We start from the raw sequence: 72,089 nt of genomic DNA, 5'->3' as shown, positions 1-72,089 counted from the left end.
AATAACAGCCAGCAACGCTAGCCCTGTCGTGGTCATGGTATCCCATGCCACGTGACCTGCTCTCATCTCCAACCCGGGATCCTGAAATACCCGTCTCAGTGCCTCCCTGTCACCATCTCGATCATATGGAATCAACTCTCCATCGATTGGAATATGCAGAATCCTGTAGACATCCTCAAGCGTCACTGTCATCTCACCCATAGGCAAGTGAAACGTGCAAGTCTCAGAGTGCCATCTCTCCGCCAGTGCAATCAGCAAACCCATGTTTGCTCGAAACTCAGGCACATATAGCACATGTGTGAGACCCATCTCCTCAATAGAAATCATATCCTGAATCGACAACTCTGGTCGCAACCTCTGAGTAGACGGGAATCTCTCCCGTGACTCCAACATAGGCAGATACTCCTGCAGTCAACCAATCAATCATGTCAGTTATCGTGGCATTCATTGTTTATCACAAAATGCTACTTGCTACCTAAATGCATACGCTTACCTATCCTAGTGACACTCATTGTTCATCACAAAGTGTTGCTATCTATCCTAGTAGTGCTCCCTATTCATCACAAAGTACTACGTGTGTGACATTCCCTGTTCATCACAAAGTGTTACTCACATTCTCACTCCCTGTTCATCACAAAGTGCCGCCTATCTTGGTGCTCCCTGTTCATCACAAAGTGCCTTGATCTATCCTAGTCTTCCTAGAGGACCTGCTTGAGTGTATCCTCTCAGTAGCTTATCCAATCGACAGCGTATGTTCATCACAGAACTGCCGATTTGACCTAAAAAGACACAACCTATGCATTTTGACACACAAACGCGCTTTAAGCTTATAAACGCGCTTATAGACTACACAAACGCGCTTCTGCAACACAGACGCGCTTTCTGAACACAAACGTGCCTATACCATGCACAAATGCGACCAGGGAACACAGATGTCCCTACATGACATAAACGCCCCTACAGGGCACAGACGCCTCTACATTTCACAAACGCGTCCGTATTCATCACAAACGCGGTTCCAGGCACAGACGCGCCTGGACCCGACACAGACGCGCCTGTCCGACACAAACGCGCCTGGCACTGACACAGACGCGGTTGCGCGTTTTTGCATATTTCAACTACCCTATTCCTAGCACATTTATTGCTACTTAGCATGCATTAATGACAAAACTTGAAATGCGTGAAAGTACGAGGAGATTTTGCGGTACTTACCGGCTCTCCTGCATCTGCTGGTCGCTGGAATCGGCAAACGCTGTCAAATCTATGAACCAAAGCCATCGCTGCTGACTGCTGCTGCTCTTTTTTCGCTTTGCAATGTGATCTCGTAAGGGTGTGGATGACAATGAGGATGTCTTTTGCCCGTGGTCTATCTTATAGCCTACCCTAGCCCTCGCCCTCATTTCCCGAGTCAGTATTCTTCTTCCTGTGACTTTGTCACTTTATTCGGTCAACCCATTCTATCCCGTCTTTCTTATCGAGAGATTGTCTGCAATCTTTTCAGACATTTTCATCCAATCTCTCGAGGGGGCATATCATTCCCATACTGGGGCAACTTTGTATCAATTCATCTTATCTTCTTTGAAACAACGCGACAAGCCGCATTGTCTCAAAGAGGGGCAAAATGTAGACACTCAAAATTGTCATGTCTAATTAAATAAATATTTTATTTATTTAATTATCTAAGCCTAATTCTTCTATTAATTAAATAAATTTTTATTTATTTAATTAATTCATTTATCCTCTTCTAGCCTTATTTCTCATTTAAATAAATACATTTATTTATTTAAATTATCCTTTTCCTAAATTAAATAAATATTTTATTTATTTAATTATCCTACTTCTTCTATTAATTAAATAAATCTTTATTTATTTAATTAATTCATTAGCTTTTTCTACCTATGACACATGTCATTCATCTCTTAATTCATACACTACCTACCTCTTTCATTATTTTGGTATTTCTTATACCTATCCTCTAATCCTAGCCGACCTCTCTTTTTACACCTCTCAATCTTAACCCTCCATTTCTTATTGTGTCTTCTATTTAAGGAGATGCTTTCTTCATTATCAAACCCTAATGCCCTAATCACTCAGGCTAATGACCTAACTACTTGATCAATTGACTAAACTACGATCCTACTTGCAACCACATTCCGTTCTTTGTTGAGCTCTTGTGCATATTAAAATCTGAGAGCAAATATATCAAGCAAGATCAATGGAGATAGGAAGAATGGAGATCAAAACCCTATTGGGCATGTGATGGTATAATCTTTGTGATTTCATTTGATTTGCATTGTCTTAGGTTATCTTCATATGTTATGGTGGATCTTTGTTCATTGTTAGGCTAGGGTTTAGTGGTTGGATTCATTTTAGCCTTTCAATATTGTTGTTATTGTTATCCATTTTCACCATATACACCTTTCACTGAGAGTAAGTTCCAGCAGTTGCGAGCTCTCTTGAGGGTGCAGGATGTGTCATTAGGGGGGGTCAGCTAACTTCTCTTTCCTCTCTTATGGGGGGGGACTTTTTCCTCTTTGCGGTTTTGTCGTTCTTCTTTGAGAGTCTTTTGTACATTCATCTCTCTTTTGGGGGGGAGTTTTTTCCCACTGGGTTTTCTCCCTTTCTCCATTTGTGACAGATTGCATTGCATGGTTTTGCTTGCTTTTGCATTTTGTACATGGGTACCTATCATGGCCTAGTAGTCGGGACCCATCTTGCATTGTTGACTTGAGTCTTCATTCCCCTAAGTTTCACTTAAGGGGGGGTGTTGGTGTAAATAAATATTCATTTTGGATATTATTACACTTTACTTAAGTTAACTTAGGATAATGCATCTCTTCGTAGTTTGGATTTGAGACACTTAGGGAAGTGTGCACATAGGGATAGAGCTTGTAGGAGAAATTCCACCTTTTGTGGTCTTATTTTGCTGTTACACTCCATATTTGGTGGGTCATCCACCTCTTGTGGAATATTATATTATTTCTCCTACCTACTCCTAGTATTTCTTACCTACCCTTGTTTCTCATTGAGCCACATGTCATAATTGTGTGCTCATACATCCATATGGCCTTGCCTATATAAGCAAGCCTATATTCATTGTATTGGTTAATCCAGTTGATCATTTGCATATTGATGAGAATATAGTTTGTTCTTATCATTCTATTGTCTCTCTTTTATGCTTTTCATTGTGCCCTTGATCTTGGCAAAATCCTACAAAAATGAACTGGAAGCTATTCCAGCAAAGGTATTTGAAAGGAAAAGGAAAACCAAGAATAACTCACTAGATTTAGAAGGCACTGAACCAGAGGTAGAAATGAAGAAGACAAGGCAATCAAGCAAGAAGACAAAGTTAACTGGTAATGTACCAACAACCTCTGCACCAGTAAATTTAGATATTTCCTCTTACAAACTGATGACACATTGTTAAAGGACCATAAAGAATATTAGAAGAAAAGTTCTTGATGATTTAAAAAAATATTTTGATGATTTCAATGATAGTGAAAAGGAGGATGTTGAACAATAACTTATTAAATATTTATGTATTAATGATCGGTCACCTACCAAAATTAAATCAGTTACTTCTAAATCTTTGTATGATTCTTTGGACAACAAATGGCGCATTGCCATTGAAAAGGAACAAGACATCAGGGAGAAAATATTTGCACAATATTTTAGAGATGCCTCAAATTTAGAATTGTTTGAGATTGTTGACAAGTACAAAGGCATTTTCTTCATGCGAAGAAGAAGACTCCAGCTACTCGGAGGCAAAACTTCTGAAGTGGAAAAAGACCCCCATTTGCAGGTTAAAGCTTTTGTCAAAATGCAACAAGTATCTGAAGCTAATCGACAGGTTGAGAAAGAGCCTGACCTATCCTTAGCCAAATTGAATGAAACCTTTGACAGTATGGGTGAAAGAATAGAAGAAAAAAATGACCCCATTGATGTTGATGCACTGGATATTGAGGATATCACTTTAGACAAGGATGAGGAAGCGGAAAAAGAGAAATAGGAAAAAGAGAAAGAGGAGAAAGAAAAGAAAGAGAAAGAGAAAGCAAAAAAAGCGAGACAAGAAGAGAAGAGGAAGGAAGAAGAGAAGAAGAAGGAAGAAGAGAAGAGGAAGGAAGAAGAGAAGAAGACAAAGGAAGAAGAGAAGAAGAAGGAGGAAGTAGAGAAGAAAATGGAAGAGGAGAAAAAAAAAGAAGAAGAGTGGAAGAAAGAAGAGGAGAAGAGGAGAGTGGAAGAGGAGAAAGTGAAGGCTGCCAAGGTAACCCAAGACAAAGAAGAAGCAGAGGAGAAAATACAAGTGGAGATCAAGGGAAAGGAAGGAGGACAAACTCCTAAGGCAACCAGAGATCAAGCTGAGTAGGTTGATTCCACCGGTACCACCGATCTGACTCTTGCCTATCTAACTCAATCGGTTGATGAGACTGAGCTATTGCGGAGCATTCAACTAGCGCAAGAGAGATTGGAAGAACTAAGGAAAAAGAAAGAACAAGATGTCATTCAGTTTGCTGTTGACACCCTTTCTAATCTAATCCCCAGTAATAACCTTCCCAGTACTGATTCCTCACCAACCAAGCTCAAACTTCTTTGCACAGTAGTGGATGATCAAGTACAATGTTTGGAAGATGTTGCCTAGGACAATGGAGAGAAAAACCATGAGAAGGAACTCAAAGTTGCCTTAGTAAAGCAAATGGATGAAGACAGGAAAAAACTGCTTAAGCAAAAAGATGATATAAGTTCAGCTATGGGTGAAGGTAACCTACTCTTGAGTAAAATTTGCCAACCTAACCTATTTTGTGAAGATGCTTTAAAATAGAAGACTCAACTCCAATTGGAGTTACAAAAGTATATTGGAGACTTCAAACTACCCTATGATTTGTTCACAGTATATGGACAAACTGTTCATACTCACCAGCATCAAATTGCAAAGCTTGACTCAAAGATCTGCAATCAGAATTGATATTTGCAGGAGCTCCAATTGCTCCTATTACCAAAATTGCAGGTTCTTCAGAAGTGCTTCCTGAACTTGGAGGCTATTACTGTGACACAGGAGATGAGCACCATCGATGCAATGGAAGAATTATCCTTCCAGATGAAGATTGAGAGTGAAATTGCTGCCTCACTTCTTAAGTCATGGTCCTCAGACATGAAGATTTTTATGCAAAACTTTAAATCTCTTTTTGAGAAGTTTTACTCCTTATTGTCATGAACATATACTCTGTTTTTTATATTATGCAAAAAAAAGGGAATATTTTGCATTACTTTGTCATTGTTGTCAAAGGGGGAGTAGTGTATTAAAATTTTGGTGAGTATTAACATTTCATGCACATACTTGTAATTTTTGTAAAGGGAGTAGTGCATATGTTTAGGGGGAGTAATTTTGATTATGACATCTGTTTTCGTTTTGTAAGCACTTAGATGTCAAAATTTTCCTAAGTGTTGCCATCAATGCTAAAGGGGCAGATTGTTGGTATTTTGATGATGTTTAGTTGTGATTGTCATTTATGGAGACACACTTATTTGATGTATGAGTTATTATCAACTGGTTGTTGTCTCAACTAGTATTGTATGTCTTAAATGTATAGTCTTTGTTTGTTGAAGACTATCGGTGTTTTGCAGAAGATGCTTACCAGTCAAAGCATGACTGAAGACCCCAAGTGGTATGAAGATCTCAAGCGGAATGAAGACCCCAAGTGTTAGTTAATATTTTGATTGGAACACTATGTTCCATTTTTCCAATCTTCATTTGTCAACCGGTGATCGGTATATTGTATTAAACCGGTATAATTGTAATGTGTGAAGAGTTATCATCCACCGACACTTTGGCGGTGTTTTTGTGTCATGTTACCAAATGTGTCTAGATGCACTATACCTAGGAAATTATAGTCTAATCTTATTGGCCTGACATGAAATCAGGGTCCTATATGAGGACATCATGTCTAGGGTTTTAAACAAGTTGTTGTGTGTGAACGTTGAAGAGAAGATTAGGTCTGTACAATAAAAGGTCTCTCACAACAGAGATAGAGAGTACAAAATATAGAAGATTGAAGTAATGTTGGAATGCATTAACAGGGAGCTATCAAGGATCTAATCAAGCATTATGTGCTACTGTCTAGATCATTAACTTGTTGATTACTAATATCTTCGACAAGTCTGAAACCCTTAACCGGGTAGGCGCAACCAAGACTATTGTAAATCCTGTAACAAGGTGGTTCATAGTTGTGGATCTGAAATCCTCTAACGGGGTAGTCTTTAACATGACTTATCTCCTAACAAAGATCTGGATTCCTAACGGGATCTATTTTGGTGAAGAACATTGTAAGGCCTTAACAGGTCCGACCTTAACCGGTCTAGTTACTATTCTGCAGATAGTTGACTTGTGAGTTTTACTCACCATGGTTTTTCCTATTTAGGTTTCCAATTCAAAACATATTGTGTTATGGTGATTGTGCTTTTGTGGGTGAATGTTTTATTTTCTATTTGGCTTGTTTATGTTTTAACAGGTTTATTGTTTAATTTGCTACACCGGTTGACAGTTAAACTGCTTGAGAGGTTGTTTAAGTTTTTGGGTATACTAATTCAGCCCCCCCTCTTAGTATTCATCAAGGTGCTCCTCATGGAGAGAGACTAGGTCAGATAAACCCTTTCACCAACAGATCCTCCAATTGCAAACAAAGTTCTTTGAGCTCTTGAGTTGTCATCCAATATTGTGTACGTGAGATAGGTTCAGCTCTGGTCACCAAATCAATTCTGAAATCAATGTCCCTCTTAGGAGGCATACCTGAAATATCACTCAAAAAGACATCTGTAAATTCTTTCAATAAGGGATGATCATCGAGGGATACCTCCTGAATTTCATCCATCTCTAAGTCATTCACTAACATAACAAATAACTTACATCCTTGATGCATACATCGCTTGAGTTGCATAGCCAAAATCATGCATAGAGAAATAGGTCTCTGAATGCCAACCACTTCCACCAAAATACCAAAACGGTTAAAACACTTCACCGTTTTATTTCGGCAATCTATGACTGATTGATTGGATGACAACCAATCCATGCCCAAAACAATATCATAGGTACCCAAAGGTATGATACATAGGTCCGCAAAGGTATGAAGTTTACCAATCTGCAATTCACAATCATGTACCAAGGATTCTACCGCAAACTTAACCCCTGAAGCTAACTCTACTTGCCACCTATCACCTTGCTCTACTACCGCTAGTCCACATTACTTAATAAGAGAAGGTGTAATGAAAGAATCAGACGCATTAGAATCGAATAGAATAAATATAATATTACCATGCAACACACCTGATTTCTCCACTATAGTACTCTAATGTTTCACCTGGTGGTTGTCAACTGCAGCATGAATTCTATGGCTCCTGCTTATAAGGAAGTTAAGTAGTGGAACAACTTCCTACACTAACCTTGAGAGGAGGGTAATGAAATTTTTTTTACTAATCATTACAACAATTACAAAAAATATAAATAGACATAATAACATTCAAAGCATAACACAATGATTTACGTGGGGAAAACCATTTCGGGAGAAAACCCCCACACTCCAAAAGCCACCCAATATATTATTAAACAATCAAAAACTAATTAAAATATACTTGTAGAGAAATATCCTCATAGGAGTACCACTAATTAGAGATTCAGAGGTCACTCAATAGCCATAAGGCTCTTACACACAACCTCTATCTCACACACCTCATATATAGGAGATACAATACAAGAAACCGTCAAATGCTATTACAAAACCGTGGGATAAAATAACTCAATAAGGTGTAGCCAACCTTATCTCCCTTCTAGATGTCCTATGACATGTTAAAACACACATCAACACATGCATCTCCCTTTAATAGCTCATTTATGTGTCCGATACATTTTATATTTCCTATTTCAGGAGTACAAACTTCCAAAGGCCATAACTTTTGAACCGTGTGTTCGATTGACAAACCGTTTGAAGCATCAGAAAGCTCATGAAGCGCTCTATCACCTCACAAAATTCTATGCCATTTATGCCCATTTTTCAAGGCATTTTGAGGGTCTAAAGTCCCTAAAATTAAATGTAAACCTTTAATAACTTCAAAACTAGTTTTGATCTTGTGATGAAACTTTACCGACATGCTTATCTAACCAACCAAAATTTTCTGGGAGAATTTCACACCATTTTTTGCCTAAATGAAAATTTACTATAAATAGTTACCTCATGTAAATGCAAGGTTGAGACACCATTTTCCCAACATTCTCCCACTTGTCGAACACGTTGTAAGAGAAAAGGGAGTATCAACATAATGAATCAATTGCTAGGGGCCATAAGGCCCATAGAATCCGAACACCATCTGAAATTCTCTGTGCTCACAACCTTGGTTAAATAATCTGAAACATTTAGAAAAGTTTCTACCTTAACCAACTTCACCCTGCCATCTTCGACCATATCTTTGATAAAATGATACTGAACATCAATGTGCTTGGTCCAGGCATGAAATGTCGAGTTCTTAGCTAGGCAAATTGCACTCTGACTGTCACAATAAACTGTCACGACTCTTTATTTTATTCCAATGTCTAAACATAGTCTCTTAAGCATCCAAATGGCTTCTTTACACACACGAGTAGTTTCCATATAGCTTCAGTAGTGGACAAAGCAACCATAGCCTATTGCTTACTCATCCAACTAATTGCACCACCAAATAAAGTAAACACATAAGCACTGATGGATCTTCTGCTATCAATATCACCTGCTTAGTCTGAATACACATAACCATGAATATTAAGGGAAATCACATCTCCAACTAAATTACCATGATAACGCAAAGAATATTCTGAGGTACCCTTCATTTATCTAAAGACTCTTTTGACTGCATCCCAATTAACTCTACCGGGATTAGACATATATCTAGAAAGAACTCCCAAAACTTGGGCAATGTCTGGTCTAGTATATACCACAACATATATCAAACTTGCAACTACACCTTGGTAAGGCACTCTTCTCATGTCTTCCATCTCCGATGGTGATGCAGGACAATCTGTAATAGATAATTTTGTTCCAACTGCAAAAGGAACACATAATGGTCTACAATCCCGCATGTTAAAGCTCTGTAACATTGAATTCACATACTTACTCTAGCCTAGCCAAAGCTTTATGTTCACTGCATCTCTTTTAATTTCCATCCCAAGAATGTACTTTTCTGCACTAAGATCTTTCATTTCAAATTTAGCAGCGAGCTGAGAATTTAGTTCTGAAATCATACCTTTCCCTTTACCAATGAATACCATATCATCAACATACAATGCAATGTATAGGAAATGATCACCATCAAATTTATAATAAACACAACGATCTAATTTAGAACGATCAAATCCCAAACTCAACACATATGTATCAAATTTCTGGTACCACATCCTAGGACTTTGTTTGAGGCCATATAGAGATTTCTTTAATTTACAGACCAAGTTACTTTTACCTTTTACCACATAGTGCTCTGGTTGTGTCATATAAATATCCTCCTCCAAATCACCATGAAGGAAATCAATTTTCACATCCATTTTATCAATCTCTAAATTATAAGCAACAGTAATAGAAAGCAAAAATCTAATGGATTCCAATTTTTTCAACAGGAGAGAATATCTCACCATAATCAACACCCTCAAATTGAGAGTATCCTTTTGCAACCAACATCACTTTATACTTCTGAATGCTTCCATATGAACTAATCTTTTTCTTGAACACCCATTTACAACTAACATGTTTATGTCCTTCAGGCAATTGTACAAGATCTCATGTGTCATTCTTTTTCAAAGCTACCATTTCTTCTTCCATAGAAATCTTTTAAGATTCTACATCATTCATACCTAATGCCTCTTCTACAGATTTTGGTTCATCCATATTAGTATTCAAAGAAAAAATACATCTCCAATCATCAGGTGAATACCTTTCAGGTGGGTGTCTATGTCTTGTAGACCTTCGAACAAGCTGAGTTGGAGTTTCTTCCTCCTCTTCTGAAGATTCAGAGGTAGACAAGCTCTACTCAACTTCTTGCCTATTTAGGGGTCTCGATTCAACTCTTTTAGGTGTAGAAGGGAATTGAATCACATCTTCCTTTTTATTCTGTTCTGGCTAAACAAAGTAGATGAGTAATAGAAGGAGACTTAATTTCTCTAAAAATAACACTTCTACTATGAATTACCTTTTGTGCAATAGGGTCCCAAATCTTGTATCCTTTCACACCATAATTATACCTGATGAAGATACATTTCATAGCCTTGTTCTCTAACTTTGTTTGCTTCTCCTTTGGCACATGTGCATATGCCTCACAACTAAAAACTCTAAGATGTCTCAATCAAGGCTTGTGACCCGACCATGCTTCCATAGGTGTTTTATCAACAAGAACTGATGTAGGAGACCTGTTAATCGGGTAGAAAGTAGTGGCAACAACTTAAACCCAAAAATTTTGTTCTAGATCAACACCATTCAACATACTCCTAGCCTTCTCCATCAGTGTCATGTTCATTCTTTCTGCAACTCCATTCTATTGTGGAGAATACAGAGTTGTCTTCTGTCTGTTAATACCACAGTCTTTACATAATCTAAGTCATGAGAGAAAAATTCACCGCCATTGTCATTCCTCAACATTTAATTTTCTTTCTAGTATGAGACTCAACCATTGCTTTAAATTATTTAAATCAATTGAAAACTTCAGATTTACTCTTTAGATAATATATCCATATCCTTCTACTAAAATCATCAATAAATGAAACATAATATGTGGATTTTCCAATCCAAGGAATATCTACAAGACCAAACACATTAGAATGAATAAGATCCAAAACACCACAAGATTTATGACAACTCGAGTAAAACTGAATGCATTTTTTTTCCATAAATGCAATGCTCACATAAATCAAAGTCAAGATTACAATCATTCAAACCTTCAAAAAGGTTTTTATTTTTCAGGGTCCTTAGACCCTTTTCTCTAATGTGGCCAAGCCTTTGGTGCCTTTACATAGTCTTCTCTGTAGGTGACTTTGCTTCAAAAGAAAGAGCACCCTTAGGTACCCAAAAGCCACATCCATTTTATGAAGGTGAAACTCTCTATTTTTTGGACAAGGTATTCACATATTTACTTTTTACAGAAGTGCTATTACAGTCAACAATGTATGCCTCTAGCTTATACAAAGTGCCAAACCTGACACCTCTAGCAATCACCATAGCACCCTTAATCATCTTACATCATGCTTCAGAAAAGACTACCTACACACTTGCTTCTACCAGTTTGCTCAGATAATAGATTTCATTTTAATCCAGGGATATGCAACACACCATTAATCATTTTTATTCTACCATAAAAAAACATGATTCTAACTTTACCTCGACCAATAATGTCTAAATGTGAATCATCACCCAAGTATGCCTTACCTCCATTAAATTCTTCATATTCAAAAAACCAATCTCTATTGGAAGTCATATGAAAAGATACACATGATTCAATTAACCAAACATCATTACCTTCACGAGTCGCCAAAGCTGCAATAAATGCATCACCATCTTCCTTCTCGGACTCAGAATAAGAATCAAACTTCTTCTTTTTCTTCTTCTTTTGTTCTTTGCAATCCTTATGGATGTGACCTAGTTTACCGGAATTCCAACAAATGACTTTGGACTTTCCAGGAGATTTCAATCTCCCTCTCGATTTCGACTTATCACGCTTCTAATTCTTCTTGCTTTTCTCCTTAGGTCTTCCATGAATAGTTAGGGCTTCCTTTGAACTGATGGATACCTTCCTCTGCATCTCTTCACCAAGTAGGGTACCCACCACATCTTCAGACTTCAAAACAACATAAGTACTAAAAGATAGCCATAACAAGAGAAACCCACGAATCACACAAAGAACAAAGCAAGATCTAACATTTATCTGCTTCATTCATCTTAACATCAACAAATTCTAATTGATCCACCAACATATTGATTGCTTCCAGGTGGTTTGTAATTCATCCACCCTCTTCCATCTTCAAGGAATATAATTTCTTCATCAAGAAAATATGATTTAATAAAGATTTTGCTTGATACATTTCACCAAGCTTAGTCCATAGCGTCTTTGCAAAGTTTTCTTAATCGACTTTGATTAGAACAGAGTCTTCCAGGCACAGTCTAATTAGACCTTTGGCTTTTCAGTCCATAACATTAGACTGAGCTGTCGTAGTAGGATCTAAGGGCCTTTGGAAATTTGCATCAACAACACCCCACATATCTCGATATATTAGCAGATCTTCCATCTTCAACTTCCACATCTTAAAATTCATTCCATTAAATTTATCCACCTCTATTCTCCCTGACGAACTTGCCATTTGAAAATTACCGCAAGAAGATAAAAAAATATCTTTTGCACAAGCTCCCACTCAAATTTGGATTAGTTCAAAAAACTCAACAACCCACAACTGAAACCAAATGTGATCAAGCTCCAATACCACTTGTAAGGAAGTTAAGTAGCGAAACAACTTCCTACACTATCCTTGAGAGGAGGGTAATGTAATTTTTTTTACACATCGTTACAACTGTTACAAAAAACAAAAATAAAAATAATAACATCCAAACCATAACACAGTGATTTATGTGGGGAAAACCCTTTCAGGAGGAAAACCCCACACTCCAAAGGCACCCAATATATTACTCAACAATGAAAAATAGATTACAATATACTTGCAAAGAAATCTCCTCACAAGAGTACCACTAATAAGAGATTAAGAGGTAACTCAATAGCCATAGGACTCTTACAGATAACCTTTATCTCATGCACCTCATATATAAGAGACATAATACAAGAAACCGTCAAATGGTATTACAAAACCATGGGGATAAAACTAGCCAGTAAGGTGTAGCCAACCTTATCTTAGTTCTAGATGCCCTTTGATGTGTTAAAACACACATCAAAATGTGTATCTCCCTTTTACAACTCATTTATGTGTTCGATACATTTTATATTTTCTATTTCAAGAGCACAAACTTCCGGAGGCCATAACTTGTGAATCATGTGTCCGATTGAAGAACCGTTTGAAGTGCCAGAAAGCTCTCGAAGTGCTCTATCACCTTGTAAAATTCTATACCATTTATGCCCACTTTTCAAGGCATTTTAGAGGGTCTAAATTTGCCAAAATGAAGTTTAAACCTTTAATTGCACGCCTCCAAAATGGAAACTTTAATATCTTCAAAACTAGTTGTGATCTTATGATGAAACTTTACTGACATACTTATCTAACAAACAAGAAGCTTATGAGAGAATTTTGCACCATTTCATGCTCAAATAAAAATTTACTATAAATAGTTACCTCATGTAAATGCAAGGTTGAGATACCATTTCCCCAACATTGCCAACATATCCAATTGTAGGTTCTGAAGTAGTTGGTCTATAATTGAATCCCTGTACAACCTTCTGAGGGTAATATTTAGCAATGTGCCCCTGCTAACTACAAAAGAAACATCCTGTACTCCTGCCAAAACCACCACCACCTTGATAAAGTGCACTTGACTGCTGATGCCCACCTCTACTAGTTGTCGTCTGTGTACTGTGAGAAGGATGGTCATTGCGATCACGCTTGTTCCTTTTCCAATTTTTGTTCTTTCCTAACTTAGTACCCTTATTCTGCTGATAATAAGAATTCTTACATTTTGGCTAATGTTGTTGCTGACCACAGAAAGATCCCACTCCCTAAGTTGGTGCTTCTCTAGAACCCTGACCTCCAACTGATACATTACCAGTCTGCACTCCAGAGTGAGTCCCATGTGCCTTAGCAAGTTTCTCCTCAACCAAACGAGCTTTCTCAATTGTAACTTCCATTGTCTTAGGTATGAAAACCCGCACGTCTCCACTAATCCAATCATTGAGACCCCTGATAAAATGTTGCACTAACATGGTCTTGTAATCTCTGATCCCATCATATCTCTTGAGCTCATAAAAATGATGCTCATACTTCTCTACTAACATGGATAACTAACGCAAGTCATGGAACTCATCTTTTTAGCATTGCCTCCAATGATCCAATAGGAACTGTGTCTGAAAATGTTCCACAGACAACTCCCAAGAGATGGTTTTGATATTAAGGTGAAGCTTCCGCTCTTCTAGTTGCCACTAAGTGGATGCAAAACCCCTTAGATTCATGATTGCACATTTTGGCTTGGTGTTGGTACTAAAGGGATTCACAGTGAAACATCAGTCCAACTCAATCAACCAGTTTTCTGCCTCTAGACTAGTTCCAATGCCATGGAATTTAGGAGGCCAAGTTCTCATTAGATCCCTCATGAATGAAGCCTTTCATTCTATCATGTCATTTACAAGCCTCATAGGTGACCTTTCATGAGCCCCATTCTCTTGGCGAGGACCCAATCGGTCAGGAAGCTGCTCAAGCAATACTTGTAACCAATTCCATATTGATGTTGACTACTCACGATTCTGATTGCTAGAATCCCCATGAGAACTCTATGAGTGGGTACTATCAGATGCTACCCCTTTTCCACATCCTCTACCTTGGCCTCTACCATGACCTCTACCTCATGCTCTCGACATATTTCTAGACAACACCTATGAGGCAAGCTTATGATGAGAATTAAAACACAAACAAAAGACTAACAAGGAATAATGAACCCAAGAACACCCAGAGAACCCAGTGTTTGAACATGGGCTTTGATACCAAGTATAACTTCCCCACCATGAGGCCTAGAGGACAAAAACATAATAAACAAAAAAAATGCGAATAATTTTTTTTTATAAAAGAATCAACCATACAAATGCAATGAGTATCATGATGATACAAGATAAAGATAAAAGAATATATTATAATATCAACAAGAGTCCTCAAGGCCCCACAACATTGTTACTCAAAATAACACAACCAAACATACATGAATAAATAAAACTTGTATAAATAAGATGAAACTATTCTTTACAAAGTACATGATTTGAAATACATTGCCAAGAGAATATACATATGATTATTTTTTATATTACAAGGTATCCATAAGGATATAATATTCATGAGTACAATACTGACGTGAGTATAAATTTGGAGCACAAAGTAGGTCTTTATTCCCCTCACGAGCCATCATGATTTGGATGCAATTCAAACCAAAACCCACTGGGTGCGAATAATACTCCACCCAACGATGTGGTACCATCAGGTCCACCCCCATGCTAGGAGGTCTCAACCATAACCAAGAGATGAAGAGAAGAACAAGAAGAAACAAGTCATTCACGGGGCTCACAAGGCTACAATCACAAGAGACCCACAAGATAAGATCTAAGGAGCTCACAAGTATAACAACCAACTTCCAGAGGTCCAAAAAATTCACAGAAGGGAAAACCAAATAAACCACTAGGTATGCAATTGGGAAGAGTGTCATCATTAGGTTGTCATGAATTTCCCTGGTAGGTCTTCACTAGGTCCCAACCCCCTTCCTGGGTTACCTTGGTGACCTCTTGGTGTAGGAGCACCTAGGACTTAGGTTTATAGTCTTTTCTCAATTTTGGCTTGTACTGACCTTATCCAAGTTAGGTACTTAATAAGGACTCCAGGAGGGTCCAAGAGTGAGTGTGATGAGTCAAGTGTAGGCCTAGTTGAGTTAGTTTCTTCCTAGGTTTGCATTTTGTGCATAAGTAGTGGTTTGAGTAGGAAATTGACCTTCTTGATGGTCAAAAGTGGTAAAAATTGGTATGAAAATGAGTGAGGTTTAGAATAGTCTTAAGAAAGCTTAAAAATTCATGATTAAAGACTTAGAATAGGTTTCATAGGTTGGAAAAGAAAAAAGTGCAAAATTGTAAAAGTTGTCATGACAACTTTTGTCCTGAAATGCTTAGAGATGGAGTTAGGGATAGCACAATGCCCTATAATTCCTCCACACATAAGGAATACTATAAGAACCTCCTCTTGCATGGTTACCAAGGTTGGAGTTTTGTTTTTTGTATGATCAACAATTTGAAACTACTCGTTTTCGGATTGTTTGTCACTATTTTGGCTTATTTTGCTCATGATGTGAATGCAAATGGACTGAATCCATTGATCTAGTAATGGATTGAGTTTATTTGGTGTGTTTTGGATTCATTTGATTCATTTCAAGATTTGTAGTTAGTGCATGTTAGTGATTTCATTGCTTTGTTTTCAATCAGCCAGTTTTGGCTTGTATATAGCAATTTTCTGTAAAATGGCTGCCCCATAAAATCCCTCTGTGCTACCATCAAAACCTATTGGGAAATGAAAGGAAACCACTTTTATAGTGTACATATGAAGGGAGAAGCTCTGGAGGTGATGTTTGATATGGCTACCACCTTGTTCTAGGCGACTCCAGGAGCAACTCGACTAGAGAAGACAAGGTGAAATTTGAGTGCATAGTGCAGGGCTGAGCACAAAACCACAACCAAACATTTTGGAGGGGTCCATGAAGTTCATACAGACTTTCCATTACAAGGAGAAGCCTTTACAAGACATGTAGATACCCATTTCTCAAACTTGACCAGTCGCTGCCAGTTAAGAGACCTAGAAACCCTTCAAAATCCTCATTTTTGGGTTAGGGAATTGTACGGTGAGATGGTAAACCTAAACCAAGACAATAACTTGGGGATATGTGTATGATTGAATAAAATCCAATCTTGTTGTAGGGTCTTTTAGACCATTTTCTTCCAAGCCCTAGAAAACCGGATTTTGGAGGCCTAATAGGGGCTCATTCCTTGTAGCCCTTTTCTAGGCAAAATGGTGAAATCGGTAAGAAAGGTAATGCATGAAAACAAAAAATGGACCTAAAAGGAATTCATTTCATGTTAAAATCCACCTCCACACCTCTGCAACAACTCACAATAGTAGGAGGTGAAATTGACAAGTTGAAGACAAGACAACAAGAATGAGCATGTGGGAAACACTTTGAAGTGGTGGGGTTCCTAGTTAAACACTCGATGAAAACACCTTGAGATAGACAAGAAGCAAGCCCTAGAAGACATTTAGAAGGACTTGGAGGTCTTAGTGTTTAGCTAGACCTAGAGAGGCTGGTGAAATTGAGCAACACCAACTAGGTGAAGTGTGAGCAAGTTAGGTGATCCCCATCAAATTGGTATCAGAGCCTATAAGATTTGGGCTAGGTGAGTAGATGTCCTTAGTAGAATCTATAGGAGACAACAAAATGGTGACCAATGCAGAGTTGGAAAAGAAAGTGGATGATCAGGAGGAAGAGAATAGACTCCAATGTAGATGAAGTGTTAGTAAAGGTTGAAGGAGCAGAAGGGAAGGGTAAAGAAGGGTCAGAGATAGAAAAAGTATCCAAACCTGATCCTGTCTTATAACAAGAACCTTTCCTAAAGGAATTGAAGGCCTTAAGTGGTAAATTGCTAGAAGGATTGCCATTGTTTACCGGTAAGATGGAAGCATAAGTGGTCTTAGAATGGATAGAAGGTATGGAGTACCATTTTGAATGTGAAGGCATAACTGAAGCCCAAAGAGTCAAAGTGGCCAAGTCTAGGATGACAGGAGCTGCTCTCACATGGTGGAAATTTGTGCAAGATGAGAGAAAGAAAATGGGCAAAGCACCCATCTCTTCTTGGAAAGGGATGTTAGTCAAAATCAAAGAAGTCTATCTTCGTGATGACTATGAAGTGAAAATTCATAGTAAAAGACAAAACTTAAGACAAAAAGACCTTGATTTCAGTAGTTGTACAGAGAAGTTCCATAAACTTAGCCTTAGATCTCATGCAGTGGAAGAAGAGAGTCTCAAAGTTTCTAGGTACCTAAATGGTCTATGGTGGAACATCCAAGAAGAAATCAGTCTAATGATCCCAATGACAGTTCATCAAATCTATCAACTACCCTTAAGGTGAAAGAAAAACTCAAAAGAAAGAATGATTCAAGTAGAAATAGGGGCAAAGGTAGAGGAAAATACAATAGAGGCCTTAGGGGAGGCTTTGGAGGAAGAAGTTCTGAGCAAAGAACACAAGGTGAGTCTAAACTCACCGAGCAAGAAGAAAGTGGCACTAGTAAAAGAGGATTCAATGGAGGAAGGGGGTCAAACAATGGTTTTAGAGGAAGATCTAGTCAAAAAGATAGAGGTTCCTCATATTTTGCAACAATGAAGTGTTACCATTGCAACCAACTTGGTCATCCAACATATAGGTGTCTAGAGAAGGGATCATCATCGCAAGGTAGTGAAAGGAGAGAGAATTATCTTCAAGAAGAGACTTCAAGCAGCAAGACCTCAGAGGTTGCCCTAGAATCAGAGGTAGGTGACAACTTGATGATAAGGAGAAATTTTATAAAAGAACTGGTCAGAGAAGAGCCTAGCCAAAGGAGGTGATTATTTAAGATCAAATGCAAGATAATGGACAAAGTTTGCAAAGTGATCATTGATTCAGGGTCAACAGACAACATTGTGTCAGAAGAGGTAGTGAGTAAGCTTAAATTGCAAAGGATACCTCACAACAACCCTTATAGAGTCACTTGGTTGATCAAAGGCCAACATGTCCTAGTCAATGAGAAAGCATGGGTGGATTTTACCATTGGGAGGTATAAGGACAAAGTGTTATGTGATGTCCCACCCATGGATGCATGCCATCTTCTATTAGGAAGACCATGGCAATTTGATAGACAAGCTATTCATGATGGAGCCACTTTCAAGATCCAATCTATCCTTGAGGAAGGTGAAAAGAGGGCAGCAGGTCCTAATTTTCTTTTGGTGAGTGAAAAACAATTCTTGAAGACACTAGAGGAAGGTGAAGGTATAGGATTTGCATTAGTAATGAAGCCTAAAGAGGAAGACATGAAATAGCAGCCATATTTGCCAATAGAGGTTCAAGACCTATTGAAGAAGTTCAAAGGCATAGTGAGTGATGGAAAACCAAGCACCTTACCTCCTAAAAGAACCATAAGCCATCAAATAGACTTCATTCCAGAAGCATCTTTGCCTAACAAGGCAGCTTACAAAATGAATCCCCAACAAAATGTTGAGATTGCCAAGCAAATACAAGAGCTTTTAGACCAAGGCCTAATTAGGAAAAGCATTAGCCCTTGTGCTATCCCTATAGTGTTATCTCCAAAGAAAGGTGGTACTTGGAGATTGTGTATTGATTCTAGAGCTATAAATAGGATCACCATCAGATATAGGTTTCCAATTCCTAGAATAGAAGACCTAATGAATTGTTTAGGGGAAGCCAAGTACTTTACCAAGATTGAACTTAAAAGTGGATACCACCAAATTAGGATTAAGGAGGGTGATGAGTGGAAAACTGCATTTAAGACTACAGAGGGTCTTTATGAATGGCTTGTAATGCCATTTGGCTTATCCAATGCTCGAAGTACCTTCATGAGACTCATGAATGAGGTGATGAAGGGATTCATAGGTAAATTTGTGGTGGTATATCTAGATGATATTCTCATTTTTCAGTAAGGATAGGGCAGGTCATTTTAATCATTTGCAAAATGTGCTACAAAGATTGTATGATGAGAAGCTAACCATGAATCTGGACAAGTGTAAATTTGTTAAGCAGGAGTTGGTTTACCTTGGGTTTGTGTTGTCTCAAGGAAACCTCAAGATGGATCCTAGCAAGGTTGAAACCATAGTAAATTGGCCTACTCCTAAGTGAGCAACAAAGGTGAGAAGCTTCCATGGACTAGCTCAGTATTATAGGAAGTTCATTAGGCAATTCAATGCTATATGTGCACCAATGTTAGAAACCATTAGAGGTGGAATGAAGGAAAAGTTTCAGTGGAATGAATAAGAAAATAGAGGAGTTGAAACCTTGAAGGAGAAGATAGCTACTCAACTGGTCTTAGTGTTGCCTAGTTTTGAGAAACGTTTCATAGTAGAATGTGATGCAAGAAATGTTGCAGTAGGTGTTGTCCTAAGCCAAGATGAAAGACTAGTAGCTTTCCATAGTGAGAAGCTAAGTGATGAAAAGAGGAAGTAGTCCTCTTATGACTTGGAACTATATGCTTTAGTGCAGGCTTTGAGGAAGTGGAGACACTATCTCCTTCCTAAGGAATTTGTAGTCTATACGAATAACCAAGCATTGAGCTTTCTAAACACACAAGAAAAACTCAGTCATAAACACATGAAATGGGTGGGGTACATGCAAGCCTACACATTCACAATCAAGCACAAAAAAGGACAGTTAAACCGAGTTGCTGATGCAGTGAGTAGAAGACTCTTGACAATCCAAGAAATTCAATTGAGGAGCATAGGTGTTGACAGTTTTAAAGACCTATACCTGGAGGATGAAGACTTTTCAAATGCCTACAAGGTGTGCAAAGAATACCAAAATCATTTTCATAGTGAGTATTTTGATTTTACCTTACAAGATGGACTATTGTTTAGAGGTGGACAACTTTGTGTGCTTAGAGGGTCAATGAGAGAAAACCTCATACAAGAGAACCATAATGGCAGCCTTAGTGGTCATTTTAGAGTCAATAAGACTCAAGAGTTGGTTTAAAGGTATTATTATTGGCCTAGGATGAATCAAGATGTGAAAAGGTATGTGGAGACTTGTATTGTTAGTCAAAAGGCCAAGGGTACTTCTTCAAATGCTGGTTTATACCAACCTCTTCCCATACCAAATAGACCTTGGGAGTGCATTAGTATGGACTTTGTAGTAGGTTTACCAAGGACAAAGCAAGGATTTGACAATATTTATATCATTATGGACATATTTAGTAAGATGGCCCACTTTGTGCCTTGCAAGACTACTCATGATGCATGCCAAATAGCTCATTTGTTCTTCAAGGAAGTGATAAGGATACATGGTTTACCCATGAGCATTGTTTCAGATAGGGACTCGAAGTTCATGAGTCATTTTTGGAAGACACTTTGGAAAAATCTTGGCACCAACCTATCTTTTGGATCAGCCTACCATCCACAAACATATGAGCAGACCGAAGTGGTGAATAGAAGCCTAGGGAACTTATTGAGGTTCCTTACCAAAGAGTATGGTCAGACATGGGATCAAGTGCTTTCACAAGTTGAATATGCTTACAATGACACAATAAATAGGACCATCGGCAAGAGCCCTTTTGAAGTGGTCTATGGTGTTCACCCAAGGGGTATTTTGGAGTTAAGAGACTTAGGTAATGCAAAAACAAGAAGTTGATATGTAGAAGACTTTGCTCAGTCAATGAAGGAAGTACATGAATCAGTCAAGCAAGCCTTGATGGAGAACACAAGCAAAATCAAGTAAAAATTTAATGAGAGAAGGAAGAACCTATAATTCCAAGTAGGAGATCTTGTCATGGTGCACCTAAACAAAGAAAGGCTACAACAAGGGGTACCTAACAAGTTGCAAATGAGAAGGTTAGGTCAATGTGCTATTCTAGCCAAGTATGGAGAAAATGCATACAAGGTGGACCTACCTAGTGACATAGGATTGTCACTGGTTTTCAACATAGTAGACTTAGTTTCCTACAAAGGACCAATTCAAGGTTCAAATTGCAATCACTCAGAGGTATCAAATGATGCAAATAACCTTCAACTACCAGCAAAACCAAATCTAAAGGCTAAGAAGGTGTTGAGTTCAAGGATCTCTAAGAAGACAAGGCATCAAATCTATTGGGAGAACCTAATCAAATGGTAGGGTATGGATGATGTTGAAGCTACATGGGTTCTTGAGATAGAGTTTAAAAAGTTAGGCATTGATCAAAATCTGATCCCCAAGGAGGTGACTTAGTTTTCTTTTGTTTGGGAGAATGGCACAGGAGCACCTAAAACTTAGGCTTATAGTGTTTTCTCAATTTTGGCTTGTACTGACCTTAGCCAAGTCAGGTACTTAATAAGGACTCTAGGAGGGTCCAAGAGTGAGTGTAATGAGTCAAGTGTAGGCCTAGTTGAGTTAGTTTCTTCCTAGGTTTGCATTTTGTGCATAAGTAGTGGTTTGAGTAGGAAATTGACCTTCTTGATTGTCAAAAGTGGTAAAAATTGGTATGAGAATGAGTGAGGTTTACAATAGTATTAGGAAAGATTAATAATTCATGAGTAAACACTTAGAATAGGTTTCATAGGTTGGAAAAGTAAAAAGTGCAAAATTGCAAAAGTTGTCATGACAACTTTTGAAAGTTGTCATGACAAATTTTGTCCTAAAATGCTTAGCGATGGAGTTAGGGATAGAAAAATGCCCTATAATTCCTCCACACATGGGGAATACTATAAGAATCTCCTCTTGCATGGTTACTAAGGTTGGAGTTTTGTTTTTTGTATGATCAACAATCCGAAACTACTCATTTTCGGACAGTTTGTCACTATTTTGGCTTATTTTGCTCATGATGTAAATACAAGTGGATTGAATCCATTGATACAGTAATGGATTGAATTTCTTTGGTGTGTTTTAGAGTCATTTAATTCATTTAAAGCTTTGTAGTTAGTGTGTGTTAGTGATTTCATTGCTTTGTTTTCAATCAGCCAGTTTTGGCTTGTATATAGCAATTTTATGTAAAATGGTTGCCCCATAAAATCCCTCTGTTCTACCATCACGACCTATTAGGACATGGAAGGAAACCACTTGTAAAATTTAAATATGCAGGGAGAAGCTTTAGAGGTTATTTTTTATATTGCTACCACTTTGTTCTAGGCGAGTCCAGGAGCAACCTGGCTAGAGAAGACAAGGTGAAATTTGAGTGCATAGTGCAGGGGTGAGCATGAAACCACAAAATTTTTTTTTGGAGGGGTCCATGAAATTCATAAAGACTTTCCATTACAAGGATAAGCCTTGAAAAGACCTTTAGATACCTATTTCTCAAACTTGACCAGTCATTGCCGGTTAAGAGGCCTAGAAACCCTTCAAAACCCTCATTTTTGGGTTACGGAATTGTACGGTGAGATGGTAAGCCTAAACCACCAAAATCACTTGGGGATAGGTGTATGATTGAAGAAAATCCAATCTTGTTGCAGGGTCTTTTAGACCGTTTTCTTCCAAGCCCTAGAAAACCGGATTTTGGAGGCCTAATAGGGGCTCATTCCTTGTAGCCCTTTTCTAGGCAAAATGGTGAAATCGGTAAGAAAGGTAATGAATGAAAACCACAAATGGACCTAAGAGGAATTAATTTAATTTTAAAAGCCACCTCCACACCTCTGCAACAACTCACAATAGTAGGAGGTGAAATTGACAAGTTGAAGACAAGACAACAAGAATGAGCATGTGGGAAACACTTTGAAGTTGTGGGGTTCCTAGTTAAACACTTGATGCAAACAACTTGAGATAGCTAAGAAGAAATCCCTAGAAGAGATTGAGAAGGAATTGGAGGTCTTATTGCATAGCTAGACCTAGAGAGGTTGGTGAAATTGAGCAACACCAACTAGGTGAAGTGTGAGCAAGCTAGGTGATCCCCATCACCTCTCTTGACCCCCGACCCCCATTAAAACTCTAGTGGACCACACTAACCTTTCGAGGGGACAATATTGGTGGATTCAATTCTATGCCTTCTCAACTTACTATGAACCTATACAACCATTCAAAAGTAAAAGAGGCAACAAAGTTTATCTTTTTAATGTAAAGTAACTACCCACCCCAATTCATTATGTTATGTGTTCACTTGATTACAAACTTTCATTGAGTTACTCTGGCAACCACTTTCCCAAGATTTGCATCTAGGAATCCAAGAAACACCAAAGATCAACCAAGAAACACTAGATGGGAAATTACCAGGATACCATAGCAAGGCTTGACTCTCTTTCTAGATTAAGATAACATACAGGGAGAATCCAAGGTAGGCTAGGAAAAATCATCTAGCTTCCAAAACATACAAGACATGAACAAATTTCATCAAAAGATAAGGATGACTTAATCAATAATGATTTCCATAAACTCCCTCCCAAAGCCTCTAGAAGCTAACAACATAGAACAACTCATCCGAATACCCCCACAAGGATAAAAAGATCCAATAGCAAAAATAAGGCCTCAACATGCCAAGGATAAAATAATTTAATATAGATTACTAAAACCACAATAACACTAATACAACAAAGTAGTTCAAAACATCATTCTCCATTAATCCCAAGTTTTAAGAAGAACCACAATAACTTATTTTACTCTGAATAATTTGCTCAAATGATCTAACATTACATTATGCAATAATAAAAATAACATATTGTATTATTCCATTATGCTTAACGAGAACAATCAACATTAAATTAAATGAAAGAACCCAAGTGTACAATATCAATATATATATATATATATATATATATATATATATATATATATATATATATATATATATATATATATATATATATATATATATATATATATATATATATATATATATATATATATATATATATATATATATATATATATATATATATAAAATCTAGAAGGGAGGCGTGGGAATTCTCCTCCCACAACCATGGGAGAGACCCATGCTATGGGTTCAGCTCCCCATAATGTGGGTAGAGCCACCCATAGAGTGGGAGCTCCCCATGCTGTGGGAGTTCCGCCCACAACCATGGGTCCTTCCACGTTGTGGGTTGACCCCCACAGTCCTATAGGAAACATCCCACACAACAAAACATGCAGAAAATCTAATGAAAATAAAATATGATATTAATAATTCAATTATATATATATACACACACACACATGTATATACATGTATATGTATATATGTATGTATACATGTGTATATATATACATATATATATGCACATGTATACATGTATATGTATGTATTTATATACATACATATATATACATGTATACATCTATATGTATGTATACACACACACACACACACACACACACACACACACACACACACACATATACATGTATACACACATATAGATGTATACATGTATATATATATATACATACATGTATATAGATATACATATATATACATGTATATAGATATATACATATATATATGTGAATATACATGTATATAGATATATAGATATATATGTATATATATGTATGTATGCATATACATATATACACATATGCATATACATATATAAATACATATATATAGATATATACATATATATGTACACATATATATATCTAGATATATATGTATATATGTATGTATATATATATGTATATATACATATATATATATATGTATGTATGTATATATATACATATATATACATATGTATATGCATACATACACATATGTATATTATATATATGTGTATATATATGTATATGTATATACACACACACATATATATAATATATATATGTCTTTGTATATATATACATACATATGTATATATATACATACATATATATATATACATACATATATATATATATACATATATATATATACATATATATATATATATATATATACATATATATATGTATATATATACATATGTATATATATACATATACATATATATGCCACACAGAAAGCTCAAAACCACAAAGTCTGACAAGCCAAAAGAGAGAGGGCACTACACTCAGGATCATGTAAAATGTGCCACTGGATAGACTAGGGTACATTTGTAAAAATGGTCTTAAAAGCCTCATTAATGAAAATATGATTGATTGTTTGTCTAGTTGTATTATTAGATTTAATTTATATGAATATTGTATGTTTTCTTAACATCATAGAGTATTTTCTTTTAGAGAAAACCATGCATAAGAAGCGATTCGTAATGATGTGCTTGGTTTTCTCGATGTTCATACTATTGGTAAATATCATTAGTATGTTACTTTTATTGATAAATTATCAAGGATTACTTGGATTTAATCTATAAATAAAAAATATGATGTTTTTTTATAAATTTAAAGCATTGTAAGATTCAAAATAGATTAATAGGAGAGTAAATTTTTGAGGTCAAATAATTGTTGTAAGTACTACTGTAGATAGAATTATGACTATTACAAATTTGTAGGAATTGATAGAAAAAATATAAATCTTGTTCACCTCAACAAAAATGAGTAGTAGAATGGATAAATATAACACAAATGGCCAAAGCGTGAAGCATACTTAGTAGTGCTAACCTAGAATGGTCATTGTGGGCTAAAGTTGTCAACAATACTTATTATCTAGTAAACATGTATCCCAAATTTGCTTTATTAAATAAGATATCCTATGGGGGTGTCTAAAAGTAAAATACCATCACTTTCTCATTTCAAAGTGTTTGGTAGCGATGCTAATATTCATGTTCCTAAAGATTTTTTTTGTCAAAGTTAGATTTCAAGCCTAAAAAGTCTATTTTTATGGGTTATGGAGAGAATATGAAATGTTATAAGCTTTGGGATCTTGTAGCACTAAAAATGGTTTACTATAAGGATTTTATTAATATGGATCTTAGAATATTATAAAATGGCGAAAAGAGTTAAGATAAAATGAATACTATGGAATTTGAAATGAAAGATGAAGAGAAGGAAGATGCACATGTAGAACAATAATAAGAAGAAAAGTAAAGAGAAAATAAGGTTTAGAGGAGAGTTTATATGAAGATCAATGAATGCCTCTTATTATACCTTGGAAAAGGTCCATTATACAATAGCGAATTTTTGAAAATATAGCCCACAAGGTTTCAATTATATTTTTTCATTAGTATGACTAAAGATAAACCTAGTTCTATGAAGGAAGCTCTATCTTTAGAGGCTCGAATGAGTCTTGATTGGATGTCATAAAAGAAGAAATGAAGGCCTTGAATAGATAAAACAATTAGGATCCAGTTGAGCTACTCAAGGGAAGGAAGGAAATTGGTTGCAAGTTCAAAAACAAATTTGGAGAAAATGTTAAGTAGAAGAGGTGCAAAGCTCAATTGGTGCCTAAAGGTTACCATAATATTAATGGAGTGTATTTTAGTGATGTATTTTATCCCATGACCAAGTTAAACTTTATTAGATCTCTTTGATCTATTATTATTGATTATGAATTAAAAATGGAGCAAATAGATATAAATACTACATTTTTCATGTTACCTTAAACAAGATATTTACTATTTCATGCTAAAGGAGAGAAACAATTGTTTTGCAATTTAAAGAGGGTTGTATATGGTTCAATGCAATCTCCACATATGAGGTATCAAAAAAAAACTTTTACATTAGAGATTATTTTTGTGAAAAGAAAGATGTTTTTGTATATTTTAAATTAATTGGCAGTCTAATACTAATTATCATCTTGTATGTTGATCACATGTAATTTATTGGAAATAACAAAGGGATGCTTTAAAATAGTAAGTATCATCTCTAGTAATTTTGATATAAAATATGTAATTATACTTATATTCTTGGTATAGAAATCTACAAAGATCAAGAAGGCTTTGGTTAAATCATAAGAAGTATGTTGACACAATTTGGTAGTGCTTTCCAATGTAGGATTGCAGGATATTAAATATTCCCTTACCTATAGGCACTAGGATTTGTTTGGAATATTTTTCCAAATCAAATGTTGGTTGTGAAAAATTAAATGTTTTTTTTTTCTCATAGTGCTATTGGAAGTCTTATGTATGCAATGGTATGTACAAGACTAGATGATAACCAAGTAATGTGAGTTCTAAAAATATTTGTGCCTAACCATAATAAGGAACAATGGACTTATGTTAAGATGACATTGATATATAAGTAGGGAACTTCATATTAAAATACTTAAATCATTGGACTAATGATGTGAATAAGGTACTTGATTGTCATAACCCTATTTTTGGACCTTGATATGACTTGTTATTATTATTATTATTATTATTATTATTATTATTATTATTATTATTATTCTTATTCTTATTCTTATTCTTATTCTTATTCTTATTCTTATTATTATTATTGTTGTTATTATTATTGTTATCACTACGACTTATTATTATTGTTTTGAATTTCATGATTAATGTTAGTAAATGATAAATAGAATGGAGGTGAAGCTATTTTAAATAAAAATAATAATTAAATAGTGGTGACACACTCTTGAAGTCGTAAATCTATTTGGAAATTTATATTTCTTGATGGAAATTGAATAAGGGTGAAATTATTTTAAAGAAGAATTACTAAGTGGTGACTCACTCATAAGGAAATAAATTTGAAAATTATTTATTTATTTAACATATTAATCAAGCACATTTCGTAGGAGAAAATGAGAAGATTCTAGAAGCAAATTTTGAATTCAGATTTTAAATGCATGGTCAAATGTAACCACCACTATGACAAGTTGTAAGGAATATATCTTGCATGAAATAATTTTAAATTCAAATTTAATATGCATATAACCCCCACTTTGTCAATAATTAATTTTACATGGAGTTTATTTTGGAAAAATAATCTCTAATCAATTAATTCCTTTAGTAGTGGGAAAGTGACTCCCTTTCTATATAATGGATTTCAATTTTGAAAATATAGTTCATGGTTTTTTTGATGAAAAGTATTCTTTATTCTTGAATTCTTCATCTTAGTAGTAGTAGGATTTTGTAAACACTTTGTAAGGTAGAAGATAGGATTTTCAAAGCTTGTTGGAGGAGATTCTATCAAGCCACAAGGAAGCATTGAAAAAGATTAGCTGAGAGATTGAAGTCGATTCCTATAACAAGTTCTTCGTCCAATCCAGGTTTCCTCTTTTCCATTTACTTGTTGCATGTATGAATCTTGTAATTTTCGAAAGAATTTTTAAATTTTTTTTTTTTTTATTATTATTATTTGAAATCTTCCTTTTTAAAATAAATTATCTCTCAATTATTTTGATAGAATAATAAGAGAAATCTTTTTTTTCCTATCTCAATTTCTTTGATCTACATGAATATTTGATAGTAGTTTTTTTCTTCTAAATACGAACATCTCATTTAAATCTGTATTCTTTCTCAAGTAGAAAATAAATTATCTGATTTTTTTTAATATAAGTAAATATCCTTGTTTTATTAAAAAAAAAATCAGGATAGAAAGAAAAATCATGTGCTTTTTCCTCTGTTTGAAATCTTTCCTCAAAATATGCATAAATATGTATCGTATAATTTATTTTTTAAGGAATCTTCCTCTCTGTGAATCTTTACCTCTATATTTTAAATGCATATCGAGGCCTGGAATTTGACAGGCAAAATGGCCGTTTTTTCACTTTTGAACTGTATTTGACAACTTAAAAAATTAGTAGAACGTATGCATTGACATGCTATTTTTTTCTAAAACCGTATAGATGACACTTCAAATTATAAATAAACCGTAAAAAATATAGTAGAAAATATATCTATTAGTTTAGAATGTTTATTATAAAAATACAAATTTATTTAGAATATTTTGAAATGGAAGGATTTAAAATATGGAAGGATGTAGTTGTTTCTAATTTTCTAATAATTTAATATGATTTTTTAGAATAGTTCTATTTTTTCATATCAATTTAGAAACTTGTCATAATTGAAATGATAGAATATAATTGATAAAATATTTTAATATGATTTTTTACAATATATTCTATTTTTTTATATATCAATTTAGAAACTTAGTCAATTTAATTTTTTAAATATATTTAATAAGATTGTTATAGAAACATGTCATAACATATATAATTTTAAAATTTTAATGTTTATTATTACTAAATTAGTAATTATTAATTGATTATCATTTAATATATATTAGTGTATTAATTTAGAAACTTATTTAGTAAATTTAAGATTTTTGCATATATTACTAATTCATCATTATTTTGTCATTAAGACAATGATTTTGGTTTCAATCTTCTATTTTATATTTTTTGACAGTTAATATTTTTCTTAAAACGTCAAATGAAAGGCATTGAAATAACTAAACCGTCATCAAAAATCATATGACAGGTAGGGGTGACCATCAAATTCCAGGCCTATGCAGTAGCAGCATATCTATTCACCCCTGTGAATGCTATCTTTTTCCCTTCTGAATCTCTTTTTCTCTTATGAGTTCATTTATCTCTCATGATAAATTATTTCTTTGTGCATTTCATTTCTTAGAATAAATTGTTTTCCCGTCTTTATTCACCTCCTAGAATAATTTACTATAGTCTCTTGTGCTCTTATGAATTTATTTATCTTTCGGGATAAATTATTTCTCTGTACATTTCATTTATCTGAATAATTTTTAATCCTCTGTTTATTCTCCTCCCAAAACAATTTACTCCCTGTGTTTTCTTAACTCTCAACATATTTTATTCTCCTCTCTTAAATTACCTCTAACCTTTGTATTTAAACATGATGAATTAAATAGTAGATTAATTATATATATATAGTGATGGGTTATTAATATTGGGTACTATTAATGACATTTTTAATGAAAAAGCTTTTATTAAAGCAATTGTTTTTGTTTAAAAATCTTTGCATGGCCCACTACCCCACCCCCCCTCTTAATTCTTCTAACTGCTACATGATGCAAAAGGAACCTTGTTTTTTTTCTAATTTTACTTTTTGTAATGTGATTTTATTCGGTTAATAATTAAAATTTAATAATATAAACTTTGATTTTGATTAATAATTAAAATTTAATAATATAAATTTTGATTATAGTTTGTAATTTTTTTTTGTTGGTTAATAATTGAAATTTAATATTATAAATTTTGATTATAGTTAGTATTGTTAGTTTATAATTAAATTTTGATAATATAAAAAATTGATTATAGATTGATAACATCATTTTGTATTTGTTTTATCAAAATTTTTTATGTTAATGGCAAACAATTTTGGAGAATTATTTTATCAATTAATTGGTTGTAAATGAATTCTCTTTAATTTTGATAATCAAAGGGAATTCCATTTACAGTTTTTTTTGCTATACTAAACATTTAGTGACTTATTAACTAACTATTCTTAATTAGTTGATTCAAAGAGGGAATGCGAACTTGCAAACTCTTGCAATTCAAATAATTTTATTCCAAATAGCGGTTCACCTAATACCCCCCTTGAATATTCAAAATCCTTACACCTTTTGTATGCTTCACCTAGTTCTATCATCTCAAACATTTGGGTTCCATGTAAATATGTGTAGTCCCTTCTCAGAAACAATTTATATATTTCAAGCAATATGAAATAATTGTTTGGTTAGACCCGTAGTTGATTACTTGTCGATTTTAAAGAATAGATTTAATAGACTTACTCTTTTAGTAATAATAATCCCCCTAAAAGTTGCCTTGATACTATTACTCTCAAGCAAGTGTTTCTTCCATAGAATTATAATCTTAGTTAAAGCATTAAATCCTTGCACTTATTCCATAGTATTGGTTCTTTTCAAGTATTACTAGTTAACTTCAAATAAATTTTGGTAGTAAATAGATCCCCTCATGCATTTCAAACAATTAAGTTATTTATTAGACATAAAATATATTTTTGTATACTTGAAATTAGCGTAAGTATTAAAAGTAAAAAAGAATCTACCTCAAGTAATATTGTTCTTAGATTCGGAGTTACTCTTTTGTGTATTTCAATAAATATGAATTAATGTTAGTTAAGGATTTACTCAATTCTAGGAATTGAATATATTTGATTTCTCTAGTTAAATTACAAGATATAGAGTATGTAAGGAATTTGAGGGTAATCGATCTCTAAATAGTCAAAGGCATATAAGATTATTAAAGGGCGAGGTTCCATTAATATTACAAAGCAACTAGTATAGATGAATTAATTAACATCTAAATTAGAGATAAATTACATATAAGTTAATGATAAGATCTATTTGTAAAAACATAATATTAATTAGGATTCAAAGAAGACTTTATTTGAAACCAAATAGTTTTACCAAATTTGAAAACCCTTTAACATAAGACTTGACTTATCTTGTGAATCTCAAATCAAGTAATCATATTACTTGTATATGTCTAATGAACTTAGTTTTGAAGATGAAATAAAGTTAGAATCAATTGTCCTAGATTATTGGATCCTTATCCTTATCAAGCAAATGAGTTTCAAGAAAAATTATCCTATGACCACTTAGAGAATTAAATTGAAATAAGGAAATTGAAATTTATAAGGATATTATTTGTCAGAAATATCTAAGGATAAAGTTAACGTTACTTCAAGTGGAAGGAATAGTTAGTTAGTTATCTCTTATAATCTTGCAAGGGAATTGATATTAGTTCTAAAGCAACTAGAAGTAGATTGTTTGGAATTATTTAGGACCTTTATTTATAATGGTTAATTGGCAAGCAATTAGACTCTCTTCTAATCTTATTTTCAAATTTTAGTAATTAAAAGTAATGTGGTTATTTTGAATTTGGTTTCCAAAGTCTTGCTATTTAATCAAGAAATTTAATACCTTTCAAGTATTAGGATTCATATTTACGTAAGGTTATCATTTGTAGAAAATAATAAAAGATAAAATTTATGCTACTTCAAATGGAAGAATTAGTTGGTTTATCAATAATGTGGTTATTCTCAAGTTTATTATTAAATGGTTTTTCTCTTCAACAAGTAAATGTTAAATTATTTTCCAAAGTATTTCTATTTAATCATTTAATTTTCTTTCAAGCAATTTTGCACGTTTCAAGTTTTAGGATTCATACTTAAAGGGTAATGGTCATTTTCATAAGCTATCTCCTATAAGTGTCATAGCTATCTCCTATAAGTGTCATAGCTTTCAAGCGATAAGTACTTTCATGTATATAGTTCAAGTTTTAGAATTTTAAATACTATTACTATAGTTTTCTTTCAAGAAAATACTATTTCCAAATGCTCGTTGAATTTTTTAGCATGTAATACTTATATCTCAGTTTTTAATTCCTTGCATAGTTTCCTTTCATGAATTCATAGTTAAATTCTTAGATAGACAACTAAACAAGAGGAGTTGAAACCAAAAACCTTATTAGCGTTCGGTATCTATGGTGCCTTTGGGTCACGCTAAAGGGTAATGTCGTCATGTTGAACTATTGCACTTAACGCCTAATAAAGCTGCAACAATGACGTTTGTGGCATCGTCCCTATAAATTGTCGGGGATAAATAAGGGTTGTATGGAAGTTAAAATCCAAGGCGTGGGTAATATCTCTTGGATCGATAATATAAAAAGATATTTAAAAAAAAAAGAATTTACATTCGCTCAGCTAAACCTTAGAAAATCCAATTAGGGTTTGGTGGTGTGTGATATATTGGAATTTATTTATCTTGATGATTTTTTTTTGGAGGATGATAATGGATTAAGGGTGACATATTTAATAGGAAATAGGACTAAGTTATTTTAGGCCACAAGCAGAACGCCACCTTGAGCCTTTTTTCTATAGAGTTACCATCATGGGTAGCAACCGCAGAGAAACTGTCTAGGACATTGACCCAAGAAAGGGTTGCATACCCACCAAACAATTTACATTAAACCATAGTTAAAAACTAGAACTACATACTTTACACCTTGATCCCATGCCGAAACGGGTATGTAGGCAGTCTAGGGACAAAGTTGTCCCTTGTACTCAGGTGTTCGGGGATGGGGATTAGGATTTGGTTATGGGTGAGTAGTTGGTTCTTGAAACTCCTTGGTATTTTAACTAAATTGCGCAAATACTATTTGAAAGGTTGAAATTAATTCAATGCATACTCAGAAGGAATCCTGTATGGATTCGCTTGACTTCTCGAGGCTTTAGGCCAAATTTCAGGGAGGAACTCAAGCTTGTTTATGTAATTATTTTTATACTCCTAAGGATGGTGCACTCCTAGTAGGGGAGTGTAGTCTTTAGAGAGTGGCTTAGGACCCGGATGGTCTTGATGAGTCTAAAGTCTCTGGCCAGAGCATATCCTATTCTTATGAATAGATTCCTACCTCGTTTGGGTAGATGCCCATCCCAGATTGGATAGATGAAACCTCTTGTCCCATATGGATAGATGCCTAGCCCATATGATTAGATGCCTAACCCATAAGGTTAGATGCCTAGTCCTATATGGATAGAAGTCTAACCTGTATGGTTAGATGCCTAACCCGTATGGTTAGATGCCCATCCTGGTTGGATGGATGCCTATCTCGTTTGGATAGATGTACCTAAGTATGCGATTGAATCAAACATAATTAAGAATAAGCAAGAATAAGAAATAAATATTTATATATATATAAAAAAAAGTAGTTAAAATTTTGGGTTAAGTTAAGTGGGTTATTACATCGATTTACAAGGTTTCATTAATCTTAATTACACGACAAATCTAAATAGTAAGAGTCCTACAAGTGGTTTTATGTTCGCTATATTTGATGGTGTATTTAGTTAGATGAGTAAGAGACATCCCAGCTTATTTACTAACTAAAAAGTTAGATCTTATTGACTACACAAATAGAGTATATGAATACAACATATACTTCTAAAAGGGTAATGTGGCTACAAAGACTATGCTCAAGTATTGGTTTTATTTGCAAAATGGTGAGTATTGAATTTGAAAATTAGAATGTAATTTGTTTGAATAAGAATGCAATGCATATAACATGCAAAAAGGTAAAAAAAAATCAAGTTTTACAAATGTTTTAAAACTATATGTGAATCAAAGCTATGTCAAGGTAAAATAAGATGGAATACCACACACACACACACACACACACACACACATATATATGTATGTATGTATATATGTATCTATATATATATATGCATGTATGTATATATGTATATGTATATGTATATATATGTATATGTGTATATGTGTATATATATGTATATACATATATACATATTGTAGTCACATAAATCTGTCCACTTTAATTAAATGAATATTTCTTATTTATTTGATTAAAAATCCACTAGCCATCAATTAATTAAATTAATATTTAATTAATTCACCTTCAAACGTTCTCCTATTAATTAAATAAACTATTTAATTTATTTTAATTAATTCATTAAACCAAATTCACAATCAATTAAATGAATAAATACTATTTATTCAGTTAATCCCCTTTCCTCTTTTAAATAAATTAAATAAAACATTTATTTAAATCATTTATCCCCCCCACTTGCATTTTCCTACAAATGCAAGTTGCAACCACAAGTTGAAATAAATGAATTTTATTTTAATAAAAATCCCATTTTCCCTCACCCACCAAATCTACTTGCAATCCTAAAACCCCTTCTAGATTATTCTAAACCCTTCCTAATTAACCTAATCCATCCCCTAATTATTGTCACATTCCTAAGCAACTTGGAGTCACTTCTCAAAGACTTCAAAGTCTTTGAAAAACATTTAATGCTTTGTGTTCAAGAATCTAACCTCTAAAGTCTTCCAAAACCACTTATGGCCCTTACATGACCATTAATGACTCTTACATAACCATTTATGGTTAATTCAACTTGCACTCATGTGTCTCCTCAAACATTTATTGCTTTGACCATGGTTATCCCTTTTGCCTTTTGCACAAGAGTTTATCCATTGGATAAAAAATTTATTCATTCAACCTAACCTTGACCTTAACTCCCAAGTTAACTCTCAGGTCATGTCAAGCATTTAATGCTTATACCCTCTCCTCTCAACCTATCTCACATTGACACTTGTCATCCTGGGATTGGGTTGAAAGCTCTCACATAGATTGAATATCATTCAATCCTGGCCCTTGTTGAGATTATTCAATCTTGACCATCCATTGCTCCATTTTTCTTATAAATAGAGCCCATTTCTTCATACTCCAGATCCAGAAAACTTGTATGCATCTAAGTTATAGAGAATTTTAGAGAGAATTTAGCATAAACCACTAATATCTTGTTATTTTGGTCTAAAATAAATCATTTTAGCGTCATAGCATCTAATATTAGTTTTTATTCACACTTGCATAGGATTTTAGAGTAAACATTTCAATCTTGAACCTCCATAAGCATCCATAGTGCAAAAAGCTACTGAGAGCTACACTAGTTTGGAACTTGGAGAGGAGAGGAACAACGGAGAAGGAGCTAAGAGCATGTTAGGAGGCATTTGGAGATGCCTCGTTATATTTACTTTCCTAGTTAAATATTCTTTCATGTTTTTGGTGTCTCTTTTGATATGCTTGCTTAGATTAGTTTTTGGTTGACTAACACTGACAGTTTCTTGGTTTTTTGTGTGTTATTCCACCACAGGTTCTAGTCTAACCTTCCCCCATTTCGTAGAGCATCATTTGGTGAACTCGACATGAATCCAAACACGCAAAAAACAATTTTTTTTAACAAAACTAACTTGTTTGCATGTTGATCTTGACACACAGGTTGCACTTTAGTGCTTTTGATCGTGTTGTAGCGCTATTGCAATTTGATATTCTAGCGCTATTGTATTTATAATAGCACTATTGTCTCAAATTTAGCGCTATTGCCCATCTTTTAGCGCTTTTGAGGCTTAAGTAGTGTATTTGTACATGTTTTAGCGCTTCTGTTTTTGTTGTCAGGGTTTTACTTTTAGCGCTTTTGTCTTCGTATTAGCGCGTTTGTGTTAAATAGCGCTTCTGTTTGCACACAGAGTAGCGCTATTGTAACAAAACATTGTAAGAAAATTCTTTGTAACCGAAAACCAAAATTTTTAGGCTTGTAGAAGCCCACCAAAACATGCAGATTTTTCTAACTAATTATCTTTTGTGCAGGTTTTAACTAACTCTTACAATAGGATTTTTTTAGCAATTTTAGCTTAGGAAATAAATTTGTTCATATTGCTAACTTTGTCTTTCAAGTTAGGATAAAATAAATTCATTTTCCTTTATGGTTAAAATCAAATACACTTTCATTTGGAGTTTTAAAAAGAACCACATCTTTCATTTAGAGCTCTAAAAAAGAATCACACTTGTTCAAAGTTAAAAAGAATCACAAAAACAAACACACAAAATTATTTTTTTGCAAAGTTAGGAATAAATTCTTTTGGTGCTTAAAATAAAAAAGGCAAATTTTATTTCTTGCATCAAACTAAAATTCACAATCAACACTTCATTTTGTGCAAGTTAAAAAGAATCCCCAATTTGTCAAAGTTGTTCTCAAATCAATTTACTTCAAGCAAAACATACTCTTAATTCAGTTGGCCAGGATTTCCAATTCCTAGATTACAACACATTTTTCCATTTAAGGATAAAAAGAACATCATGACTGTTGGAGCAACATCTCCAAATAGTTAGATCACATTGCAAATGACAAGTTAAAAAGAACAAGTATCTTTTGTGTTTGGCACACTTGTGCAAAAGAGTTTGTCGAGTGGTCCTATTTATAACACACACTATCCTCTCCCTTGGCTTTCATGGTCCTAGGTGCAAGAAAAAAGTGTTAGTGACACTCAAAGTTTTATCTTTTTAAGAGAGGCATGCCAAGAGACACATTTCTCTTGGGAATGACCTCGCACGATAAATCCTTCGAGCCGCTATAGAAATCAGGTGAGAGTGAAAGCTGTAGCCTTGGGTATAGCTGTTCTTATAGTGTAACTTGCCGAAAGGACAAATGGGCCCCACCACAAGTTACAAGGCTCTTAAGTGAGTCACTGCAGAATGATCTTATGTCCAAAAATATCAAACATTACTAAATACCTTTAAGTAGTAGCCCACCTGTTCTATTGATTGAGGATATTTGTGATACAATTCAGTGCAAGAGCATAGATGGTTTTGCTCCCAAGATACTCACCATACATATTTCCTTGAGTAGAAACATAGCTTTTTGAAAAGTCACTTGTGGCTTGATGAAAGTGGTGACTCCCCCATCATAGGGATCATCTATTTGTTATTCTCACGCAAGACTTAGTATATCACATCCTTACCTGCCATGGCGGGATTCATAAGGTATGTAGTACCAAAGTCGAAGAAATATCAAGATGGCTAAATTTATCGCAACTGACCATTTGACCTTAGGGATAAAAAGTGTTTGAAGTGTCTTCATTTTTGAGTCAAGACCAATTGCAAATTGAGCCGACTTCAGGCTTTGGAAAACACCTAAAATACACTTAAAAGAAAAGGGTCATAAAAAGTCCAAGGATTGGGTTGATCTAGACCCATACTTATTTGTGCCTTTTGAGGCAACATTCTTATGTTTGTGTGCTTGCTTTGTTTTCTTGTCAAAGAAAAATCAGAAATCAAATTCCAAAAACAAGTATTCGTCCAACATAAACATTTTCAAACATCAACAAAAGATCAAAGACAAAAGAGCAAAAGTATCAAAATATATGACCATTCTTCACATTTTGAGAAAGAAGAATCTTCATCAACACATCAACTTGAAGAAAAGACCATTGAGCTCAAAGGCTCTTATCAAAAGGAGGAAATTATTCTATCTTAATAGATAAATCTTTGTCTCTAATAGAGCTTTTCTACGTCACATGCATCTCTATCTTCAAGGGAAATCAAATGAGTTTGATCAAGAGTCATTAAACCGCCTAGCTTTTATGCAATATCGTGCTTTGAGTTATCACAAAAAAAAGGAGGCATAATCAACCCTGACTTCTTTCCAGACATTTGTATCACCTACAACGTAGCCTGAGCAGAACCACAAACCCCTGAACAAGAAGAGGAAGATTTGTTCCTTTTGTAACACAAAGTTTCTATTGAAGTTAAACATTTCATCCATTATCTCATTCACACATCATCTCATCCATTTCAACTCTCAAAACATTAAGAGGTTTTTTTCCTAAAGTTCTATTTCGACATTGCTTGAATGAAACACAACACATCACTTTTTAGAGTGTCTCTACATCTAGGATAAAATTATCCTAAGAGACATTTCTACACAGGTTAAAACTAATCTATGAGTGCATCCTCTCATTACTAGGTAATTAAGTCTGTAACACATCTCAGATTTCTCTAAACCTTATCACATCAAACCTTATTAAAACAACAAGCAATTCAAGAAAGAATTTCGGTCACATCTACCTTTAAAGTACTAGAGATCCATATGCAACACACCACACCAACCATATATCTCCCATTTCATCAACACCTCATCATCATTTTCATCAAACTTCAACAAAAGCTTGTAAACAAAATGGCTCATACCCAATCACGATCTAGACAACCAGAAATTGAAGAAGAAGAGGAAGAAAAGATCAATGAATTCCAAGAAGCCCTTGGAGGAAACGCAAATGATGATAACCCAAGTACTCCTACCCCTGCGACAATAGAAAGGGCACAACACAACCCTCTCTTTAACAGACTTTTTGATGAAATACTCAGGAGTAATACTGATGATCACTTTTTAAGATTTGCTCAAGAAGGGGCTAAACTACCCTCTGACTTTGATCTTGCAGAACTAAGACAAGAATCAGAATGATAAAGTCACAATGAGGAAGAAAGAGGTAGAGGTCCTGTTAGATATAAAATTCCTCAAGGGAACCCCCCTCCTCCTCTTCCAAATGAAATTGACATGTTGCGGCAACAGGTTAAAAATCTCGCTCAACAAATTCATAGTGGTATAAAAACCAATCAATTTTCACTTAGCGACATTTTTCCCTATCGCTTTGATAGGAATCTTCATATGCCACCTTTTCCACGAGGGTTCGAAACACCCAAGTTTGAAAAATATAGAGGAAAAGGAGATCCTCACGATCATGTCAGAGAATTCCATTCAACTTGCCTCAAAGTGGCATACGAGGATACGTACCTCATGCACCTTTTTGTGTAAAGCTTGGGAGGAACAACCACATCATGGTTTTCCAGATTACCAAGTGGCATTAGGACATTTGAAGAGTTGGTCGAGAAATTCTTGGCACATTACTCACACAACATTGAACATGATATCACCATGGCTGATCTATGTAACACTCAACAAAAACCAGGTGAACTATTATTAGTTTTTTTTCAACGATGGCATCAAATGTCTAGCAGACGTTCTCTTCAGTTACCTGAACAAGAACTAGTGGAAATATTTATTTCCAACTTAAATGAAGAAATGGAATTTCACCTGGACATAAAAGACACAGACTCTTTTAATAACATGATCACCAAAGGCTTAAAGTGTGAGCGGGCTCTCATCAAGAAAGGAATTATCAAAATCTACAATGAACCAAAGGATGGCCCTTGTCCATGTTTCAATAGTGACAAACCAAACTTCTGGAACAAAAACAAAAATGTTGTCAATGATGGGGTTGTGGATGCAAGAACTATCAAAAGTGCACAACCTGTAGTTCGATTTGCAGGACAAAATCCCCCACCTAAGACTAACACAGTTGCTCCTCCAAATAAAGGCCACATCACATCTCAAGATGAACCCAAACATCGTCAACAAAAAGCAAAGTGAACATACACTCCCTTAGGGGAACCCATCGAAACAGTGTTACGACAACTGGTTTCTCAAAATCTAGTTACCTTACCCAAAACATCAAATTATGAACCTCAAGTCAAACCTTCATGGTGGAGAGATACTGAGCATTGTGATTTCCATCAAGGGAAAGGGCATAAAACAAGCAATTGTCATAGATTGAAAGATCTTATTCAGGATCTTATTGACCGAGGTGAAATCAAAATCGAAGGACATGACCCAAAGACAACAAACAATGATCATCTAATGTTCAAAAATCCACTTCCATCACAAGATCAAAGGGGTCCTTCCACTTCAGGGTGAAACATAGATACCACCAATTATATCCAAGCCACATATAATTACACTGTGAATCACCTATACGATGCCAGTGAACAAATTGCAACTATAACTATCAAAAATCCCAGCTCCTCTTGCAATGTTGTTACACACCGCGACAAGATTACCATAAAAGCAGCTCCATAAGGCACCACAACTATCCCAAAGCAGTATAACCTTGTGGACCAATTAGATAAAACACCCGCACTGATATCCATCTTAGAGCTATTGCATCTATCTCCATCTCATAAAACAATCTTGGATCAAGCAGTCCAAGAGGCATCAGTCCCTACCAATTTGTACACAAATCAATTCCAAGCCATGGTTGGAAATATAAGGTCATCACCTTGTCTCACTTTTTCTGAAAGTGACAACTCTTCCTTCCAACAACCTCATAACGCCTCACTACACATTGAAGGATTCATCAGTCAACATAGGATCAAGCGAGTCTTGATCGACAATGGAGCAGGCCTGAATATTTGTAAACTACAATTAGTCACTGCATTAGGATATGCAATTGAATCAGTAGATCCCCGAAAGAAGATCACAATCAAAGCTTATGATGATGTAGAGCATTCATCCAAAGGAGCTATTGTACTACCAATTCGACCCCATGGTGAAACACATCATATGTCAGGTTCTGGACCTTCCTCTGCCATACAATTTGTTGTTGGGAAGACCTTGGATACACGCCATGCAAGTTGTTCCATCTACTTACCATCAGTGTATCAAGTTCCCACATAATGGTGTAGAAATCACGATCCTGGGCGATACAAACCCCTTTGCATATTGTCATAATATAAGTCATCAACCAGACATTATCGTCCCCAACAATAAAGAAGCCATCTCCTCCACATCATACATAAGTCCAGCCTCTCTTTCCAGTTCAAACACCACTATACCCAAGCAAGAGAAGCTCAAGATGAAAATAGCAGAGGAAGGTCCTGGGGAATACAATCTCAGCCAACTCTTTTGTGTTGGACAAATGCCCAGTTCTCCTAGAACACATGGCAAACCTCAATGGTTACTTCAACCGTCACGGGCCAAACTAGCATGTACATTGACACCTTTCATCCTTGGAAAGAGTCAAGAAGATGAGATGAGAGATGAAGACTTAGCAGAAAGGATCTATAAAGATCCCATCACCACCGATATTCCGCAAGCTAAGATTCCCACAGACCATTATGGCAAAGGCCTTCTCATTATGCAAAGAATGGGTTATGATGGTCAGAGTGTTTTGGGACCTTGCAAGCAAGGATGACATGAACCACTACAACTGGAATTAAAGCACAAGGATAACACTGGCCTAGGCTTTCAAAAGGAGATCCTTCCTAAGCTCAGATTCAAAGGAAAACCCAGCCAACCTCTATATCAACCTAATACAAAGAGGTCACCTTTGATTATAAAAGCAGCACCAAACACCATAGCAACTACCCCATTGAGGTTAAAAATCCTAGCAAAACCATATGCAACACCAATCATCCCACCAATCAAACCAGTAACCCCATCAGTAGCGGCAATAACATCAAAAGCACCCTTAGCAGTGGTGACTATATCAGAATTCCTAGTAGTATCGAAAACACTGGCAATTCTAGCAGAAGCAACAGAGTCAACACTACCAATACTCCTCGTATTAGATTCATTGATCCCCATCATCCTTCTTGCATCATCGATCATTTCATCTACAAAGGTACATCAATCGATCACACCTACAATATTTAACTCAAAGGATATCCCAGTATGGTACAGTAACTAGTTACTGGAAAGTGACTTAGAGACTAACTCACATGAGTGGGAATTCGATTCCATACAACTTAATACTTTAGATGAGGAGGACACATCACCACCTCCACCCTGCAAAGACATACCTATTTATGAAGAAGCACAGATAAAGACCTCTTGGGTTCCTGAGCTGGAAACATCTTCCATAGACCCTACATCACATCCTATGCCTGATTCTGATAGGGAGAGTACCATCAATGACCTTCACCATAATATCTTAACCCTCACCAATACATCTAACGAACTTAACCTAATCGATGCAATAATTCCCATTATCCATCCTGAACTCATCGAATGGAATCAACCTAATCCCCATGTCTTGACCATTTCCAAAATGATGAGGCGATCATTGACTTTCTGGAACTACGGGATAACATACCAAGCTGGGATCACAAATCTGGATTCACCATTGAACTTAATAGCGCAACATACTTCGGGGTAGATGCCAACCCTTTCAGCTACAAAAATATAACAATAAAACATGGATCTTCCAGTGAAAACCACACTGTGGCACTATTTGATCCCACAAAAGTAAAAAGAAAGAGTGTATCCAATGGTGAAAACCTCTCTGAGGCGCCTGAGGATGAAAGGGTTGACATTCTTCCCTCTAGTACACAATCGAAAAGATCAATTATTCTCATCGAGGACACAAAAGAATACAATGTGGGGACTCTTGACACACCCCACCACATACATTTGGCATCTCTTTAACTCTAGAGGAACAACGTAAGTTTGTAGCATTCTTCCAAAAGTGTCAGATCAACTTTGCATGGTCATATGCAGACATGCCTGGGCTTGATCCCGATTTAGTCATGCATCAACTCACCGTCGCAGAAGGAGCCAAACCTGTCAAGCAGAAGCTTCTCAAGATGCATCCTCAAATTGTAGTACTAGTCAAAATAGAACTTAAGAAACTCCTAGATGTTGGTTTTATTAGACCAATTGATTATGTAGATTGGATATCCAACATTGTGCCTATCGGCAAACCAAATGGGGGCATCCGTATTTGTATTGACATCAAAGATCTGAACAAGGCATGTCCTAAGGATGACTTCCCCCTACCAAATATCGACATCATAGTAGACCTAACAGTAGGACATGCCATGCTTTCACTCATGGATGGTTTTTTAGGGTACAATCAGATAAAAATCACACCAGAGGATCAACATAAGATGACCTTTACATGCCCATGGGGCACATACTGCTGGAATGTCATGCCTTTTGGTTTAAAGAATGCAGGAGCGACCTATCAATGAGAAATGACCACCATCTTCCACAACATGATGCATACTATAATGGAAGATTATGTTGATGACTTACTGGAAAGATCACTCACAAGAGAAGGTCATCTGGACATATTAGAGAAAATCTTTGATTGACTAGAACAATATCATGTTCGACTCAACCCAAATAAATGTGTCTTTGGAGTAACCTCAGGGAAGCTTCTAGGATACATTGTCTCAAGAAAAGGTATTGAGGTCGATGTAGAAAAGGTCAAGGCAATCATGGACATGCCACCTCCCAAGAACATCAGCCAACTAAGAACACTACAAGGGCGACTTCAATCTATTTGAAGATTCATTGCACAACTGGCAGATAAGTGTCACCCATTTACACACCTGTTACACAAAAACATCCGCTTTCAGTGGGATGCTAGATGCCAGTAAGCATTCCAGATGCTTAAAGACTATCTCATGAATACACCATTGTTGATTCGACCAGATCCAAGTAGGCCTCTATTTCTCTATATATCAGCAACAAGTACAACATTAGGTGTATTATTGGCACAACACAATGCAGCAGGGAAAGAGTGTGCTATTTACTACATATCTCGCACACTGGTTGGCTATGAACTCAATTACACACCTATTGAGCAAGCTTGCCTAGTAGTAATCTTGGCAGCCACTAAATTGAGGCACTATCTGTTAACACACAAGGTGCAACTCATTGCAAAGATCGATCCACTAAAGTACTTACTCAACAAAGCAGCATTGACTGGTCGCTTGGCCAAATGGGTGATGATTCTAAGTGAATTTGACATCGAGTATGTGGACCGTAAATCTATCAAAGGACAAGTCATAGCAGATCAGTTGACCGATGCACCACTCATAGTGGATCATCCTCTCATTTCCAATTTTCCAGATGAAGAGATCTTCATGATCACAACAACACAACCATGGAAACTATACTTTGATGGTTCATACACTAGGCATGGCTCGAGGGCAGGCATTCTGTTTATCACACCTCAAGGTGACAACATCCCAAAATCTTACAGACTCACATTTCCATGCACCAACAACATAGTAGAGTATGAGGCCTTGATCACAAAACTGAGGCTAGCCATACAATGGAAGTTACAAGACCTATAAGTATATGGTGACTCTCAATTGGTCATTCGACAAGCAACTGATGAATATCAGACAAAGGATGACAAACTCATGCTGTACAAACAAATGGTAGATGAATTAAAGGCATCATTCACTACTATCACCTTTGAACAGATACCCAGAGATCAGAATCGAGCTGCTGACGCTATGGCTACCATTGCATCTCTCCTAGATCTTCCACAGAATTCAACATGCTACGAGTTCTTGGTAGAACAACTTTGGATTCCCGCTTATGATATCCCCAAATCTGAGATGATATATCACCTTATCGGTTCTGAATCCCCATGGTATAGTGAGTTCTACACCTACCTCCACAATCACACACTTCTTCCTAACCAATCGAATAACCAACGTAAAACTTTCATTTGCCAAACCGCTCGATATGGCATTATTGTTGAAACCCTATACCGACGTAGTCTTGGTGGTACTCTCCTTCGATGTCTGGAACAGGATGAGATAACAAAGGCCTTGGAAGAGGTACATGAAGGAATTTGTGGAACTCATGCAAGCGGTCTATCACTAGCCAAGAAACTCATGTGCACTAGATACTATTGGCCATCCATGGAAAAAGACTCCTACTACTTTGTCAGAAAGTGCAAGAAATGACAAGTTCATGGAGACCTGATACATGCACCAGCATATGAATTGCAACCAGTCACAACACCATGGCCTTTTTGTCAATGGGGCCTTGACCTTGTGGGTAAAATCCATCCATCTTCATCCAACAACCACAAATTCATCATTACCGCCATCTAATACTTCACAAAGTGGATTGAAGTTGTTCCACTTACCCAAGTCACCGGCAAGCAGATCACCTCATTCATCCTCAATTACATCATCTGTTGGTATGGTGTACCCATGTCCATCATCACATATAACGGTCTTCCTTTCAAAAATCAGGATGTCCGTGAGCTCTGCGAGAAATTTCACATCCAACACCGCTTTTCCACTCCCTATTACCCACAAGGCAATGGTCAGGCCGAAGCATCAAACAAAAACATATTAAGAATCCTCAAGAAGATGGTCAATGATGTCGGTCATGATTGGCACGTTCAATTGAATCTAGCACTATGGACATATCGAACTAGTATTCAAACCCCTACAGATGCAACTCCCTAATCACTGGTTAATGGTGCAGAAGCTATCCTTCCTATTGAGGTCGAGATACCATCTCTACGGGTTTCATTGCATAATCTCATTGATGATGAAGCATACAGAGTATCACATCTTCAAGACTTGGAACTACTTGATGAGAAACGACAGGTTGCATACAATCACCTCAAAGCCCATCAGCAACGCATGAGCATAAGCTATAATCATCGGGTTAGACCTCGTACATTTGAGGTAGGTGATCTTGTTCTTTGAGAGAATCCTCATAACCAACCAAATAGAAAACATCAAGGAAAGTTTGAATCAAACTGGCTAGGTCCATATGTTATTACTACTGTATTTGGGTCTGGGGCATGCATATCAATTGGCTACTTTAGAAGGAGAACCACTAGCAGATCCGATCAATAGCAAGCACCTCAAATGATTTTATACATAAACTGCATAGAGCATTAGGCTCTCATGTATATCGGCAAAAACACCAAAAACATTCAGAAAATGTCTTGAAGAAACATACAAAAAACATCAAAATAATAAAGAAAAAATCATACATCCAAACGGTGAACAACCACTCCGATGGCACCTTGGGTAAGTGCGATGGTGAAAACCTGGCAAACAAGCGCCACTCGTAAAGGCTATGGCTTCATTATCTTTCAGGCTTGTTATGATCACTTTCCTTACATGCACTCATCCATCTGTCCAAACCATGGCTTGGTATTGATTTGCAATCAAGAAAGTACTTCATACGTCTTGTATCCCACTTTTTCATAGTCATGTCTAGAAACTGGGGGCAATGCCCTTAATCAAGTTTGATGCAAGTGGATACTACATTGTTTTGAGATTCACCAACGTTCTTCATTTTAAAATTGTCTCACAAAATCCAAAAACATTGGAAAACAATCATCAAATTCCAAAAACATTGGAAAACAATCATCAAAATCCAAAAACATTAAAAAAAATAATCATAAAATCCAAAAACATCAGAAAACATAAAAAATCAATCAAAAACATGGCAACACCTTGTACATACTCATCTTAGCAGATACCAAACAAACATTGTGCAATACTCAAAATGATGATCACTGATCAAAACAACCAAACAATCAACATCAACACTCAAACTATCTTGAACAAGGATGCATCCTTCCTTACCAAAACAAAGAAAAAATAACATTTTCTTTGACAAGGAAATTCTGTTTACACTATCAAATACTTGGTTGATTTGTGGGTCATTTATTCATATCGGGTTCCTACAGCATTGTTTATGTATCTTCTGCAAATTATTCCGATGAAGTACTAGGGCATGTCCTAATGGTGTCTACATGGGAAGTTAACTAAGCTACATGATCATAGGCAAAATATAGTCATAGATCACTAGGGCTTGCTGACTACAACATATACCTCAACCATATGCTCTTTCTTTGGTTCCTCCTACCTCCTCCAAACTGGATAAAGGTTTTTATCTCTTATTACGGTATGAACTTGTCTCAGGATATGATCAGCCCAAGATCAAGGAGGACGATCCAAGTCATGCATGAAAGGAGATAATACTTGTCTGTTCCGCAAGCAATTCTACCCAAAATACTCAAAGTAGTGTAAATGTTGATTGATTCTCACACATGCCTCACAGTACAAGGGGATCAGATCCATTTAAATAACAATGAAGTACCATTTAATCAAAGAGAATCAATGAATTCACATACTAAGAAAGAACTGGTAATGAAATAGCATATTCCGCACATAAGCATTTATCCCAACAGAGATTGCTAATATTTCATACACACAGATTTGAAGATCCTATCAAAACATCATTTCATTCAAGTACCAAAAATATCTATACTGAAAATCCAAAGAAAATTAAGTCTGTTCCATTCAATCAAAAAAATTTGGACCTTTAAAAAGACTTTCAGAACCATATAAATAGCCACTAGGCTATGATAGTCTGTTATGAATAAAACCAGAGTTAAATGACTAACTATATCCTAAAGTTAAAGAAGTTTAGTTTCTTAAAACTGAAAAGCAATAACTAAACTAGAAAAGTGACATTAGCTACGAGCAACAGAGGCACGATCAAACTCTAGCAGATGACGTGGCTTCAACCTATTTGTCTTGAGATGTAGGAGTAATTTGAATGTTCCACCATTCCAGGTGAGCTGAAGAGAAGTTTAGAATGAGCTGGTAATGTGGGAGGCCTATATGTAGGATCCATTGCCTCCATACCTCTTTATTTTTGCTTACCTGTAGGACCTTACCCTTATGCATTTCTAGATGATCGAAACAAACAACCAACATAGATTCAATTCTTGCAACCTTTGAGAAATCTTTAATTGTCAAGGACTTTGCTTCCTGAATCTGCTGTATTCGATCTTTGAAAAATTGAGTCATCTCTGATGAATCCTCAAGCATTTGCTTATCCTCTTTTAGAAGTTGAAGGTCTATACATTTCAGTTCTTTTTGCACAGTGTCAGTCGATTCCTTCAATTCTGTGAGAAGTTTGAGGAATTCCTCATGTCCTTGCTGAATGATTGAGTTTTTCCACTCAATATTTTCTTTGCAAATGAAGAGTACATTATCATCAAGGCCGTGCACCGAATTCTCAGTGAGGAAGTTCATCACTCCATATCTCTGAGTATCTCTGATCTGCCTCAACACAACCAACCATTTACTTTTCCCTTTCTCACAGGCAACTATTTCTATTTCTAACTCTTTCCTAATAGACTCTGCATTCTTGAATACTTTGACCAAATTAGAAATATAGCTAGTTCCCTGTTGTGCGATTGATTCAAGCCATTCGCTAAAGACATCTATAATCATTCAAATCTTTTGAACCTGATCAAGTAACTTATGGTTCATGGGCGATTTTAGATCGAATGATAAAGAAACTTAGGAAAGAGGCTGGGGATTTGGATTCTAGATAGCATTCATATATTGAGCCATCTATATTATAATCTGCTTCATCTCATTCTTGTCTTTTTCATCCTTTCAAGCCCTCGTGAGAATCCTTTTGGTTGAAGACTCAAAATATTTAACATCAACAACCCAAGAAGTTTCCCCTAGATCAATCTTTTCAATGATAAAATCTTTCTCAGTGATATTCTCAACCTCCTTATCTGTCAGGGGTCTAGCCACTTCTGCAACCCAGTGTCTCGTTTGCTCATCCACATCGATCATGGTTTCTATTTTGAGTTTTTTGGAATTTGAAGTCCTTCCCAGGTATTTGCTAACCATATCCTCCATAGGGATTGAAATAGGAATTACATTCCTCATTTTAGTAAGTGAGGCACTTAGCCACTTAGGAGTGGTGGATGTTTCCTTTGGTAATGGTGATTGTTGGTTAATTGTGATAACAACCATGGTATTCCTAGAATCTTCAGGTTGCAGGATTTCCTTTCCTTTATCTGCAGCATCTGTGATGGGCTGGTCCTATATATGAGTATCCATTTCTCTTGAGTTTCTTCCTTAGAATCTAAGTCCACTACCAGTGAACTTGCTATGGTTTTCTGGTTACTTTTCCTACTATGTGATCTGGTAACACAAGCAGAGGTAGAAACCATAGAAGACTCTCCTAGACTTGCAATTTTGGCCTTCTTTGTCCTCTATTTCCTTTCACTTGCAATATCAACAACAACGTTAGAAGAAGGAAGAGATGTTTGGGAGGCCGTATAAGTTTGACCAACTTTCTTATCCTGAGGTGTAGGAGTAGGCTTTTGTCTGAAATGACAATCTTTCAACCATTTTTCTATTCTTCTGATCACATTAAAGGTTCTGGCCTGAATGCTATTGTCCCCTTTCCTATTCCAATCAATTTGTAGGATAGGATATCCCTGTATCCTTTCATCGAACTCGGGGTCAACTACTTCCTCATCTCCATCTTCTTGCACCCCAGAAACATTCATGGATAAGCCCATTGTGACAATTTTCCAAACTGTGAACCTTGACCACAACCTTCTTCTAACTTTGAACTCATCAGCACAGTTCTCCCAATAATCCTCCAACTGAGGTTCATGCCAGAAATCACTATCAACCTCTAAATTCTCTATAGAAAATGCCTGACTATCGAATTTGTATTTGGCAACATACAATTGCAACTTGAACTTCTTGAATTCAAGTGCAAGGTTTAATTCGTCTGAAATAGATGCACAATTATAGTGGCTAGGTTCTATAGGAAATGCCACCCCGAACTTCCCTCCACTCTTTTTGTCAATGTATGCTAGTTGATGATAGATTTCAATTAAAACATAACTATCCAAAACAAACCGGGGTAACCTGAAAGGTTCACCTTGAAAACTGCCAACTCGAATATAAGTGAACTAAGGGAATTGGATAAAGTAACTACCATAAATGTCGATTAATTCCATGGCCTCCATTGTCAACCTCTTATTTGCATTTCCCTGCAATTCATAAACCAATCTCCCTGCAAAAATGTCATTCCATCTCATAAAATTCTTATCATATCTATGTTCCTGCTGGTGAGGATAATATTCATATACAGTTATTCCATCAATCCAAGGTTCATGATAGAGTCCATTCCAATCCTAGGTACATGCAAGCACATAAAAAAAAAAATGAAGACATGAAGAAACTACTCATTCCTGCAAACCTATTCAGACTCTCGTGCAATCTTTCTACAATTACCTGCCCCCAATCCAGGTAGGTGCTTCCATCAACATGACTTGGATGTATAAGTACATCCAATATTCCCATTAGAAGGCATGCACATTTACTTTTAACCTATTCAACATAATGACAATGTATCGCACCTTTGTAATGAAGTGTTCTCTAGTAAGCGACCTTGGCAACCTGGACCCCACTTTTTGAATCTTCAGTAACCAATTCTTGGCAATCACACTTTTGCAAGTACTCTTCTTCTCAGAAAAGAATGAGTATGATGTGCCAATAGTCTAGTCCTCATATGGATCCTTATGAGGTATACCCATGGCTGCCATTATAGTCTCCCTTTCAATTTTTAAAAACACTTCGCCATTGATGTTCCTGATACACCTGTTCTCCACATCATACCTATTCATACATTCCAATACTAACTCCGGGCATGGTGCATCAATGGGAAATGCGGCAGCCTCAATCAAACCACTCTTCACTATTCTCTCCATCATTGAATTTTAAACTGGGTTTTTGGCTCTCTCAAGAAAATCGGAGAGATCCACCAGGGCTAATGAAGTATCTCCCATCTCTGGAAGTGAACTAACTAGGCAAGAAGTGTGACCTAGTTTTGGTAGAGTAGGCCTCATAATGGCCCCTCTCATTTTAAACAAACAATTACAGGAATGCAATGAATTTTATACACAACAAAGGGGAACGAACGACAACTAGCTTCCAGAATAAGAAAATACAACAGAAGAGAGAATGACTCAAACTAACCTGATCTCAACAACAAATTCTTGGAAAAATTCTGTGTGCAAATACAATACGTCCAATTTTCTCTGCTTGCATTACTACTGAGAAAATTCTAGAAACAATTGCTAGTTTTCGCAACAAAGATAGACAAAATCACACTCAAGACTTAGCTGGTTGTACTTAATTAAGTTACTTTGTGTGAGCTAACGCCTGATTTGACATATAACTGACATGCATTTAATTTCGGGTCACTCCATCACATGACTCATGAATTATCATGATTTCTTGTCATAATTTTTGAAACTAACATTTTGAATCCCCTTGAATATTCTCTTTTCCAGCTGCCACATTCACTTTATGATGCATGTATCAATTCTACATAAAACTTCAACCTTTAAGAATTCGGACTTTTAACTTTGAACCAAGAAACAAGAGGTTCAAAGGTTCAAGTTCAATATTGAAAAATAACATAGAGCAACACAAAACACCGACTATGCGACAAGACAAATAACATTAACAAGAAAAAACAAAACCGACGCATGGCTGACTTTCAACCTTGAACCTTGAACCAAAAGGTTCAACGGTTCAAGTTCAATACAAATTGCAACAAAGCACTCACCTTACCATAAAAAAAAGCCGCGAAGAAAATTTTTTAAAGCGCGTTTTGAACTTTGAACCTTGAACTTTTAAAAGGTTCAATGACTCGGGTTCAAAGAAAGAAAATATATGACCAAAAGGGGAAAGAAACACCAAAAGGCAACCTCCGAGTTTGAAATTTTAATGAAAATTGGGATGGGGACTAACAATGTATATACATACATACATATATATATACATACATATATATACATACATATACATAGATAGATATATATACATACATAGATACACACACACACACATATATATCTGTGTGTGTGTGTGTGTAAACTAAGGTCATCTCCAACCAGCCAAACTTTCATTAACAATAACAAAATGTTTCAGGATAGTATTACATTGAAATGATAATCAAAACTAGATTATTGCAATCCTGACTTGAAAATTATGAAAAGTTATGATTTGCTACAAAAGTGTATAAAATATAGGACCAAGATGCACTAGAATTGACTTAGTCCACTTAGAAAAGTTGTTGGAAATTAGATTTTAAAGATGTTGGTAAAATTTAAAGCTAAAATATGTAAGATAGAAACAATTCCACAATTGGATGGCCTAGAGGAAGGTTAGGTTAACTGCTAGATGACTATTAGCAAGACTGTATCTTCTATGAATGACCAATCACTAGAGAAATTTAGGAACTTGTGGTTTTAGGTTCTATTAAGGGTTGTTTTATGCTCCTTCTCGATGATTTAAATTTGTTAAACAAGTAGGACATTAATTAATATCAAACCTGAAATAAATTATTACAAGAGTTGAGATGAATGAGAACATGAGGAAGTCAAGCAATTTTACTTGACAAGAGACTAATATGGACTTGTGGTCAAGAGGGTTGGTTGCAATATATGTAAAGAATGCATTAAAAGGTTTTCATGCTTAGAATTATAAGTTAGACCAAAAAATGGACACCAAACATAAAGTAATTCATTTGGATTAAATATAAAAAAATGGCATGGTTATACCCAATATGATGAAGTTATATTTTATTATTTTTATCTATCATGGATGGATTTTAGATTATTTAAGAGACATCTATGAATGATTTGGTTAAATTTTGTATTAATTTGACCCCACTTTAAAGATTTTGTATCAAGGTCTACTATTAGATGAAATTTATGAAGAGCATATCTATTATTGGATGGTGGTGGAGAGCTATTCCACCCAACACACACACAACACAAAAACACATATTAACACAATTAACGTAGGAAGGCAACAACCCACTCTCAATTTCTTTAATAAAAAAATTATAGATTCAAAAATTACAATGTTACAATCACATAGGCTTAACTCACTACAAAGGAAAAATGAACTCTCTAAGAAAATTCTACAATTCACAACAACAATCTGTACTAATGAAGTTATTTTTTGTATCATATGTTCACTCCTATATTTGGCCCCAATAACTTTATTAGAATATTCTACAAGGTGTAACCCCCAAAATTTAGGTTCCTAGAGGTCCAACCATTCATTTTCTTTCTCACAAAGATATTTCATTTGAAATTTAAATTTTGGTAGCACAACTTCTTGAGGCCATAAATTATGGCTTACACATTCAATTTAGTATTGTAATATATCATCAAAAATATTGCAATGAGATGTACAATGTACAAATCATCTAAAAATTATTTCATCCACTTTTCAAGATTTTTATGAGGCTTCTAAGGGCTTCAAATTTTATTCTGAAACTTTATAGGATAAGTTTATTCAGATCAAAACTTTAATATCTCCCTAACAATATAAGATATTGAGATGATTCTTTTACCATTCAATTTATTTTCAATTATGATACTAAGGGTAAGTTTTTAGGTTTATATGTTTACTTAAAGGCTAAGTTAATTAAAATATCATGTGTAAGTTTGTAACAGAATCAATACCTCCATTAAGGAAGTAGTTGGTGTTGCAACTTCACAATTTTATTCAGAGAAGGTGGCTTTCTCAAAGGAAGACAATCATATTTATAATTGATTGGCCAAAGATTAAATTCATGCCCACTCATGGGCCTAATCGGGTGAATCCGATCTTGGTTGAAAGGCACCCTGTAAAGTGGGAAGTTCCACAACATGGATGGTATAAGGCAAATTTTGATAGTGCCTCAAAAGGTAATCTGGGTGTATCAGAAGTGGGGTTTCTAATCAAAGATTGGATGGGAAATATTTTGGTGATGGGAGCTCAAAAGCTAGTGCATGGTATAAATAATGAGGTAGAGGTTCAAGCGGCCCTACTGGCTGTTCAATGGGGGATTAAATTGGGTGTGTAAAATTTACACCTAGAAGGGGATTCACAAATTATTACCAATGCAATCATGAAAGGTGAAGAAAATGCATGGTTTTTAAATAGATTTATTTGGAAAATAAAAAATGATTTAAATTTGTTCAAAAATTACATCATTACACATGTGCGAAGGGGAGGTAAAGAAGTTGATGATGTATTGTCCAAATGGGCAACACAATTTGATGAAGTGCACAAAATTCATGTTAAAATTTTTAAAGGTCTAAAGGAAGATGATATGGATGGTAGAGTATGATGGGACTTTTAAATGTATTCATTATTTGGTAAGGTTAGGAATGTGGGGATGTGATGGGACATTATTTATAGGTGTTGGGCCTAGTTTGGATGTATCCAATGAAGGTTGTATTGTGGTGTCGAGAAGTATGAAGGCTACTTTTACATTGTATAGCACAAAGAAAAAGGTGGTGTTTGTGGGAGATGTATTTGCAAAGAGAATTAAGTGTATTTTAAAGTTCAACGATGATGCCTTTTTCCAAATAATGGAGACGTTGTTGGGTGAGTGGTTCCGCAAGACAATGCATAAATACAGAGTGAATGTGAATGTGGTGTTGATGGTATTTTCTTGGGGCTTAGAGTTGGGTGAGCATAAGGATGTTGTGGTCCATTTCTTGTGGAAGTGTGTGGAGGATGAACGGCTTTGGAGATTTATGGAATGGTTGGATATGGCTATGTCTGGGGCTAGTTTGATGTGGTTGAAGGGCTTGAAATTGATGGAATCTAGGAACTGAGGGAATTGGTTCCCTTTATCTATTGGTCCTTTGGGTTGGATAGAGATGAGCATAGAGTGGAAGTGGCCATTGGATGGGACTTTCTCAAGGTCTACTTGAAAGAGAAAGAGTTGGAATCTTGGGGTTCTATAATTGGTGTTTTTTTGTAATGAAGGATGATAGGGGTAAGGGCAAGCAAAAGTTGATGGGTGTAGAAAGGGTAAAGAGGGGAAAAAGGGTGAAAGTGTTCAATGAAGTTGATGCATGAGGTGGTGTGTGGAAGAATATGGGTGGAGGGCCAAATGGAAAGGCCTCAAGTGTGCCCTAGTTATATAAGGGATGACGTCGTGGAGGATTTGGACTTCTGTTTCTCTCTTTTTGTTTACAAAATTATGAAAATTTCACTTTGGTATAGTTTATTTTTATGTAAAATTCTCATGGTTTAATAGTCATATGTAATGAAGTATCTGAAGTCTAGGGTTTGGACAGTTTGTACTTCTAGGTTGTATTGGTAGTTTCGGTTTCAATTTTGGTAAATTTTATATGAAACCATTTATATAGATGTATTGTTGGTAGTTTTTAAAGAATGCCAACCAGTGGTAGATATGTGCTAATGGTAGGGTGGATGTAGGGGGAAGGGTCTGTATGTGATCACTTACATAATACAAGCTTTTTTGTACTTTAGATATGTATTTCAAACTTTATTATTAATATAATGAAAACAAATATATCATGTGCAAGTTTTTTACGTTTCCAACCTTATGACTACTTTACACCTTTAAATTTTCATCATGGGTTCCAACACAACCAAAAAACCCTACAAAATAAAAGGAAAATACCATTTTTTTTAGGTAAAGACAAGATTTCCCTTACACCACTAGATGTTCTTGCATCAGATGGATATCAAGAATACTAGGTCCAAAGTTTGATGATTAGTAGGTAGGCCAAGTCCTCATATGATGGCTAGTGACTGCTAGAAGTTAGACCTACAAACCATATATTTTTAAAACTTGATAACAAGATTATTGATGTTCAAGTATTTGTACTACTGATATTCTACAAGCCTCGTTAGAAATAACTTGTAACTTGAAACTCTTTAATGGAGGAAACCATAAAAATATGTATTAGAATGGAAGTCAACCCCAATTAACCCATTGTAGGTGTTAAAACATGGATCTACATGATTAATAATATGTAATATATTATAATAAATATATAAATTGATAAAATAAGTCTAAATTATAGCTTAGCCATGAGATTTTAAAACCTAGCATAAAGGGTTCTTGGAAACCATGAAAGAAATGGTGGGATAATTTTTTTGATAGAAAATTGGTTTTCATGAAAAATGACCGTGAAGGCTATTAGAGGACTAATATGGGGCTTATAAATGATATTCTTAAGCAACTCTAATTTAGATATTTATAATTTGATTTCAGGTTTGGCTAGGAAAACAAGGGGAATGAACATTCACATTGAGGTGATGAGAAACATGTATAGATGAAAAAATGGGCTTATGATGATTGAATAAGGATGAAAAATGACACTAGAAAAGAATATTATTTTTAGCACTAAAATTGGTTATGAGGTTTTTGTTCTTGAGGTTCGAATTGCACAAATACACAAAGGGAAATGAAATATCACGAAAATGCAAGTAAAAGTCTAAATAAGACTATAGGGAAGTCACCAATTGAAAAGAAGATGCATATGTTGGCATTGTGTTGTCATTGATGTCAACCGGATTGTGTTTTCATTGATGTCAACTGGATTGTGTTGTCATTGATGTCAACTGGTATAGCATGTCACCAGTAAGTATGGAATGTTGATCAGTGAGTAAGTATTGGAGATCGGTATGGTATGCCAACCAATGAGTGATGTGTTGGCAGTGTATGGTTGCCAACCGGAAAGCATGTGACCGATAAGAAAGCAAGTTTGAGCTAATGGAGAAAGTGCAGGTAACTGGTATGTAGTTGGGTGTCATACAACAAGACTCCCACTGGATGAAGAGATTATCTCAGGAAGTTGATATGACCGATAGAGTTTGGGTTGCTGCAAGTTAGTAAGGTAGACAAAGGGGATGTCTACCGGGTTATGTTCCTGATTGAAGACATGTTTGCTCAATTTCAGTAAAGTCAGGTTTAGTGCATTAATCCATCCACTTCTACCAGTAAGTGGTAATACTTAGCTTATCTCCCAACATGCATGGAATGCATCATAACCCTCTGAGATAAGGCAGTCAAGAAATATAAGGTAGCTGGTTGAAGGCATGTACCAAATGACCATAGTGGAACATGAGGAAGCCTCTAACATGTGAAATCAAAGATATGCACTGGTTCAACAAGTGAAAGCATGATGAGCTACCAGGACAAAAGAGGACGAATATGTTGTGATGAGTTTGTCACTTTGACAAACCGGTTGAGATGATGTCTGAGCTAATAAAGAAGAAGGAAAGGTTCAACATTGTGGATAGAGACAGTTGAAGATTGATGGTATGGTATCATCAAGGATGTTACTGGTATGCAGACAAGAGTAATGTCAACCAATAAACATATCTACTAGTATGCTAGAAGCTCTGCATTTGAGACTATTGAAGTGTAGTGAACCGGTAAGTATGACAACCAGTAAGAGAGAAAAGAGACAAGGGGATGGACTCTCATTAGATGGAGATATGCATGGTGAACCACCCTGGATACATGCGGTGGATTAACAAGTTTGGTGACTAGGTTGATGTGATCCCACTGACATAATAGGTGACTACATGGTTTGAAGGTTGACCGGTTAGTGTACAACCAATAAGGTGATATAAACTAGTAGGTATATCCTAGTTGTGTGTTGTGGTCGGTGACCATGCCTGAACCAACACATGTAGTTGAGGTGGATGCCAACAAATAAGACACGTAGTCTCTAGGTGGAAAACATACCTTAGTTGGTGAAGAATGTTTTGGTGAGATTGGTGATGAGTTGGTCGATATCAAATGAAGACCCTAAATATCATGAGTCAATTATAGGAGTTTGTGGCTCAAGATAGATTAGAGGATAGAGATATGATTCATTGGCATCATGATCAATGTAGATTGTCCAAGTGTAGATCGCATCTGGTGAAGGAAATTGAGAGTTCATTTAATGTGATTGACAAATGTAGGTTGATGATCATTTTGCCATGTTTTCTAAATATAGAAAACATGTATTGAAAGTAGCGAGATTGGACATGATGTCTGATTGCTTGCAGGTTATCAATTCCCATGTAGATCAGATATGATTTGATACTATCCATGGTCGGTGGAAGGAACCCTTGCATGCCAAGATTTGATTCTCCATTTTGGTGGGAAAGCTTAGCTATAAATATGCAGGTAGAAGACCTAAGTGATTGATGTTGCCAGATATTGAAGATTAGAGTGTGAGAGTGCAAAAAAGAGTTGATCAGTCAAAGTGTAATCTACAGAAGATCATAGTGACTAAGTGCTTGAGAGAACCAGTAAGAGGGTTAAATCGGCAAGGTTAAAGTGATTGGTGAGCTATGATAGAAATTGATAGATCATTCAACTGGTTGTGTCCAATCGGTAAGAAGATAGTAGTGAGTGAAGCGATAAAGAGTGAGTGTTTGAGAAAATACGACAAGGAAAAAGTTGAGTAGAGGTAGAGTGACCGAAAGAGATTCAATCGGTAAGGGTTGAGGTAACCGGTGAAGTAGTTGCAAAGTCTATCAATTCTCCTAGCTGATAGTGTCTGAACCGATAGGACTGAAGTAGAAAAGAAGTGAAGAGATAAAACCAGTAGAGAGAGGATTCTACCATTAAGTCAGAGGGAGAAAGAAGGGAGATCCAACAGAGCTGATACAAAGAACATAGAGCATTAGACAAAGATATGTGTGAGAGTTACAAAGCTCATTTGTAACAAGGTTATTACTATTATATTGATATATATTTTATTGTAATCACTAAGTTGGAGCTCGGTGTAGGGGTTGGTGCTCCTTGGGTTGGTGCCCTAAACTTTGTATACAATTGTTTATTGTGAGGCTGGATTCGAGCAGTAGACTCCAATAAAATTTCTCACCGAGGTTTTTCTCCTGTTGGGTTTTCCTCGTATATCCGGTGTCATGTGATGTTCCTTTTGTGTGTTTTTGCATTTTGGTCTTCTCCCTATCTCACCGGTATATTCACCTTGTGTTAGATCTGCTAACCAATACACACATTTAGGATTAAAAGGGTTAAGTTTGGAAACCACTGATTCGCCCCCCCCTCTCAGTGGCATCTTGTGTTCTACAATTGGTATTAGAGCCTAGGTTCTCAGTTAGATAAGATTTCTCTAGATTGGGTAGATTCTGGAGTTAGAACACAATGGTCAGTTTTGAGTCAATCCCTACACCGGTGTTTAATGGGTCAAACTATTTCATTTGGAGTTGTAGAATGGAAGTCTACCTATCCTCCTTAGGGTATGATGTTTGAATATTAGTTGTAAATGGATTTTATAGTCCTGTCAATCCTCCCACTGGTCCTGATGCAGAAAGAAGATATGAATGCAATACTGAAGCCATGAAAGATATACTCAATGGACTTTTCGATGATGTTTCTTCACAGGTGGATAGATGGAAATCGACAAAAAGTTTGTGGGACATATTGAAGACGCTCTATGGTAGTGAACCTAGCACTGCCAAACTGGTTTGTGAAAATAAGAAGAATAGAACAAACACATGTGCAGATGATGAAGATAGATTAGTTAGTTGCTGCAACAATGATGAAGAGAAAACTCATCTCTTCATGGCCCAAGAGACAAAAAGTGAGATGCATGCACCAAAAATTGATAACTTAGATCAATTCTACCAATAAGATTTGTTTCGCAGTGATGAAGAAGAAGATGAATTTGAAGTTGATCTTGAAGGAGAGCTTGTAAGTGACTTGAGGAACTTAGCAGAATAAGAAATGAATATAATATGTTCAAGAATGTGATGGGGTTCACCTAGTTTGCTCAACACTTCACCTAGCTGGTGTTGCTCAATTCCACCAAATCACTAGGCCTAGTTGCTCTCTAGACCTCCAAGTCCTTCATAGTCTCTTCTAGGTATTTATTATTCACCTTTCTAAGGTGTTTTATTCAAGTGTTTTGGTTAGGAACCCTACCAATTCACAATGCTTCCCATGTGCTCAATTATGGCTTCTTGGCTTCAAGTTGTCAAATTGACCTCCTACCATTGTGAGATGATGCAGAGGTGTGGAGGTGTCTTATTTCATTTTTTGAATGCATTTAGGGCCCATTTGAGGTTTGCAGTCATTATATTTCTTACCGATTCCAAAATCTTGCCTAGAAAAGGGTTACAAGGAATTAGCCCCAATTAGGCCTCCTAAAACCGGTTTTTTTTAGGGCTTGAGTGAAAACGGTCCAAAACACCCCCTAACAATTTTGGATTTCCTTGAATGATTCATTTAACCTCAATATATTTTTTTGGTTTTGGCTTCTTAACCCACCATCCAATGTGCTAACCCCAAAATGAGGGTTTTGAAGGGTTTTCTAGGCCTCTAGCCAACAATGAATGGTCAAGTTGGGGTTTGAGTATTAAATGACCTTGTCAAGGCTCCCCCTTGCATTGGTAACTCTTTCCCAACTCCTTGGACCCCTCCAAATTCTTTGATAGTGATTTGGAATTCACCTCTGCACTTGGCACTTCATTTTCACCTTATTTCCTCTAGCCGAGTTGCTCCTGGACTCGCCTAGAACAAGGTGATAGTCATGCTTAAAATATTCTCCATCAATTTTCCCTACATATGTAGACTTTAAAGGTGGTTTAACTCCATGTACCAACAAGCCGTGATGGCAGCACGTGTGGAACTCATGGGGCACCCATATTTACAAAAAAACTGCTATATATAAGCCAAAATTGGCTGTTTGCAAACTAAAGCAAGAAAACAATAATGAAAAATATCTACAAAGATTTAAATTGAACCAAAAACACTGTAACACACTAGATAAAATCAATCAATTTTTGGATCAATGGATTCAATCCATTTTCAATTACAAAATGAGTAAAATCAAGCCAAAATGTTGCCAACTAGTCTGAAAATGAGTAGTTTCAGATTGTTGAACTTACATGACACATTCTCCAACCTTGGTAACCATGAAAGAGAGGATACTTATATATTTCCCATGTGTGGAGTCATCCTAGGGAATTGGACAATCCCTAACTCCATCGCTAACCAATTCAGGACAAAAGTTGTCATGACAACTTATTGCAACTTTGCAATTTTACACTTTTTGGTCTTCTCAACCTATAAGACCTATTCTAAGTCATCACGCATGACTTTTAAAACATGCCTCAGACTAATTTCACCCTCCCTAATTCCTATACCAATTTTTGACATGTTTAACCATCAAGAAGGTCAATTACCTACTCAAATCCACTATTTATAGAAAAATGCAAACCTAAGAAGAATGAACTCAACCAAGGCCTACATTGACTCACAACACTAACTCTTGGACCCTCCTAGAGTCCTTATTCACCACTGACTTGGCTAGGGTCAATACAAGCCAAAATTGAAAAACCTAGATAGCCTAAGTCCTAGGTGCTCCTGCACCAGAATGTTGCTATTGTGGAACAAGATCGATTGTTCAAAAGTCTTCAAGAATCAGAGTCAACCATTGCCAATTTGAAAGCACAAGTTGATGATGCAAAAAGGGTGAGTGTATAATCAAAATCATATTTTTCATATCAAGAAGTGTAGGTGAAAATATTTAGAATCAAAGCTAGAAGCCAAGGATAAAGAGTATCAACAACCAAAAGATGAAATAGAGAATCTCATAAAAGACCTTGAGAAGTGTCAAGATGAGCTCAAGGTGAGGATCCGGGTTGATAGCAGCTCTGAAGTCTTGGACAAAATGTTGAAGAAACAAAAACACTCTAAGTATACTGAAGGATTAGGTATTGCTTCCAATGAATGCTCCACAAAAAAGGATGTCTACAATAGAGACATTCAGTTTTTGTCCAACAATTGAAATGACAAAAGTCAGATGTTCACAGTCAAGAATTCTCCTAGGAAGAAGGTTGACCTAACTACAACTGGTGAAGACATGAGGATGACTGGTGCTACAAGGAGGAATAATGTAGATCCTAAAGGGAAAGGAAAACTAAGAGAAGAAGGCTTCATCAGAAATGGTTAAATAAGAAGATAACCTAGAAGACCTTCTACCGGTGGAAGACAAAGAGATGTTGTTGTTCTCAAGAATAGTCCCTAGAGAAGTAGAAATGGAGAAACCAAGCTGGTAAGATCACCTCATGTTTGGAAAAATAAATTTGTAAGTTTTAAGCCCTCCTTCGGTTACAATTTTTCATGCAAGGATTATGGTCATAGGGTAGATGAATGTAAAAGGAGGTCCAAGAAGGGACAACATGGTTTTCTTAGGAATATCAATTTTGTTTATCAAAGATGTAATGGTTTTGGTCATAGAAGTCATGAGTGTAGAAAGAAGAATTTTCAGACATATGGCAACCCTTCCACTTTCTCTTCCAACAAAATTGCAAGATATGGAAACTATGGTTAGCATGGAAGAGATGACAGAATGTTAAGGAGTCAAAGAGCTGCATGGAACAAAAGGAGAAATGTTCCTATAAGATCAAGAAATCAACTAGTTCTAGTAGTTGGTTACAACAACATGATAAGAGGAAGAAGATCAAACCAGTTTGATAGAAGGTCCTCCAATCATTTGGTTGTCATGAGAACAGTCTACTACTACAACAATGTTTGAAGAGTAAGAACCAATCCACAAAAGGAAGTCAATGCTGCTCCCAAGACTGTAAATGAGAAAAGGAGGGAGACCAAGAAGGTATGGAGGAAGAAGAAAGAAAATAGAGCCATGGACCTGCACTGTGTATTTAATGCACAAGTGATATCTCCTAAGGCTTAAGGGAGATGCAGGACCTTATGGGGAGATACATGTTGATCACATCATTCACCCCCATAGTGAAAAAGACAAATGCAAGAATGGGTTGCTTTCGATACAAGGAGGAAGATGAGGTGATAGTATGTGTAGTTGCTTCCTTGGCTACACATCAACCTATGAGAGATGGATTACTGCTGCATGTGTCAATGCATGGATCAAACTGCAAATTGGCATTAGAAGCATTTGAATCTAGAAGATAGAGGTTAGAGGAAAGTGTTTCGGTAGAAATATTGGACTGGTATAGGGTCAACCGGTATTGCAGATTGTGTGATTCAACGTGTTCTGATAAGAGATGTTGATCCGATACAGTAAACCGGTATGTTCAATATGCAATCGGTATGGATATTAATGGACATTGCAGATTATGATCTGTGCAGTGACTCCTATGACTTGAAGTGAAGAAATTATGTCCCAGGCGATATTGGAAGGTCCTAAGTGATAATGTATTGGTTTGGTAGCCAACCTTACATGGATGCATCATTTTGATTTAACTGGTTGGATAATTGACATGATGGTGGTGTGGTTGGGCATTGTGGTCATGTAAGATCATGTCATAAGCTATGATGGATGTCATGGAGCTGGAAGATCATCAGTGGACCACATATACTTAGCTCAATCAGTACAAGGTGCAGATTGGAGTCCCAATTTAGGACCTCTCAGAAAATGAAGACCTGAGATCTATGGTTTAGGGGGAGTTCACAACTTTACATCCCTTTATTTTTGAACTATATGTTGACCAAAGAGGGAGAGTTACCTATGTTGGCATTATGTGAACCAGTATGAGGACATAATGATATGGTATGTTTTCATTGATGTCAATATGTGATATGAAGTGAACTGGTATGAGAAGAGAGAACCAGCATATGTGTGAACCGGTATATATGGGAAAGTGAAGCAGTATATTTGTTCAAGGTGAACCGGCATGTCAAGGTGAATCGACATGTAGTTATGGGAACCAACACATGGAAGCATTGTATGACTATGGGTTGGTAGGTAGTTTCCACTTCAAGATTTCCAGTTGGAGTATCTCAAGCCCGTGTGACTCAATCGGTGATCTTTTATGTGATGAGTTAGTATGGTAGCACAGAACAGATCATGTTGCCACGTAAGCCCTATGTGCATGAAGGATCTTGCATGAAGAAGACTATCCCTATCTACCTCAGGAATGTATAAAGTTTGTAAATGCTGGAAATGTGTGATGGATTATCAACCACCATGAATTCAGTGGATAATGAATGATGGAGAATGTCTTGAGATTTATTCAAGATTCGTTGCATTTAATGTAGTATGTTCAACGGTTAGGATTGAACCATTTGAATTGCTTAACCTAACAGGTTTAGGGTTTATGCTACCGACATGTCTGTTTCCTATAAGGTCGATGTTGTGTTTCTTTCTAAGGTTGTTGGCAAAAGGTGTGTGTGAGTATCCAAGAGAAAGGATGCATGTTTCTTGCCAGACTAGAGGAGAGAAGTGATACCTGCAAAGTGAATGCGCAGAAGGTGAAGAGGAGCCAAAGCGGATCTGCATTAGCATTGAGTGTTGCTACCAGTTCATTGTAATTCCTGTTGATCTTTAACCACTTCAACAGTTATGAAATCCCTTAACAGGGTAGCCTTAACCGGCTTGATACAAATCCTTTAACAGGGTAACTCGAAGTTATTGAGTTCTGAGAAGCTATAGATCTCTGGAGATCCTTTAGCTATTGAGTTCTTGAAATCCTCTAACAAGGTAACCCTAACCGGGTTTAACCCTTAACTAGGTATTGTAGCCATCCCCTTACCGGGTGATCCCTAACAGGATCAGTTCCTAGCAGAACATATTGTAATGTCTTTAATAGGACAAGGCTCCTAACAGAGGGGACTTCTAAAGAGTTCAAAAAGCATCTTGTGGGTATTCATCCCCACCGTGGTTTTTCCCAGTTGGGTTTCCACGTGAAAAATATGTGTGTCATGTGTGATGCTTTTATCTTGTGATGCTTTGTTATTGCCTATTAAGCATTTGATGGTTCTATGTTTTATGCCTATCTATAAAACATATTGAACTAACTGTTGTGAAGATCTGATGATAGATTATCTGTTCATGCATGAGGGTGTAATGGTACTATAGTATTGAGCTATGAGGAAAGCTAAGTGAGTAACCAGTTTATGATTGTTTTAGTTGCTCTGGGTTTTACCGGTTGCACTCTGTTTCAAATTGGTGTGACTGTTTGCCAGTCATTTGGAGTATTTGCTGTTGAACCGGTTTAGGACTGTATTTTTGCCTATACTGATTCACCCCCCTCTTAATACTAGTTGGTACTATTCATTCATCATTGAGTTATCAATTGGTATCAGAGCTTCCTCCAGGTACTCTGTGTTGTAAGCTTAACCGCTTGAGGGAAAGATCCTGTTGTAATGATGAAGAGGGAAGGTCCAAAGTTTAATAGAGAAAATTTCAGTTTATGGAAAGACAGAATGAAGATATAAATCAGAAGCATGGGTGCTCAACACTAGAGCTATGTTGAGAATCCCTATGTTGCACCTATCGGTACTCTCACCGATGACCAAAAGAGAGAGATACAAGAAAATGGGCAAGTCATGGAAGCCTTTATTAGTAGTTTATCTGACATTGAGTTTATTGATGTTCAAGACAAGGTAAATCCCAAAAAGGTATGGGATGCTCTTGAAAATATCTATGATGGTGATGAACATGTAAAATAGGCTAAGGAAGAAAGCCTGAGAGGGAAGTTTGAAGATATGTGGATGGTTGAAGGTGAGAACATTCAACAGTATGGAATAAAAATCAAAACCGTTGTTGGAGATACCAAGAGTGCAAGTGGTAAAATAGAAGATTCCACTGTGGTAAGAAAAGTCCTGAGATCCCTATTGCCGGTCTATGCAATAAGGGTTGCTGCTATTCAGGAGCTGAGATCAATAGACAAGACTAAGGTATCATTGGAATCCATCATAGCCAAGCTAATATCCTACGAGCTAAATAGTTTTGATGGCAGTGTTCAAAAGACTGAATCAACTTTTAAAGCTTTTGCTATTCCATCCAAAAAAGGAAAAGAAGCTAGCACCACTGGTGAACCAAGACATAGTAGAGAAATGGATGATGAGGAGATTCTAATGGCATTTGAAGCTCTCCTTGCCAGGAAGCTTCCTAAAGGAACCGATAAATATAAAGGTAAGCTACCTTTGAAATGCTTTTCTTGTAATCGGATAGGACATATTGCTATAAACTTTCCTAATGGCAATAACAAGGACAAACCGGAAAGGTTCAAGAAATTGAAAGGAGGAAAACGGAGAAACTGTTTTGTGGTAGTTGATGAAGGTGTCACAGATGAAGAATCAGAGGATGAAGAAAATGAAGATATTGTATTTGCTGCTGTCAAGGAAGAAGTGTTAGACAAGAAGGCTCTTGTCTCCTGGTTTGATAATTCCAATGAGTGGATCATTGACAGTGGCTGTTCTCACCATATGACTGGTGATAGGAGCAAGTTCCTATCTTTGGAGGAGTATGATGGTGGTGTGGTTCATTTTGGCAATGATGCACCATGCATGGCCAAAGGCAGAGGGTCCATCTGTCTGAATGGAAAGAGTAGTGCTGACAATGTGTACTTGGTTGATGGTCTTAGACACAAACTTATGAGTGTTGCCTAGCTGAATGACAATGGCCTCACTCTAGAATTGAAGAATGGAGTTTGTAGAATCAAAGGAAAAGATGGTGAATTGGTGGCCACCGGCATACAGACCAAAGGTAACCTATTTCAGTTGAATGCAAATATAAGTACATGTCTTATGGATAAATTTGATGATAGCTGGATATGGCATAGGAGACTCTGCCATGTAAACTTTGATAACATTGTGAAGGCTAGTAAGATAAAGGTAGTTAGAGGGTTGCCCGTGCTAAGCAAACCAGACAATACCTTGTGTAGAGAGTGTCAATTGGGGAAAATGTCTTCCTCAACCTTTAAAGGTAAATTTTTCACTGCTGACAACTTGCCTGATCTTGTGCATACTGATTTGTGTGGTCCTATGAAAACTAGAAGTGTGCAGGGTGATACGTACTTCATGATTATCACTGATGACTGCTCAAGAATGATGTGGGTCACATTCTTGAAAGACAAGTTTGAAGCCTTTGTGAAGTTCAAAGATTTCAGAGCATTAGTGGAGAAGGAAAGTAGTAAAAGGATCAAGTGCCTCAAAACTAATCAAGGAGTGAAATTCACTTCCGGTGAATTCAATAAGTATTGTGAAGAATTTGGCATCAAGAGGCAATTGTCTGCCCCCCGGACTCCACAACAAAATGGCCTAGCAGAGAGGAATAACCGGACAGTGGTTGAAGCAACTAGAACCATGTTGATTCAAGGAAAGGTAGCTCACACCTTTTGGAGAGAAGCGGTAAGCACTGCAGTCTACACAATGAACTGTGTACTCATCAAGAAAGGTAAAGATAAAACTCCTTATGAGTATTGGATTGGTAAGACACCTGTGATTAGCTACTTTAGGGTATTTGGTACCAAATGTTACATCAAGAGGAGTGAACATCAGGTCAAGTTTGAAGCTAAATTTGATGAGGGAATATTCCTAAGATTATGGAAAGTATCAATGTGAGAATTATGGAAAGCATCAGGTCAAGTTTGAACTTAGAGAATTTTGGAAAGCATCAATGTGAGAGTTGATGAAACCTTTGAGAAACAGGAAGAAACCGACAGTGACCAAGCTGTAAATGAACCAGTTGCAACCTTCTGGGAACCGGTTGTTAGTCAACCAAGTACCATTAACAGTGTTCCTAAGCCGGTGAATGTTGATACTGATGAAGATGAGGATGAAGAGGAAAAGCAAGAAGAACCAGTCAAGACTATTCCTCGATATGTCAAGCTAAATCATGATCCTAAGCAGATCATAGGAGATAAGGATGCAGGAATCCTTACAAGAAGAAAGATTAGAGAGAACTCATGTATGATCTCTAAATTTGAGCCTAAATCATTCAAAGAGGCACATAAAGATGAAGACTGGATCAAGGCAATGGAAGAGGAACTTGACCATATAGAGAAAAATGGTACATGGTCCTTGGTACGCAGATCAAAGCATAAAAATGTCAATGTTACTAAATGGGTCTTTAGAAACAAGCTGAATGAGGATGACATAGTAATTAGAAACAAAGCCAGATTGGTGTGCAAAGGATATGCTCAAGAAGAAGGAAAAGACTATGGAGAAACCTTTGCTCCTATAGCCAGATTGGGAGGAGTTCATATGCTTCTTGCATATGCAACTTTTAAAGGATTCAAGGTATACCAAATGGATGTAAAATCTGCATTCCTAAATGGTGTACTTGAAGAGGAGGTGTATATAGAGCAGCAAGATGGGTTTTCCCTATCTAAAGATAGTGATATGGTGTGCAGGCTACATAAATCCTTATATGGTCTAAAGCAAGCACCTAGAACATGGTATGAACATCTACACTCCCATCTTGTGAAGATTGGATTTGAGAGAACAAGTGAAGATAGAAATATCTACTTGAAGTCTGAAGGAGATCAGATCCTGATCTGTGAGGTTTTTGTTGATGACATTATCTTTGGTGGAGATGACAATATGAGTCATGAGTTTGCTGATGAGATGAAGAAAGAGTTTGAGATGTCACTCATAGGGGAGATTAAGTTCTTCATTGGATTGCAGATCCAGCAGATGAAAGATGGAATCTTTATCACTCAGTCCAAATATGTCAAAGAGGTGTTGAAGACCTTTGGCATGGAAGATAGCAAATCGGTTGGTACACCGATGGTGATCAGTTGCAAATTATCAAAAGAGGATGATCCCACATTAGTTGATGAGAAGGAATACCGATCAATGATTGGTAAGTTGCAATACGTAGTGCATAGCAGATCAGATATGGCACATGCAGTTGGCATTACTGCAAGGTTCCAGAAAAGTCTGAGAGAATCCCACTTGGTTGCAGTCAAGTAGATTCTTAGGTATCTGAAGGGAATAGTTGACTATGGATTGTGGTACCCATATAGCAATGATTTCATTCTGAAAGTATTCAGAGATGCTACTTGGGCAGGTAATGTGTATGACCAGAAAAGCACAACTGGTGGTGCATTCTTTCTCAGTGGTAGACTAGTCTCATGGATGAGTAAGAAGCAGAGTTGTATCTCTCAGTCTACAGTGGAAGCGAAGTATGTTGCAGCTTTCATGAACTGCACTCAGACAATTTGGATGAAGCATTTTTTAAATGGCTTCAAAATTCCTATGTCTGAACCGGTAAGTATATTCTGTGATAACACAAGTGCTATCAATATTTCAAAGAATCCGGTTTTACATTCTAGAACCAAGCATTTTGAGCTTAAGTATCATTTCTTGAGAGAAAAGGTTCAGAATAAAGAGATTGCACTAGAACATGTTTCCAGTAAGGAGCAATTAGCAGACATATTCACCAAGCCTCTCCCAAAGACTACATTTGTGCATTTAAGAGGTGAATTGGGGGTACTTCCCCTTCAAAAGGTGAACTAAAAGTATTTGTTCCACATCAATCAGGTATTGCATAGTCAAATTTTTGTTGATTGATGTGTTGAAGGATGCTACTCCTCAGGGGGAGCAGCATAATGGAATAGGGAAGCTTGTGCCTCCACTTTGGAATTGTTGTCAAAGGGGGAGAAGATGTGAAGCGAAGAAGATATCTGCAGAAGTTGAGGAAAAAGATGTAAACCAAAAGATATCTTTGTATATTGCCATCAATGCCAAAGGGGGATATTTTTGGCATTATGTGAACCGGTATGAGGACATAATGATATGGTATGTTGTCACTGATGTCAATATGTGATATGAAGTGAACCGGTATGAGAAGAGAGAATCGACATATGTGTGAACCGGTATATATGGGAAAGTGAAGCAGTATATTTATTCAAGGTGAACCGTTATGTCAAGGTGAACCAACATGTAGTTATGGGAACTGACACATGGAAGCATTGTATGACTACTGGTTGGTAGGTAGTTTCCACTTCAGGATTTCTGGTTGGAGTATCTCAAGCCTGTGTGACTCAATCGGTCATCTTTTGTGTGATGAGTTAGTATGGTAACGGAGAACAGATCGTGTTGGCACATAAGCCCTGTGCTTGTGAAGGATCTTGCATGAAGAAGACTATCCCTATCTACCTCGGGAATGTGCAAAGTTTGTAAACAGTGGAAACACGTGATGGATTACCAACCACCATGAAATCGATGGATAATGAACGATGGAGAATGTCTTGAGATTTATTCAAGATCTGTTGCATTTAATGCATTATGTTCAATGGTCAGGATTGAACCATTTGAATTGCTTAACCTAACAGGTTTAGGGCTTAGGGTTTATGCTACCGACCTGTCTGTTTCCTATAAGGTCGATGTTGTGTTTCTTTCTAAGGTTGTTGGAAAAAGGTGTGTGTGAGTATCCAAGAGAAAGGATACATGTTTCTTGCCAGACCAGAGGTGAGAAGTGATACCTGCAAAGTGAATGTACAGAAGGTGAAGAGGAGCCAAAGCGGATCTGCATTAGCTTTGAGTGTTGTTACCAAATCATTGTAATTCCTGTTGATCTTTAACCACTTCAACAGTTATGAAATCCCTTAACAGGGTAGCCTTAACCGACTTGATACAAATCCTTTAACAAGGTAACTCAAAGTTATTGAGTTCTAAAAAGCTATAGAGCTCTGAAGATCCTTTAGCTATTGAGTTCCTGAAATCCTCTAACAAGGTAACCCTAACTAGGTTTAACCCTTAACCGGGTATTGTAGCCATCCCCTAACCGGGTGATCCCTAACAGGATTGGTTCCTAGCAGAACCTATTGTAATGTCTTTAACAGGAGAAGGCTCCTAACAGAGCAGACTTCTAAAGAGTTCAAAAAGAAGCTTGTGGGTATTCATCCCCACTATGATTTTTCCCAGTTGGGTTTCCATGTGAAAAATATATGTGTCATGTGTGATGCTTTTATCTTGTGATGCTTTGTTATTGCCTATTAAGCATATCATGGTTCTGTGTTTTATGCCTGTCTATAAAACATATTGAACTAACTGTTGTGAAGATCTGATGATAGATTATTTGTTCATGCATGAGGGTGTAATTGTACTATAGTATTGAGCTATGAGGAAAGCTAAGTGAGTAATAGGTTTATGATTGTTTTAGTTGCTCTGGGTTTTACCGGTTGCACTCTGTTTCAACCCGGTGTGACTGTTTGCCAGTCATTTGGAGTATTTGCTGTTGAATGGGTTTAGGACTATATTTTTGCCTGTACTGATTCACCCCCCCTATCAGTACTGGTTGGTACAATTCATTCATCATTGAGTTATCAATTGGTATCAGAGCTTCCTCCAGGTCCTTTGTGTTGTAAGCTTAACCGCTTGAGGGAAAGATCTTGTTGTAATGATGAAGAGGGAAGGTCCAAAGTTTAACAAAGAAAATTTTAGTATATGGAAAGACAAAATGAAGATATACATCAGAAGCATGGGTGCTCAACACTAGAGCTATGTCGAGAATCCCTATGATGCCCCTACCGGTACTCTCACTGATGACCAAAAGAGAGAGAGATACAAGAAAATGGGCAAGTCATGGAAGCACTTATTAGTAGATTATCTAACATTGAGTTTATTGATGTTCAAGACAAGGTAAATCCCAAAGAGGTATGGGATGCTCTTGAAAATATCTATGGCAATGATGAACATGTAAAATAGGATAAGGAAGAAAGCCTGAGAGGGAAGTTTGAAGATATGCAGATGGTTGAAGGTGAGACCATTCAACAATATGGAATAAGAATCAAAACTGTTGTTGGAGATATGAAGAGTGCAGGTGATAAAATAGAAGATCCCACTGTGGTAAGCAAAGTCTTGATATCCCTATTGCCGGTCTATGCAATAAGGGTTGCTGCTATTCAGGAGCTGAGATCAATAGACAAGACTAAGGTATCATTGGAATCCATCATAGCCAAGCTGACAGCCTATGAGCTAAATAGTTTTGATGGTAGTGTTCAAAAGACTGAATCAACTTTTAAAGCTTCTGCTATTCCATCCAGAAAAGGAAAAGAAGCTAGCACCAGTGGTGAACCAAGATAGAGTAGAGAAATGAATGATGAGGAGATTCTGATGGCATTTGAAGCTCTCCTTGCCAGGAAGCTTCCTAAAGGAACCGGTAAATACAAAGGTAAGCTACCTTTGAAATGCTTTTCTTGTAACCAGATAGGACATATTGCTATAAACTGTCCTAAAGGAGATAACAAGGACAAACCAGAAAGGTTCAGGAAATTCAAATGAGGAAAACAGAAAAATTGTTTTGTGGCAGTTGATGAAGGTGTCACAGATGAAGAATAGGAGGATGAAGAAAATGAAGATATTGTATTTGTTGCTGTTAAGGAAAAAGTGTCAGACAAGAAGGCTCTTGTCTCCCGGTTTGATAATTCCAATGAGTGGATCATTGACAGTGGCTGTCCTCACCATATGACTAGTGACAGGAGCAAGTTCCTATCTTTGGAGGAGTAT

This window comes from Cryptomeria japonica, chromosome 9, assembly GCF_030272615.1.
Source record: "Cryptomeria japonica chromosome 9, Sugi_1.0, whole genome shotgun sequence".
Taxonomy (NCBI): Eukaryota; Viridiplantae; Streptophyta; class Pinopsida; order Cupressales; family Cupressaceae; genus Cryptomeria; species Cryptomeria japonica.
This window is presented reverse-complemented; position numbering follows the sequence as displayed.